The sequence below is a fragment of the Peromyscus californicus genome, unplaced genomic scaffold (genome assembly GCF_007827085.1).
Source record: "Peromyscus californicus insignis strain IS unplaced genomic scaffold, ASM782708v3 Scaffold_6__1_contigs__length_162567912, whole genome shotgun sequence".
NCBI lineage: Eukaryota > Metazoa > Chordata > Mammalia > Rodentia > Cricetidae > Peromyscus > Peromyscus californicus.
In genome coordinates, this window is record NW_026294584.1 from 78,989,155 (window position 1) to 79,061,243 (window position 72,089).

Genomic DNA, 72,089 nt, shown 5'->3' on the forward strand with positions numbered 1-72,089 from the left:
TTGATAAACAAAACTGTTTGGTCAATGGTGAGGCAGAATAAGGTTAGGCGGGACATTCTAAAGAGGGAGAGAGAAAGGAAGAAGACAGAGCAGGGAAGATGCTGCCACCAGCTGCCAGAAGAAGCAAGATGTAAAGGTACCTGTAGGCCATGAGCCACGTGGCAAAGTATAGATTTATAGAAATTAGTTCATTTAAGATATAAGAACTAGATAACAAGAAGCCTCCCATGGTCATAGTTTAAAAATAGTATTAGCCTGTGTGTGTTTATTTGGGTCTGAGTGGCTGCAGGACTGGTGGGTGAGAGAGATTTGTCCTGACCACAGACCAAGTGAGATACAGAAAAACTTTCAGCTACAGATCAGTGAATATACTAACATATAATGTATTATTATACACTGAATATTATACGTCTCAAATATAATATATTATTTAATATAATGCGTTTTTAATAATTAAATGATAATACAAGGATGGAATGAAGTAGACAAGGGAATATTCTCAATTAAAAAAAATTATCTATACCCAACTCATATATTGTATTATTTTTATTTTTTGAAAGTCCCAATGTCCACAAATCTATTGAGACAGAATTAATCAGTGCTATCTAGTGCTGTGGGATGGGTGGGAAAAAGAGTGTTGATTGTGGATTACTAATAGGATCTATATTGAGAACTAGTTTCTGCTCATAGTTGCATAAATTTCAATGAACTTTAAAACATGGAATTCAGATAGATGACTACATGACTAACCACTAGGGAAAGTCAGATCTAAACCACAGAGAAACACCACTTCAGCCAGTTTGAATTACTACTATAACAATACCACAAAATATAATGAATGCAACCTGAGGCTCCCAAGAAAGTTGAACAGTTAAAATGTAAAATACGGAGCTCATATGGGTCAAATGAGGAGCTTCCTCAAAACCTACTATTAGAAGAATTAAACAAATGAAAAATACTATTACCTGGTAGATACCTAAAGGGGAAAACAGTAACATATATAGCAATTTGCAGTCCATATTATTGAAGCAATGCTGGCAAAACCCAGGTTATAGAATCAACCTGAATGCCCATGAATGGATAAATGTAGCATAGATACAAAATGAAACATTGCTCAGCCATACAAACATTAAATTCTGCCTGGCATGGATAATATCACACTAAGTGAAATAAGTTAGGCATAGGAGATAGATACTATAGACTACCAGTTCTAAGGAGAATATAAAATCACTAACTTCATAGAAGTTCAGAGTAGGGTAGTAATTGACAAAGACCTGGGTAGGCACAGAGGGAAGTGGGGAAAGGTTTTACAACATGGACCAATGTTGCAGCCAAATAGAAAAAGCACCTTGGATGTTATGGGGCTCTATGGGGAAACTATAATTAAAAATCATGTGTTTTAGTTTCAAAAGGAAAACAGAATTTTGAATGTGTTTTAATTTAAAGGGAACATAAAATGTTAAAATAACAAATAAAAATGCTAATTCCTGTAAGTTGATCATGTATACATGAACCAAAATTTCACATTATACTTCTTAAGTGCACATAGCTAGCAAACTCCAGTAGTCTAATCAATGAGTGAGAGGAGGGATTCTATGAGCAAGGGGCATCAAGATCATGATGGGAAAATGTACAAAGATGGCCAGCTAAACTAATGGAAACTCATGAACTGTGGACCAATAGCTGTGGAGCCCACATGGGACTAGACTAGGTCCTCTGGATAGGCAAGACAGTTGTTCAGCTGGAAATGTTTAGGGGGCCCCCAGGCAGTGGGACTGGGACCATCCCCAGCCTTTTGGAGCCCAATGTCTATGGTGGGACTCCTTGTACAGCCTTGGTGCAGCAGGGAGGAGCTTGGACCTGCCTCAACTGAATGTACCAGGCTCTGCTGACTCCCCATGGGAGACTTTGCCTTGGAGGAGGTGGAAATGGGGGATGGGTTGGGGAGGAAGGCTGGGGGGTGAAAGGAGGGAGGAGAGGGGGATCTGTGGTTGGTATGTAAAATGAATAAAAAATTTCTTAATAATAAAAATTTAAAAGAATTAAAAAGAATAAACTAAATTTTAAAACACTAATTGCTTTACTAAAGAAAACTTATAAAGTTTTAAATACAAGAAAGTAGAGGATATATTTAGCATTCCTTTGCATAAATATGGTACTACTAGATTTTAGTACTAATGTTTTTCTTCTTATTCATATTTCAAAAATGATCATGTCACATGTGTAGCCTAATTTGATATTTTGAATGATAAAGCATTTTTCCATCTAAGAAATGTTTGTTGATAGAATGCATTGATTTAGTATTCCACCAACTAAACAGTTTTAATTTGCCTGGCCAGTTAATTAATGTTGGGCCTTCAGTGGTTGGCTCTTTACACTCGCTATAGTAGCAGTCCTAGAACTATAGTTCTTTCTCTGGAAGTTATCTTGACACTGAAGTCTATTTTTAACAAAATTGATTAGCTGGTTCTTTTGTTGTTGTTTATAATTCATTTTTAGAGTGCCTGTTCGTATTAGTTGATTTTGGTGTTGCTGTGTAACCATATGTCCTACATGAAGTAATTTAAGGGAGGGATTTGGCTTGCATTTTAGAAGGACATAGCTTATCGTAATGAATAAGTCATAACAGTAGAAGTATAAGGTGGCTGAACACATCAGATCTGCAGTCAGGAAGAAGAGTAAGAGTGCTAAGTGGCACCTTGGCTAGTAAATCTCAAGGACAGCCACCAGCTGGGAATTAAATACTTAATTACATGAGCCTATGAAGACATTTCACAATGTTCTACCTCTGAACTACAGCCTGGACATGAGTGGGGGTAATGAAGGGTGAGGGTCGAAGGAAAGAGAGCTTGAGGGAGCAGGAGATCCCAGTTGGATCAAGAACAGAGAGGGAGAACAAGGAATAGGAGACCATGGTAAATGAAGACCATATGAGAATAGGAAGAAGCAAAGTGCTAGAGAGGCCCACAGAAATCCACAAAGGTACCCCCACAACAGACTGCTGGCAATGGTTGAGAGACAGCCTGAACTGACCTACTCTGGTGATAGGATGGCCAAACACCCTAATTGTTGTGCTAGAAACCCCATTCAATGACTGAGGGAACTGGATACAGAGATTCACGGCTAGGCCCCAGGTAGAGCTCCGGGAGTCCAATTAGTGAGAAAGAGAAGGGTTTATATGAGCGAGAATTGTTGAGACCAAGGTTGGATAAAGCATAGGGACAAATAGCCAAACAAATGGAAACACGTGAACTATGAGCCAATGGCTGAGGGGCCCCCAACTGAATCAGGCCCTCTGAATAGGTGAGACAGTTAGTTGATTAGCTTCATCTGTTTGGGAGGCATCCAGGCAGTGGGACCGGGTCCTGTGCTCAGTGCATGAGTTGGCTATTTGAAACCTGGGGCTTATGCAAGGATGCTTCGCTCAGCCTGGGAGGAGGGAACTGGACCTGCCTGGACTGAGTCTACCAGGTTGATCTCAGTCCTCAGGGGAGGCTTTGGCCTGGAGGAGGTGGGAATGGGGGATGGGCTGGGGGGAAGGGGAGAGTTGCGGGAGGGGGGAGAACAAGGGAATCTGTGACTTTTATGTAGAACTAAATTAAATTGTAAAATAAAATTAAACTAAATTAAAAAAAAATACATAATCTTATTCCCAAAGTAAGGAACAGGGGAATACCAAAAATCAAATATAGCCAGACAGAGTCTCAAGAGGTCCAACACCCAATCCTGTATCTCCATCCAGCATCTAAGTCTCAGGACAGAATCTTCTGGGCTCTGTGGTCTTGGACAGTCAGAATACCCACTACACTGCCTACATAACATATGGTTCTTCTCTTGGGCCAGCTCTACTGCATACCTTTAGCTTTCTTCAGTTGATGTTGTATAGTCCTAATGTCTAGTATTTATGTTTAATATGGCAAGCTTCATGAAATGGCCTCAAAGATCTCCTTTCAGGAATTTAACTCTGCCATACATTAACTGGTTTTGGCAACTTTCAGGAAACTTACCATTCGTTTCCATTGCCCCCATGCATCTTTCATGTTTCCAAACCTAGAACCATGTAGAAAAGGCAGCGAAGCTCCATTGCAAGCTTGAGACAGCCCGGTTCTTTTGGAACAGTTTCATCAACCTATGTTTACCTTGAGCCTGAATCAGGGCAAACATTTCCCTAGGAACTCTGTGGGTACTGGGAAACTGCTCATTTTAGGCTCACTCCTTTCAAAGGTATATTTGTGTTTTCACAAATTGAATCATTCAATGGGTGGTCTCTGTCCATCATGGGACCTTTCTTGTTCTCTTAGCTGCACAGCAATAGGTTTCTCTTTCAATGTACCAATAATGTTGAGAATTGTAGCTGCTTTGTCTGCTTTTCTCTAAACCTTAAACACACTCATGATTACACTCCTTTCTTTACCAAACTGCTTATTTTTTCTCATATTTCTGTCCCCCACTTCTTTGGGTATGGATAAGAACAGTGAAAATTAACTATGCCACAACTGACTGCAACACTTTCTTGAGATTTCTCCTGCCAAAGAAATTTGTTCAATACTCCTAACTATAGCCCAGCTGAATGTCTTAGGACATAGACAGAGTGCAGCCAGATTCTTTGGACAGAATATAATACAAATGGCCTCCTTTTCCAGTTCCAATCTGAACCCTGTTCCTCTTTGCAACTGTATGAGTCAGGCCTCCACTATGTGTAATTCTTCTAGCACTTTGTTCGTCCAAACGCCCATCAGAATGGTTCATTAAACTCTTCTTACATCATTTGTGAGCTTTTCTAGCCCAAAGTTATGCACTTTCCCACATCCCTTCTGTAAACTAGTTCCAAATGCCTCAGCACCATGCATGGAGTCAGGTTTATCTCAGCAGCAGACCCACTTCCAGAATCAATATTCAGTAGCATTTACTTTCTCATTGTTACGATCAAGAGGCAGCTTAATAAAAATGCCAAGAACTAAATATTTGTGATTTTGAAGATTCTTGTTCATGTCTCGAATTATGTAATGAGAGAACAACAATTTTCAGAGTGGAGCCACGTTTATTACACAAAAATTCTTTCCTTTTCTTGCAAATCTATCATAAAATATACTACACTATATTGGTTGGTTATTGGTTAAGACTTTTTCAAATCTCATTCACTAACTTTTATTTATTAGATTCCACTTCATTTTAGAAGAATGAGGTGACTTACAGGACTGAAAAGATAGCTCAGACAGTAAAGTGCCGTGCCTGCAACATTAGCATAAAGACCTAAGTTTGGATTTCCAGCACCCATATAAGAAATCAAAACAAAGCAAACAAAGAACTAGAGCTGGGGAAAGAGGCAGGTGGCTCCCCATTCCTCATTAGATAGGCAGCATAGCCAAATCAATCATTTCAAAGTTCAAACAGAAAATCTTGGAAATTAATGAGAGGAGTGATGAAGGGAAATGTATGACATAGATTTCTGGCCCCCACATATGTGCACATATGTGTAATATACATGTATGCACATCCATGCATGTATATAAATAAGCACATGTGAAAGAGCAACTGTGCACATTGTCACAAAAGCACCATAGATACACTCACAGAGAGAAACAGTATAAAGGATGAAGGTCTATCATGGCTTATAGTTTGAAGGGCTGCATCCCGTCATGGTAGGAAGAGTATGATAGTAGGAATTTAAGGCAGTAGCTCATATCATATCTGCAATCAGGGAACACAGATGTGAAAGCAGGTGGTGTCACACTAAGAAATAACAAGACTCATTCCAGTGACTCATTCCTGCAGCTAGGACCCACCTCAAGAGCCACAGCACCTCAGTCACATGAGCCTATGGAGGACATTTAACATTCAAACCACAGTATTATCCAGTTGTTTCCAGAGGTCCCTTCACTCTCATTTTGCATTTTACAAGTGCCAATCTAAGTTATAAAAGTTCATTCTGCCACACACGTATTATCAGCTCTCTATGTACGATTTCCTCAGCTATGCTATGGACAGCATAGTTCAACAGAATCAATTAAAGACACCCCAGTCAAAGCTATTGCTACTGATGATGCAATGATATGTGCAAGTGCGGCCTACATGGAGATAGTGCTTGCTGTTTCTTATATAGTCTAATGCTTTTTTGTCTCACTTGGATCATTAAAATCTTTCCAATGCCAATTTTTTCATATTTTTTTTTAAAAAGTGATATCAGATCCATAAATATATTTCCAAGAAAAAATGTAAATATTTTAGATTCCATAAGTATGACCATGAATCATGGGACTATTAATAGTTATCAATCAAACAACTATTACTAACTAGCATAGGCACTTTCAAGAAATGTCTGCAATGATTCTGTCCCCTTTCCCCTATTTGCACAACAGAAGAAAGAAGTCTCACTGTTACTTGAACACAGCTTCCTCTCAAGCTGTGTTCATCTCAATTGATGCCAGGATACTCCACATATCAGCCACACTGTATCTTCTGGTTTTTCATCTTGAGATTACTTTATAATTCCTTTTCTTTACTTTTAGATAGAATGGTATCTTTAGTATGTCTATGAAAACAATTACTACACAACCATATATACTGTGACATACTATTATAAGATACTATATTGAAATATTTATTTTTAGTATTTTATCTTACATGTTTATATTTTTGCTATGGTTTGAATTTGAGAACTCAAATGCAATCTTAGAAAAAAACTCTTGAAATTTTTAAGTTGTTTTGCAAAACAAATAAGACACTTTTGAGTACTTTTAGCTATCTTGATGATATTGAATTCCATTACAAATTTTTAACAAAATAGAATCACCAATTATGGATGAATTGTTCAAAATATGAGCCCATGTTCCCACGTTTAATCATAAAGTCATAACACTCTTGTGAAATGAGAACAAGTTCTTCAAATAATGTGTCCTGAATAAAAGGTTATAAGATGTTATTCTGTATCCTGTGTATAATTTTCCTAGATTACATTTATCAGTGTCTTCAATAAGAAAGGCCTTTCTTTCCTGTTGCCTTCACTATGTTACTGATTATCTGAGAAATTAAAAAATTTTACTATTAAAATGTAAATAGGATAACATTCTAAATCATAGATGTTTGAAACAACAATACAAAGAAACTAGGTAAAACTGAGTTTGGAAATGAGCTTTTAGACATAATAACTCAAGCATGCTTCATGGAAGAAAAGAATGATGGGTTAGAGATCATCAAAATTGGGAAGGGACAGAGAGGGAGTGTAAGGAAAGAGAGATCTTGATAGAGTCAAGATGGAGTTAGGCAGAAACCTGGTGCTAGGGAAATTCCCAGGAGCCTACAGGATGAACCCAGCTAAGATTCCAAGCAAGAGTGGAGAGGGTCCTGAACTGGTCTTCCCCTGTAATCAGATTGATGACTACCTTAATTGTCATCAAAAAAACTTCATCTGGTAACTGATGGAAGCAGATGCAGAGATCCACAGGCAAGCACTAGGTACAGGGAGCTCCTGGAGTCCTTCTGAAGAGAGGGAGGAGGGATTACATGAGCAAAGGGGTCAAGATCATGATGGGGAAACTCACAGAGACAGCTGACCAAACATAGTTGGAGTCCACTGACTCTGTCCTAACAGCTGGGGAACCTGCATGGGACCAAACTATGCCCTCTGAATGTGGGTCACAATTGTGTGGCTTGAGTAGTTTGCTGGATCACTGGCAGTGGGACCAGGATTTATCCCTAATGCATGAACTGGCTTTATGGAGCCCATTCTCTATGGAGGGATACCGGCTCAGCCTTGATACAGGGGGATGGAGAGGTTTGGGCCTGCCTCAGCTTGATATGCCAGACTTTGTTGACTCCCCATGGGAGAAAACGATGCCCCTTCTCCCTTAGGATTCATAATTCTCAGGGTTATGGGTGATGGTTATAGGGTTGGGGGTGGAAGAAAATATTAGACTCAGTATTCTAAAAAAAAAAGAAAAAAGAAAAGGAGAAATGGAATGGATAGGTATAAGATATTATGGTAGATTATTGTATGTACTAGTAAACAAATTTAGTAAAATAGCAGCCTTAGATAATTTGCACTGTTATGGATTCTTATATGTTGATACAAACGTAAACTATTTTTATATTCCTGTCTAAGATAATTTATATATTGATAGAAATACAGAACTATATTTGTTATAATGTACATATATTTCTACTCTTATTTGAAATATTTGTATATTGATACAAATGTAAATTTATGTCATACTTTATGTATGTTCTACTTCTGTTTAGGATATTTGGTATATTGATATATATTTAAGATTATTGTCATATTGCATATTGCACTATGTATTCCTACCTCTGTTATAAATATCTTGTGTATTGTCACAATTTTGAAGTCATCCTTCTTTACCATACATTTCCTTATAGACTGTTTACTTTGTTTACATGAAGCCTTAGTCCTTAGGTTATTTCAGTAGATAAGACTTATATATTTATAGTCACCTATGCTTGTCATCTCTATAGTTACGTTAGTTAGGTTATCCAGATTTACAGATACATAGGTCAGATGGACAGGTAATCTTCAAACACTTCATAGACCTAGAGAATATGGCATTTAAATAACTTAGAATTCTGTTGATGTGAGACACAATTGCTCCTGGCAGCACCAATTTGATCCCGAGAGAATGTTGGGCTTCTAAGACATTTCCATTTGGAAGTTTGTCTTCTTGGCACAAAATGGCCTACTGGGCAAAGAACTGCCCTTGCCTCAACTGCTGACAGTATGAATGCAATGCTGTCCTTTCTGGACAAGCAGGACACAAGGAAAGTGACCACTGTACTCTGCCAAGACAGGGTAAGATGGTCTTTCAGAATTCCTGCTTCTGAAAATGGTCTGTCAGATACTCTAGGCCTGAAGCCAATTTGAATGCACCAACAATGCTGAGAAACATTAGGTGACTGTCCAGGCTGCCAGCTGTCTCGGTCTACTCTTGCAAGATTCTCAAAAGTTGCTTGTTGCTAGAGTTTTCCTGCCTGGCCCACAGTCAGGACAAATCTCTCTCACCCGCCAGTCCCAAGCTGCTTAAACCTGATCAAATAAACACAGAGACTTATATTGGTTACAAACTGTATGGCCGTGGCAGGCTTCTTGCTAACTGTTCTTACAGCTTAAATTAATCCATTTCTATTAATCTATACCTTGCCACGTGGCTTGTGGCTTACCGGTACTTTACATCTTCCTTATCCTGATGGCAGCTGGCAGTGTCTCTCCCACCCAGCTTCCTGTTCTCTCAATTCTCCTCTCTGTTAGTCCCGCCTATACTTCCTGCCTGGCCACTGCCAATCAGTGATTTATTCATTGACAGCAACACATTTGACATACAGACCATCCCACAGCAGTTGCTTGCATCCATCTACCATTTCTCAGGTACCATTATATTCCTTCTCAGGTCTTTGATGGGATTGAAGACTACCAGTTATAGTTACAATTTAGTATATATATATATATATATATATATATATATATATATATATATATATATATATAATCTTAGATAAAACATATTAAGTATTAGATTCAGGTTCTTTAGGATAGGACACCTTTTGGAATGATCTTTGTAACATGCCATTTACCTATGCTCTATACTTCTCTGGATTTTAGTATGTGTTTCTTGCTTGATATTGTTCGCATTGGTTGTAGTTCCATCTTATCTAGGTCATTATCCCTCATTATTCCCGGACAATATTTAATAACCATTCCTTTGTATATAGTCTTGTATTAGGTTAGAACCTTCTTATTTAGACAAAAAGGGGGAGATGTAGTGGGTAGCCATTCCAGCTTTAATCTGGAAGTTCCAACCCCCATTGAGGCTTCGGCAACTGTCATGCCTACAAGGCGGGGCCAAGGGAGGACTCTGGAGACCCAAGATCCGGATGGGCCAGCTCGCTCTCTGTTCCTGGACCCTGGACAGTGGAGGTTGACTGAGCAGAGCTCCAGAGAACACCACTGGACTGTGATATACCTTCCCCAGACCCCACGACCTACCTATCCCTTCATTTGTAAGTTTCCCACTAAATAAATCTTCCTTTTAACTACATGGAGTGGCCTTAATAATTTCACCAATACTTACCCTCTCTGAGGAGTAGATGGAGGTGGGGCAGGGGGAAGATAGTTGTAGCTAGAGTTTTCCTGCCTGGCCCACAGTCAGAACAAATCTCTCTCACCTGCCAGTCCCACAGTCACTCAGACCCAACCAAGTAAACACAGAGACTTCTATTGGTTACAAACTGTATGGCCATGGCAGGCTTCTTGCTAACTGTTCTTATATCTTAAATTAATCCATTTCTATAAATCTATACCTTGCCACGTGGCTTGTGGCTTACCAGCATCTTCACATGCTGTTTGTCATCGTGGCGTTTGGCAGTGTCTCCTTCTGCCTTCCTGTTCTTTCTTTTCTCCTCTCTGTTAGTTCTGCCTATACTTCCTGCCTAGCCACTGGCCAATCAGTGTTTTATTTATTGACCAATCAGAGCAACACATTTGCCATACAGAACATCCCACAGCAGATAGTGGTGAGCAGGAGATGGGGAGGGAGGGGAACACAATTTTATGTGGTTGGTACATAAAATAGAAAAAAATCTTTTAAATAGCATTCAAGACATTGTACAACCAATAGACAGATAGATAGGTAAATAGATGATAGACAGAAAGATAGATGATAGATAGATAGATAGATAGATAGATAGATAGATAGATAGATGGGAATGAAAGTAGGGGGATGGAAAGTCCAGTGCTTAAGATTACTTAACTGCTCTTGTAGAGGATTCAGGTTTGATTCCCAGTACACACATAGGGTGACTCAGAACTACCTATAACTCTTGTTCCAGCAGATCTGGAGTCCTTTTATGACCTCTGTGGGCAGTTTATACACATGGTGCATATATAGACAAACACAATTGTTTACACCCACTTAGACATAGACACACACAGGCACAAATAAATAAAACTAAATTTCAAGTAAGATGAAAGTACAAGCCACACATCTGGGTAAAATATTTACCAAACACATGTTAGATAAGACAAAAGGCTTGTATCCAATGTATAGAAAGTCTACTTAAAACTCAACAATAAAACAAAACAAGAACAACAAAAAAGACCAAAATAAAACTCTGAAGATAACCTGACTAAACAGTCCAACAGAAAAAGATACACAGTTGTCAAGCAAGCATATAAAATTGATGCTCAATGTTACGTCATGATGATCAAAATCTGACAAAATTCTAGTAGGAAAAATATCAGCTGAGAATTTGGAGGCAAGAAAATATCCTCACTGGTGAAAAAGTATAGAGATCTAGTTATGTCAAAAGATAATTTATATAAATTTCTTACAGAATTAAGCACAATCTCGCTATATAATCCAGGAGTTTGATTTTTAGCAGATGAGCTAAAAATGTGTGTCTACCCCAACCCTTATTTATGGATGTTATTTTACATAAAACTTTTGCATACTTTTCAGTAACTAGACACTAACAAGAAAAGCTTCAGTTGAACAATTCATAAAAGAGAAAAACAACGTTTGAACAGCCAAATCATGTAATGTTATCCAACAATTAACAAAGAAGTGAGATAGTAAACTACTAATAAATATCGAGAAAGCTTAAATGAGCAGTTAGATAAGAGATGCCCATCTAAAGAATACCTACCATATGATTCCAAATATGTGACAAGCTTAAAAAGGGAAAACCACATAGGCAGTAAAAAATGATCAGAATTTAACAAGATTTATGGTATAAAAGAGGGATCAACAGTCAAAGAGTGCTAGTGGAGGACTTTGAAGAAAGTGTAATTACATTTTATGATGCTATAAGGGAAGATATATGGTATCATGCAGTTGGAGAACTTAGAAGTCGGTTTGATACAATGAGTGAATGATGTTGAAATCTATTGCTGATTCATCAATACTGCACCAATAGTTGTCAGTTTTGACAAACATATCAATAATGATAAGCAGGGGAAAAGGGAGTACTTGGGAACTCCCCAAAGTTCTGTTCATTTGTATCACTCTAAAATGGCACTAAAAGCCAGGTGGTGGTGGCGGCGGCGGCGGCAGCGGCGGCGCACACCTTTAATCCCAGCACTCAGGAGGCAGAGGCAGGAAGATCTCTGTGAGTTCAAGGCCAGCCTGGGCTACAGAGGGAGTTCCAGCAAAGGTGCAAAGCTACACAGAGAAACCCTGTCTCCAAAAACCAAAAATAAATAAATAAATAAATAAATAAATAAATAAATAAAATGGCACTAAGGATTTTATTCATTTAAAGTCAACTAAGTTGTAAATATCTTTTGCAACTGACCACATTTATATGACTTCCAAAAGAATTACCTCAAAACACAAAGGACTTGTTCTTTCACTTTGTAAGAAAAAAGGGGGGCAGAGATAATTAGGTTTATTTAACACATTACAGTTGATAAGTATCTTGGGAATAATTGTTAAAATGCAAGAAATGCTTAGATGCCCCATAGTTAAAACTATGTGAGTCAAATATTATTAATGCATGGAATAAAAATACAGTGTGTTATGTAGGAAATTTCTAGAGACATGTCTTTGTCTTCACAGACTACAAATATTCATATTCACTAGAGTCCTGTGTGTGTCCTGCATGGTATTCAACAACACCAATGCCTCGAATTTTCACCAGAATTCTATTTGTTATGAAAACAGTAACTTTGTTGTCATTTTGTGTCTGTGATTTAAGCAAAGCACCTCTCTGACCAATGGTTTTTCACCTGTGTATTTCCATAAAAATTCTTTTTTCTAAAAATATATACAAATTTTTCAAGACTAGTCTGGAAATTTAAGTCTTCTACCCTCTATTCTTAGAATTCTATGCATGTTTCTGGTAAAAGCAAAGAATTTTTATAGTATATTAAATCAGGTATTTATAACAAATTGAGTTTTTCTTTAAATATTATATGTATTCATTATTTTTGGAAAACATAAACAGTTATATTTATATTTTTATATATGTTTGTGCTTCCTATTGTTTATATATGTCACAAGCAACCTTTTTGTCACTAACATTATTTACATAAATGTTCTTTCTAAATTTTTGTAATTATTTTATTGTTATAGTTTCATAGAAGTATGAGGCTTTCTTTATCTTTTCTTTTAAACTGACTAAAATATGCTTTTTGTAATCATAAATTATACACTTGTAAATGTATATTTTCCCCCTATCTGACCATTCCAGAATTCAGAAAAATCTTACTAAGTATTCCTATTTTTGTGGAAATACAATTATTTCACTGCTTGGTAGCAGTCTGTCTTCCTCTTCAATAGGACATAATTAGAAACATTTCAACAAAAGCCTTCCTGGCATGTAATAATAAGACAATGCTTATTTGATCAGTCATAACAGAGAGCTTCAGGGAATTAAGACTGATTTATTTGGAGGAAATAATTGTAAAATCCTCTTGTAGAATGAAGTTTCCAAATCTTACAGAGATGAGACATAGTATCATTTTTCCCAGAACCAGGAAACCAGGATATTTTGGTATTATTGACAAGTGTCATCCAAATTAATAGATATTTCCAGCAATATAATTTTGCTATTTCTTTTTATTCTTTTGCTTCTGTAACAAATTTCCAAGAACTTTAATTTTATGATATAACAGTGTTACAAAAAAAATGGATGTCACTGGGATATCATCAAGTTATTGGCTAAATTCCTTATGGTTTGAAGCCTCTTCCTTACCTGTCCAGCTTTCAGATGTACTCATATTCCTTCATTTTTTTGTTTCATAACCACAGTTCTCTGTTTGCAAGCCACCAAATACAGATTCATCAGATTGATGTCTTATCACATCACATGAATTAGTATTATCCCATCTTCTTTTCTTATTTAAGAATCCCTAGAATTAAATTTCTTGTCATATAGGTCCTTCACTTGCTTAGTTAGAGTTACCCCAAGGTATTTTATGTCATTTGTGGCTATTGTAAAGGGTGATGTATCTCTGATTTCCTTCTCTGCCTGTTTGTCAGTTGTATATAGGAGGGCTACTGATTTTTTTGAGTTGATCTTGTATCCTGCTATGTTGCTGAAGATGTTTTTAATCTGTATCAGTTCCTTGGTCGAACTTCTGGGATCACTCATGTATACTTCATGTTATCTGCAAATAGGGAAAGCTTGACTTCCTTTCCAATTTGTATCCCCTTAATCTCCTTATGTTGTCTTATTGCTCTGGCTAGAACTTCAAGTACTGTATTGAATAAGTATGGGGAGAGAAGACAGCCTTGCCTTGTTCCTGATTTTAGTTGAATCACTTTGAGTTTCTCTCCATTTAATTTGATGTTGGCTGGTGGCTTGCTGTAAATTGCCTTTATTAGGTTTTGGTATGTTCCCTGTATTCCTGATCACTCCAAGACCTTTATCATGAAGGGGTGTTGGATTTTGTCAAATGCCTTCTTAGCATATAGTGAGATGATCATGTGTGTTTTTCTTTCAGTTTGTTTATATGGTGTATTACATTGACAGACTATGGTGATATTTTATTAATATAGTGTTATTTTATTTGTACTGAAATGCGATTTTATTTGTATGTTAATAAGTAAAGTTGCCTGGGGGTCAGAGCTAATAGCAAGCCATAGCAGAGTCGGGTGTTGGTGGTGCACATCTTTAATCCCAGCTCTTGGGAGGCAGAGCTAGGCGGATCTCTGTGTGTTCAAGGATACAGCCAGCATGGAGACACATGCCTTTAATCTCAAAACCAACCATAAAAGACCTGGAGGTCTGTACAGACAGACAGTGATAAGGAGGTCATGTGGTTGGGTTTACAACCAATGAGAAGGCAGAATAGAAAGTCAATAAAAAGCACAAACACACAGGAAGTAGCTCTCTTTCGATTTGGTAGGACAACAGCGACAGTGAAGGGTAAGTTTTTTAGCTCTTAGCTATTGCTTTGACATCTTGGCTTTCATCTATGTATTGGCTCTGTGTCTCTTATTTAATAAGATGGTTACATCTACAACGGACCTTCGTATGTTGCTAGAAATCTCATCCAATGACTAACGGGAGCTGATGCAGAGATCCATCGCCAGGCCCCAGGTGGAGCTCCAGGAGTCCAGTCGGCGAGAAAGAGGAGGGATTGTATGAGTGAGAATTGTTGAGACCAAGATTGGAAAAAGCATTCCTTGGGTATATGCCCAAGAGTGGTATAGCTGGGTCTTGGGGGAGATTGATTCCCAATTTTCTAAGAAAGCGCCATATTGATTTCCAAAGTGGCTGTACAAGCTTGCATTCCTACCAATAGTGGAGGAGAGTTCCCCTTGCTCCACATTCTCTCCAGCATAAGCTGTCTTCCGTGATTTTGATCTTAGCCATTCTGACGGGTGTAAGGTGGTATCTCAGAGTCGTTTTGATTTGCATTTCCCTGATGATTAGGGATGTTGAGCAATTCCTTAACTGTCTTTCAGCCATTTGAGTTTCCTCTGTCGAGAATTCTCTGTTTAGCTCTATAGCCTATTTCTTAATTGAACTGTTGGGCATTTTGATGTCTAACTTCTTGAGTTCTTTATATATTCTGGATATCAGCCCTCTGTCAGATATGGAGTTGGTGAAGATCTTTTCCCACTCTGTAGGCTGTTGCTTTGACTTGTTGACCATGTCCTTTGCTCTACAAAAGCCTCTCAGTTTCAAGAGGTCCCATTGTTTGATTGTTTCTCTCAGTGTCTGTGCTACTGATGTTATATTTAGGAAGTGATACCCAAGGAATGCTCAATCATACCACAAGGGTACATGCTCAGCTATGTTCATAGCAACATTGTTTGTAATAGCCAGAACCTGGAAACAACCTAGATGCCCTTCAACTGAAGGATGGATAAATAAAATGTGGTACATATACACAATGGAGTACTACCCAGCAGAGAAAAACAATGACATCATGAGGTTTGCAGGCAAATGGATGGATCTAGAAAAAATCATCCTGAGTGAGGTAACCCAGACTCAGAAAGACAAACATGGTATGTACTCACTCACAAGAGGATACTAAATGTGAAACAAAAGGTGACTAGACTGCTACTCACAACTCCAGGGAGGCTACCTAGAAAACAGGACCCTAAGAAAGACACAGGGATCGGCCAATGACAGAAAAATGGATGAGATCTACATGAGCAAACTGGACATGGGGGGAGGTAATGAAGGGCAAGGGTCAAGGGAAAGAGAGCTTAGGGGAGCAGGAGATCCCAGATGGATCAAGAACAGAGAGGGAGAACAAGGAAAAAGAGACCATGATAAATGAAGACCTCATGGGAATAGGAAGAAGCAAAGTGCTAGAGAGGTCCCAGAAATCCACAAAGATACCTCCACAATAGACTACTGGCAATGGTCGAGAGGATGCCTGAACTGACCTACTCTGGTGACAGGATGGCCAAACACCCTAACTGTCTTGCTAGAAATCACATACAATGACTGATGGAAGTGCATGCAGAGATCCACGGCCAGGCCCCAGGTTGAGCTCCAGGAATCCAATCGGTGAGAAAGAGGAGGGATTGTATGAGCGAGAATTATTGAGGCCAAGATTGGAAAAAGCACAGGAACAAATAGCCAAGCTAGTGGAAATACATGAACTATGAACCAATAGCTGAGGAACCCCCAACTGGATCAGGCCCTCTGGATAAATGAGACAGTTGATTAGCTTGAACTGTTTGGGAGGCATCCAGGCAGTGGGACCGGAACCTGTCCTTAGTGCATGAGCTGGCTGTTTGGAACCTGGGGCCTATGCAGGGATACTTTGCTCAGCCTGGGAGGAGGGGACTGGGCCTGCCTGGACTGAATCTACCAGGTTGAGCTGAATCCCCAGGGGAGTCCTTGCCCTGGAGGAGATGTGAATGGGGGGTGGCCTGGGGGGAGGGGGGGCAGGAATCCCTAGAATTACATCAAGCATACAGTACCTGTGTAATAATTTAGAGCCTATGCTCTTTCATAAGTTCATATGTCATGTGAAAGCCTTCTCTCTCTTCCCATGTAAACTTAATGTTTGAAGGCGCCATGGATTATGATGTAGTCATTCCTACAAATATTGTTCTGTGATACTAGTCTTGTTTTGACATCCAGCATTATTGGGCTTTGACAAATCCAGTCTTGGCTTTTTTTAATATAAACTTCCAGTAAAAATTAAAATGCCAATATGGTAGATTTTTGTTCTGTTTGCCTTTAAGTAAATGAGAAAGAGGTTCTAATAAAAATAGTTGTTATTTTTTTTAATCTATAGGGGTTACCCTAGAGAGAAACTTTGGCTTTCAAAAGCAATGTGTGTTCGAACTATTGCCCATATTTCTATGATATCAGATCATAGCTGTTTTATTCTGAGCAATTATGCTCTCACATCACATTTTGATCTCTTTCACATACATCTCTAGTACCTGATAGATGTACAAACCCTGTCTTGCTTGGTGGAGCTTCAATTAACTTTATGCTTTTCTATATAAAATCAATTTTGTCACCTACCAGTAGATTTTATTATCTTGCTCAAATTCCAATGCTTACCAAAGTTTTATTTTCTTCGCTTTCCTTTGATAACTGCCTAAAAGGTTAATTTTTTTTCCTAAAAGTCTATCTTCTCAGTGTCAGGCTTCCTACATATACTTCTTTACCAACTCTGGGATGCCTGGAGGCTGGCCCCTTTCCTTTGGGATTTGAAGAAATAATCACAGCAATGGATTGTTCATCAGACAGAATTTCTCCTGAACACGCTGCTCTCTGGACTTAAGGGAACACAAAGAACTTTCTGTCATGAGGATAAAAGGTCGCTGAGAGAGCAGACAGCAACACACAGGTCATCAACTTCCCCCTTGACAGTGCCAACAACACAAGTGACCAAAACTTCTCTGGACCACTGGAATTCCTATGGCTAGTTGATCTAAGATTTCATTTCATTTCTGTCTTTCATTCCAATATGCTTCCCTTTCCTTTAGACACGTCTTTAAGGAAGCTTGATCTTGAGGACAGCAAACTCTCTTAGAATTAAGGATCCCAATGCTGAACTATCCAGTAAGACCACCACTAATAATCTTCCAGATTTCTTTCATGATTCTTTGCTTTACTCAGGAGCATGATAACTGAGTTGTGCAGCAATGAATACTCATATACATAAAGTAGGAACAATAGTCTTCTGATTATACAACAAGGCTCATGTGTTGCTTCCTTGTTACTGTCTGTATAAATCTGTGAGCTTCTTCCTTTGAGGCATTTATCATTTGATAATATTCTCATAACAAAAGCCTAGATAAAATTACGCCCTTAACTGTGTGCTGTCCTTTGTCATTCACAGTGTAGGCACCTCATTGTAGACTTTCCCCATGGGAATAATTATTATAATCATAATCATAAACAATATAATAATGAAGACTATCTGGTCTCTAGCAAGATTATGTTAAGCACTAGATAAAGTTAACTGGGATCCCAAAGAAAAGAGCAAAAGCCAATGTCTTCATTATTTTTCTATTTCTGTGAAGAGATACCAAAACCAAGGCGACTTATAGAAGAAAGACTTCATCAGTACTTACAGTGTCAAAGGGTGAATCCATGATCATCATGGTGGAGAGCATAACATTAGGAAGACAAGCATAGTTCTGGAGCAGTAGCTAAGATCTTACATTTGATCCATATAAACATGAGATATAGAGATCTCAAAACCCAGTGACATACCACCTGTAAAAAGAACACAATTCCTAATCCTTCTCAAAAAATTCCACCAGCTGGCGACCAAATATTCAAATGCATGTCTGTTGTAGAATATTATTTTAAGATGTGTTACATTTGTTTGTACTGTGCAACATTTGTTTAATGATTCAAAAATGTGTTGCATTTTTTTATGTTGCATTTGTTTAACCCTGTGAAGCTGTATAACTTTGCCTGTCTAAAACACCTGATGATCTAATAAAGAGCTAAATGGCCAACAGCGAGGCAGGAGGAAAGATATGCAGGACTGGCACACAGAGAGAATAAATAGAAGAAGAAATCTGGGAGGAAAAGAAAAAAAGAGCAAAAGGTCAAGAAAGAGAATATCAGAGGCTATCCATCCAGTTACACAGCCAGCCACAGAGTATGAGATACAGAGGCAAAAGATAGATGGGGTAATTTAAGTTAAGGAAAGCTGGCTAGAAACAAGCCAAGCTAAGGGTAGGCATTTATAAGAAAGAATAAGCCTCCATGTGCATTTATTTGGGAGCTGGGTGGTGGGCCCCACAAAAAGCCAAAAAAAGAAGAGCTAAAAACAACCAACTACGTGTGAGTCTATGGGGTCCATTCTCATTTAGACTGCCACAGTCAGTTTACTGAAACTTTGAGCAGGAAAGCTAGCAAGGAGAAGTGCACACCTTCACCTCAGTTACTATGATCCAGTGGTCAGGCTGGATAAGTAGCACCCCATCTGTCTTATAGCTAATCTGTAACACATTCTCCACAATATTGCCTGTTTGTTTAAAAGCATTCATTCTCTCCCTGGTGCTCTTTTCATTGCCTTAGGAAGAAAAGTTTAGCTTGACCTGTGTTGATTCTAAGAAATAGCTGATTAGGGACAAGTAGAGTTTCAAGTTTTGTTTCCTGTAACACCAGTTTGCCCTGATTATCATGAGAGGGAGAGAGTGATCCTATGAACAGCCCTTATCTGAACTTTTGGGTCATAGAGGAGTTTTGTGAGCATATGAGTGTGTATGTGTGTATATGTGTGTGTGTGTGCATGTGGGTGAGTATACATGTATATGTGTATTTGTGAGTGTGTATTGTGTGCGTGCATGAATATGTGTTGGAGTGTGTGTGTGTGTATGTGTATGTGTGTACAGGTATATGTGTATTTGTGAGTGTGTATCGGGTCTGTACACAAATATGTGTTGGAGTGTGTGTGTGTATGTGTGTGTGTATGTGTGTTTGAGTGTGTGTACACACACAAGTATGCATGTGGAAGTCAGAAGACCATCGGAGAGAGCTAGTCTTTTCTAGTAAGGCAGGTAGCAAAGATTGAACTCAGGTTATCATGTTTAATTACAAGTTCCTTTACCTGCTGATCCACCTTTCTGCTCCTACAACCATTATATATAATGTGTTAATTGTGCTTGTCATTAAGAAAATAAAATGACATGTTTCTATGAAAGAAAATCTCTCATGACATTATCTATTTTCAACTTTCATTTTCATCAGTTTTTGTTCTTTGAAGACAAGGTCTTATAGAGCTCAGGCAGGCCTTAAACTCACCATGAAGCTCAGTTTACCTTGAACTCCTGATCTTCCTGCCTCTAACTCTCAAAGTATTTCACTGATATTTTCTTTGTGTTTACTAATTGTATTTGAAAGAGCTTGATGCCTTGTTTACAGGCCTGCTCCAATCTGACTGCTCTATACCACCATAGAAACTGTTTAATTACTCTGAGCCCTGCCTGTGTTCTCTGTAAAGTAAGAATGAAAATGCAATCAATTACAAACTAAACAAAAAGGAATGATCCTAACTAAGGTGCTTAGCAGAATGGTAGGAACTTGAAATCATGTGATCACAGTATTACATTTTTAGCTCTGCTTTTAGCGTGTAGTCATTGTGGTTACCAGGGAGATAATTTTATACATTGTACTCCATTTTTGAGATAACTTTATTTTACTATTTTTTATAAGCATCAAGAAAGCTTATGTCAACTTGACTGATAGAAGAATCAATTTCTTTAAAATTACCACTTGAACATTTTATTGTATCTAGTATTTTTCAGTATGTTCACATGACCCTATGAAATATCCTGATGTTGTTTGCTCAAAAATATTACCTTTCAAGCTTTTTCCTAGAATGCTGAGGATTTTAATGTACATAGATTGTTAGCATATCATACATACATACATACAAACCACAGTCATTATTGGCATAGTAATCTTTGCTCTCTGTACTTCATTCTTTACTATCAGAGACAAATAAACAATACATATGAAATCTTTTATAAACTACTACACATAAATTTAATGTACGTATGGCGGTTTGAATGAGAATGGTCCCCATTAGCTCATAAATTTCAATGTTTCCCAGTCGGTGGGCATTTGGGGAAGGATGCGGCCTTGTTAGAAGTAGTGTGTCACTTGGGGAGGACATTAAAATTTAAAAATCTCATGGCTAGATCCAGTCTCTCTTGCTGCCTCCCACTGTGGATCAGATGTGGCTCTCAGCTATTATTGCAATGCTGTGCCTGTCTGCCTGCTGCCGTGCTCCCCACCACAGTGACCATGGACTCACCCTCCAAGACAGGAAGAAATTCTCCAACGAAGCACTTTCTTTGGTAAGTTGCCTTGGGGAGGGTGTTTAGGGCAATAGAAAATTAATAAAGACAATACTAATACTTACATGATTATTATTTCTATAAAGATAAGGGCTGGCGATGGTCTCCCTCTAGGTTTCTTTACCTAGCTGTCCAAAACACAAAATATTTCAGATACAGAACCATTTTTATCTACATGATGCAATCCCCATGTCTAGTTTAAAGGCTTGAGTCCATAAAGCATAGTACTTCACAGTGTCCTCACCCAGCCCCAGTACTGTATGTAACTGCCTTTTACTGCCTGATGTCTTATTTCTGAAAGCACCCTCTGCTGCTATTTCTTCTTCTCTTTATATTTAGTCAATATTTACTGTGTGAGAGCATCTGTCTCTGTCCAGCATGTCTCTGGCTCTGGCAGAGCCGCGTTCTCTCATCTTCCCGTGAGTCATGCATTTTATTAGTTCTATAATCAGTGCTATTTTATGAATGATAACTAAGGACTGTTTTTATAGCTCAGCCTGAGTGCATTATCATTCCATTTCTTTACTTTTACTTTGCCTGAAGTTATTCATTTCTCTTTTCCGAGTACTCTAGATGCCTGCTGTTAAACCATGCCTCCTCTAATTCTAAAAGCACTTTGTACATTTGGTCATAGAAGCCAACATGCTGGAATGTCTCTTCCGAAACTATTTGTTCAGGCACTCAAGTTTAGGAAAATTGTACTCTGGAATTGCTAGCAGAGACTTCCTTCAAGATTCTTCCCTTATAATGCTTCCCTCATAGTGTCCTTGCATTTTAATTCCCAGACTTAATGATTTCCTTTGTCTTGGCTAATCATTTCATTCTAAAAGCTATGAGAATAAAATTTTACATTTGAGAAATTTTGGATGTTTGGATAGATGAATATGTATTTGGTTTATCCTCACAGTTGATTGCAAGTTGACATTGACTTTGCAATCCAGGACCAATAACAAAATATAAACTATTTGTAAATAACTATAGACATTAAACAGCAGATGCTAAATAGAATTTACAACTATAACAAGAAAGAAATTAGACGATGTGAGGATACTTTTACTGCCTTGAGAATTAGAGAATGCAACTAAAAAAAAGACTAGCTTGGAAATGGCTCAGACTTCCTTGGGGAAGGCACAGTTGTTAGGTTTGTCCAGGCAATTCCCTGTCAGCAGTCACTGGGCAAGTAGCACCTAACTTGGCAAAGGGTAGGCATTGCAGGTGATGAGCAACTGGTAAGGTGAGAATGAAGTGAGCTACTCCAGGAACGAGAGCACGCTTGAAGCTGCAAGCGGCTTAGTTAGAACACACACTGGCTTCTGGATAAACCAGTCACCACTTTCTGTGTTGAGAGGGTCAGGAAATGGTACAGCTAGCTGAGACTGTAAGAGTTTGGTATGGCCTGGCCCAACAGATAACACAGATCACCAGGCTGTTTACCACTCCCAGTCCTCAGCTTTCTGGAGGGAAGACAGGTTTTTCATCTTTCCAATTGGAAATTAACATTCCAGGCTTCTCTGGAAATCAGTGGGAGCAAAGACCTTTGTGCTGTGCTCCCAACAAGAGCAAGAACAACACACACACACACACACACACACACACACACACACACACACACACACACACACATACACACACACACACAGGCTTCGATAAGATGCATAGCATATTCCTTAGAATCCCTGTCACAGGTTCAAAATGAAATGTCAAGTCTAGTCCTCCTTTCCATCTCCTAATGTGTCAATGGGGAAATCTTAATTTTGTGTCCACTTTAAAAAATGCAGATAAATTTCCTTATTTATCAAAGGGAATGTATTAAAGAGAGCATTTGGAACCAGTCAGCAGTAAATTGTCTGCCACAGCTTGGTGCAGAGCTATTATTTCAATACATTCAGATCTTTAAAAGTATTTCCTACTCTTCTCTAGATATTGGTGTTCCTGATGAAATTTTGAGGTCATTCTGATTTTGGGTACTTTAGTAATGTCTAAGATATTTTGGATTTTTCTCAAGTGTTCCTGGTCATAAATAATTTCCCACTTCTTAGTGGACTAACACTTGTTACCAAATTCAGAAAAGAAACTCACAAAAGAGATGTAATGTGCATAAGGGTGAGAGACATAAAAGCTTGTGTTGTTTATCAAAGAAAATGTTTTTCAGTCTAAAAAGGTATTTTTAGGTTGGTAATACAAGTTATGATAAAAAGTGGTTTATGTATCTGCCTCCATCAGTCACTGGACAAAGGCTCTATGATGACAGCTAGGTTATTTGCTAGGCTGGTCACTAGAGTAGACCAGTCCAGGCACCCTCTGGACCACTGCCAGCAGACCAAGGTGGGGTCAACCTTGTGGATTCCCGAGAGCCTCCCCAGCACCCTGCCTCTTCCTATTCCCATGATGTCCTCATCTATCATGGTATCTCCCTCCCTGCCCTCCCACTCTGTCCCTGTTGCAGCTTGACCCTCCCATTTCCCTATGTTCTCATTCCCCACTCCTCGCCCTCTGCCGCCCCCACACACCCAGTCCACCTATGTAGATCTCATCCACTTCTCTTTCACAGGGTCATCCATGTGTGCCTCCTAGGGTCTTTCCCTGTTAGCTAGCCTCTCTGGAGTTGTGGGTTGCAGTCTGGCCATCCCTTCCAGGCTAAGCTCCGAGAATCCAATTGATGAGAGAGAGGAGAGACACTGCAGGTGAGGGATGTAGAGATCATGATGGGAGGACATGCAGAGATGATCGGCCACACTAGTGGAAGCCCATGAACTGTGGACTGGTGGCTGTGGAGCCCCATGGGACTGGACTAGGCCCTCTGGATATGGAAGATGGTTGTTTAGCTCGAACCGTTTTTGTGGGGGGGGGGGGGCATCCAGGCAGGGGGATCAGGATCTGTCCCTGGTCTATGGGCAGGCTTCTAGAACCCAGTGCCTGTGGTGTGACACCTTGCACAGCCTTGGTGAAGTGGGAAGGGGCTTGGACCTGCTTAGGCTCAGTGTGCTGGGCTCTGCTGATTCCCCATGGGAGAACTCGATTTGGGGAATGTGGGGATGCCAGGCGGCTTGGGCAAGAGGGCTGGGGGTGGGAGGAGGAAGGAGGGGGATCTGTGGATAGTATGTGGAGTGAGTAGAAAATTTCTTAATAAAGAAAAATGAAAGAAAAAAATTGGCTTATGTATAAAACTTTGGACTCACCAAGATAGGATAGATAATGGAATAATTTCTCCAAATACAAATGGCCTGAACACTGAGAATATGATTCTTACCTGATACTTATTCTTATTGTATATAGTTTTACTATGTTAGAGTTAAAACCTTTCCTTTTTATTCAGACAAAAAGGGGGAAATGTTGCAGAATATTTGTATACACTGTGTGAAAACGTGTCACTGTGATTGGTTTAATAAAGAACTGAAGGGCCAATAGCTAGGCAGGAGGGAATAGGTGGGATGTCCCAGGAGAGAAAGAATGCTGGCAAGAAGACAGGCAGAGATGCCAGAAAGACACAAAACAAGTCGGACATATAGTACAGAGGAGAGGTAGCCAAGCCACATGATAGAAGATAGGTTCATAGAAACAGGTTAATTTGAGTTATAAGAGCTACTTGAGGGGGGAGGTAAGCTAAAGCTATCATTATTTGGAGGCTGGCGATCCAAAGATAGTCTGACAAGAAAGCTTGCTGCAAACACATTGTTCAGTGGCTTTTACAATCTAAATACACATTTCTTTAGTTCCTTGACACTTCTAGTTTTATTTATTTGGTATTGTTTTCATCCAGGCTGCCTGATTCTTTTCTGGAATTTCTATTAGATACAAAGTGAAAAATCCTAGCTCCCTCTTCTCATTTCTACCATATACCAACATATTTAATTGTTTCTTTTATTTTTATGTTTTCTGTTTTCATATTCATACTTATTTTGCCAAAATAAAAGCTTTACAACATTATTGGTATTCATTATTTTGCCTACCAATATACCTTGATTTCTGAAAACAGCATTGGAACCACAATAGCTCACAAAGTAATAGTTGAACAATTCTTAATGAATATTGACTCATATCTTTATTTCTTCAATTTTTTAATTGTACAGATTGTTCTTTTATTTTAATATGCTCCTTTTTAAAATTATTATTATTACCTGTTCCTGTTACTAGAAGACACTACCTCTCATTGCTTTGGATTTATTAATCATTATTTAAATTTATTTTCTTTCTTCCACAGTTTCTTTTAAACATCTTCTTTTCATGACTTAATTTTACTGTCAAATTTGAAATGCCCTTAAAAAAGCAGTAGCCATCAGGCCAATACAGTTTAGTGGCAACAGTGTGGACCCCAGTGCTGTCAGATGTCTCCCTGTATGCTGTAAATATGTGTTGCTCTCATTGGTTGATAAATAAAGCTATTTTAGCCAATAACCAGGCAGAGTAAGTTTAGGTGGTACATTCAAACTGAAGGCAGAGAATAAAAAGGGCAGAGGTCAGCAGACACCAGAGGAGCAAGATGTATCAGAACACAGATAAAGCCAAGAGACACATGGCAAAACAGATTAAAAGAAATAGGTTAAATTAAGCTGTAAGAGCTAGTTAGTAATAAGCTTGGGCAATAGGACAAACAGTTTGTAATTAATAATAAGCCTTTGAGTGATCATTTTAAAAGCAGCCATGACACCAAGCAGGACAGAAAACCCTCCATTTACACTCCAGGGTTGTCAGACACTAGACTGTGGCCCAAGTTAATAAGGTAAGAAGAACAAGGGAAAATAAAGGCAATGTTACAGTAGAAAAAGGGGCATGATGAAACATGCTGGATGAGTTGTGATCCCTAGGTTAGCTGTTACAATTCATAGTTTTGATAGTGAAGTCTTCAATTTTATATTCTATGTTTATACATCCTAGGCAATGAAAACTGGTAAGAGTGATCTAACTGAAGAGGCACAAAATCTGACATTGTTTATGAATAATTTAAAAAAAAATCTTGATAATCTAACTCAGTAAGTTGAGAATCCAAAAATTGTTAAGAAATTTGATAGCTGTACACAGAGGTGAGCTGTCAGGGAAGCCAGTAGTCTATTACTATGACATATGTCCAAAATTTACATTGAAGACTATATTTGGATCTGGATTTGGGATTCATAAACATAGAGAATCAAATATATTATAGATGTCAAATGAGATTTCCAGATTTTGTGCCTGGGAGAATAAGGAAAATGGGTGTCATTGAAAGAGGGATGGGCCTGACAGAAACATAAGATGTTCTCTGCTGAGTATAAGGTGAATCTGAAGTCCCTTATGAATAGCAAGTGTCCATGTCTAAAAGTTGGATTAAAAACATGAGAAAATGTAAAATAGAGACACCCAAATGTTTCTTATTATCTTAGGACCATGGGCTTCACCATTTTCATAGGCTCATATTAGGTCTCTTGAAGAAAGTATGTTTTTCTATTCCCATTTTGTTTGATTACGTGGGTCAGTGGAAGCCTATCACAATGTAATTTTTCTGTTGACATATCATTACATTTACATTTTTATGATAACTGATTCTTATGATAATGTATATGTTGTTTCTTAAGGTGTTTAAAAAAATCTGAGTTCTCTCACCTAGCACTGAGTTAAATGACTGATTTTCAAAGACAAACAGCTCATTTCTAATATGTCTTCTAATATAATATATTTAACCAGCATAAGCAATGTTCCATCCCAAAATATGTCTGTAAGCCTTCCCTTATTATAGCCATCCAAAGTGATACATTAAGATTTGATGTTTCTACTATCAAATAATGACAACATTTATATATTACCATTATCTCTTGCATTGTTTGGGATCAAACCTGGGGCTATGTGCATCTTAAGCCATTACTTTACTTCTTTGTTGGTGAGCTACAACTCCAGTCACATCATATAGATCCCCTAGAGCAGTGGTTCTCAACTTTCCTAGTGCTGTGACTCTTTAATACAGTTCATCATGTTGTGGTGGCCTCCAACCATAACATTATTTCTTACTGCTTCAGAACTAATTTTGCTACTGCTATGAATTATAATATAAATATCTGACAAGCAGGATATCTGATACGTGACCCCTGTAAAAGGGTCGTTCAACCTCCAGAGGAGTTGAGACCCACAAATTGAGAACCACTGCAAGGAAAAACAATTTTAAAAATGTTGCATATCACCGCCATTTTTAAAATGGGAATTGTAAACAATCAAAGGACTGAGTTTTTAGATTATTTAGCTATGAGTTCCCACTGTCAAATCACTATGGATACAGTGGTCTAAGACAAGTAATATTTACCATCTCTCTGTCTTGGACGACACGTATAAATATTGGAAGATGAGTATCATATGATTCAAAACAAACTGTCAAGAGGGGATCCTTCTTTCTGGAGGCTTCAGGAAAGAATTTTTTCAGCTTCTGTAACTATATGTTCTTAATTTCTTTCTACAACTTTAGAGCAAATTATTCAGGCTTGGCTCTACTCCTTGCTTTGTTCTCTGCTTCTTCAATCCTAATATCTCACCACTACAAAAACTTTTGGTTACATTAGACCCATAAGAGTAATGAAGCTGTTACGTTCTTAAATAATGTCAGTTGCATAGCACCTTGCCAATTTGAATGGAGTTGTATCCTCTACAGACCATTGTGATTGGGGAAACAAATGTGTTTCCCCAAGTGGCACTTTTAAGAGATGGTGTAGCCTTTGGCAGTGGTGCTTAGCTGTGGTTCTTTAACTAATTGGTCACATGCCTTCAGAGGGTAGTTCTTGTGGGAACCCCTGGTAGGTTGATTTGAAATTTCTGAGACTGATCCCATGAAGTTTTCTGGCTCCTGCATTCAGCTGTGATGACTTTTTAAGAAGCATAACTTCAAAATCATTTTTTTTTTACATTTATTTATTTAGGGAGAGAACACACACTGTGATGCATATCAGAAGGCAATTAAAAAAGTTGTTCTTGGCTCCGGACTTCCCTTTTGGAAAACTGGTGAGTACCCTTCCTTGCCCCAGACCCCATCCCTGGGCACCAGCCACTCCAGGGAAGACCTACCCAACTTGGCCCCAGGTTCTGGCCACCAGGCAGGTTCCCTGCTAGCCCCACTGGGAAGGATCCCCTTCTCCAAGACCCCTGGCAGGCCCTGCAGTCTCCACGCCCTGCCCCCACGCCCATCCGCCTGAGCCCCAAGCCTCTTCCTGAGACTTAGAGGCCGGCCCCCAGCTCCCATCTTGCTCCGGACTTCCCTTTTGGAACACTGGTCTGTCTGAACCAAGTGTGCGGATAAGGCCAAGAACGAACCACAAGGAGATGGGCAGACGTCAAGGCAGAAACATATACAACAAAATGAATAGCAATACAGCATCACCAGGCCCTAGCCCTCCTCCAACACCTAGACCTGAACATCAGAAATTGGAAGAAGCAGAAGAAAACAGCCTTATGAATGACATCATGAAGAAGCTAGAGGCTTGTGTAGAGGAAAAGACAAAAAAATGTGAAGAACGCTGTAAACAACTAGAGGAAAGGGCAAACAAATTAGAAGAAATCAATAAAGTCCTGGAAGAAAACAATAAAATACTGAGAGAAAATCAAGAAAAATCAATGAAACAAATGAAGGAAACAGTCCAAGACCTGAAAAGGGAAATAGAAAAAATGAAGAAGACACAAAGAGAGGGAATGCTGGAAATAGAAAATCTGAGAAAACGATTGGGAACTTCAGATGCAAGTATAATCAACAGAATGCAAGAGATGGAAGAGAGGATCTCTAGCGTTGAAGATACAGTAGAAGAAATACATTCATCAGTCAAAGAAAACACGAAAGCCAACAAGTCATGAACCAAAATGTCCAAGAAATTTGGGACACCATGAAAAGACCAAACCTAAGAATAATAGGGGTCGAAGAAGGAGAAGAATACCAACTCAAGGGCACAGAAAATATATTCAACAAGATCATAGAAGAAAACTTTCCCAACTTAAAGAAGGAAATGCCTATGAAGATACAAGAAGCTTATAGAACACCAAACAGACTAGACCCCCCAAAAAAGTCCCCTCGCCACATAATAGTTAAACAACTAAACATACAGAATAAAGAAAGAATATTAAGAGCAGCAAAGGAAAAAGGCCAAGTGACATATAAAGGCAAACCCATCAGAATAACACCCGATTTCTCAATGGAGACTTTGAAAGCCAGAAGAACCTGGACAGATGTAATGCAGACACTAAGAGACCATGGATGTCAGCCTAGACTAATATACCCAGCAAAACTTTCAATCACCATAGATGGAGTGAACAAGACATTCCATGACAAAGCCAGATTTAAACAATACTTATCCACAAACCCAGCCCTACAGAAAGCACTAGAAGGAAAATTCCAACCTAAGGAAGTCAGATACACCCTCGAAAACACAGGCAACAGATAAAGCCACAGCAGTAAACCCCAACGTATAGAAGTACCCACACATCACCACCAAAAAATAACAGGAATGAACAATCACTGGTCATTAATTTCCCTCAATATCAATGGACTTAATTCACCTATAAAAAGACATAGGCTTACAGAATGGATACGAAAGCAGGACCCATCTTTCTGCTGCATACAAGAAACACATCTCAAATTCGAAGATAGACACTACCTAAAAATAAAAGGCTGGGAAAAGACTTTCCAATCAAATGGTCTTAAGAAACAAGCGGGTGTAGCCATCCTGATATCCAGCAAAATAGACATCAAACTAAAATCAATCAAAAGAGATCAAGAAGGGCATTACATACTCATCACAGGAAAGATCCACCAAGATGAAGTCTCAATTCTGAATATTTATGCCCCAAACACAAGGGCACCCACATATGTAAAAGAAACATTACTAAAGCTTAAATCACATATAAAACCCCACACATTAATAGTGAGAGACCTCAACACCCCACTTTCACCACTGGACAGATCTCCCAAATTGAAACTTAACAGAGAAATAAAGGACTTAACTGATGTTATGACTCAAATGGACTTAATCGATATCTACAGAACATTCCATCCTAACAAAAAAGAATATACCTTCTTCTCAGCACCCCATGGAACCTTCTCTAAAATTGACCACATACTTGGCCACAAAACAAATCTAAACAGATACAAAACAATTGGAATAACCTCCTGTGTTCTATCAGACCACCATGGTCTAAAGTTGGATTTCAACAACAACAAAAACTACAGAAAACCTGCAATCTCATGGAAACTGAATAATACTCAACTGAATCACCAATGGGTTAAGGAAGAAATAAAGAAAGAAATTAAAGACTTCCTAGAGATCAATGAAAATGAAGACACCACATATCCAAATTTATGGGACACTATGAAAGCAGTACTAAGAGGGAAATTCATAGCACTAAATGCCCACATAAATAAGTTGGAGAAATCTCACACTAGAGACTTAACAGCATACCTGAAAGCTCTAGAACAAGAAGAAGCACAGTCTCCCAGGAAAAATAGACGCCAGGAAATTATCAAAGTGAGAGCTGAAATCAATAAAATAGAAACAAAGAGAACAATACAAAAAAATAATGAAACAAAGAGTTGGTTCTTTGAGAAAATCAACAAGATAGACAAGCCCTTATCCAAACTAACCAAAAGACAGAGAGAGAGCATCCAAATCAACAAAATCAGAAATGAAAAGGGGGACATAACAACAGACATTGAGGAAATCCAGGGAATCATCAGGTCATACTTCAAAAACCTCTATTCGACAAAACTGGAAAACCTAAAAGAAATGGATAACTTTCTGGATAGGTACCACATACCTAAGTTAAATCAAGACCAGATAAACTATTTAAATAGTCCAATAACCCCTAACGAAATAGAAACAGTCATTAAAAGTCTCCCAACCAAAAAAAGCCCAGGACCAGATGGTTTCAGCGCAAAATTCTACCAGATCTTCAAAGAAGAGTTAATACCAATACTCTCTAAATTGTTCCACACAATAGAAACAGAAGGAACATTACCAAACTCCTTCTACGAGGCTACAATTACCCTAATTCCTAAACCAAACAAGGATACAACAAAGAAAGAGAACTACAGACCGATCTCCCTCATGAACATTGATGCAAAAATACTCAATAAAATACTGGCAAACAGACTCCAAGAACACATCAAAACAATTATCCACCATGATCAAGTAGGATTCATTCCAGGGATGCAAGGGTGGTTCAACATACGAAAGTCCGTCAATATAATACACCATATAAACAAACTCAAAGAAAAAAACCATATGATCATCTCACTGGATGCAGAAAAGGCATTTGACAAAATCCAACACCCCTTCATGATAAAGGTATTAGAGCGATCAGGAATACAGGGAACATACCTAAACATAATAAAGGCAATTTACAGCAAGCCAACAGCCAACATCAAATTAAATGGAGAGAAACTCAAAGCAATTCCACTAAAATCAGGAACGAGGCAAGGCTGTCCACTCTCCCCATACTTATTCAATATAGTACTTGAAGTTCTAGCCAGAGCAATAAGACAACATAAGGAGATTAAGGGGATACAAATTGGAAAGGAAGAAGTCAAGCTTTCCCTATTTGCAGATGACATGATAGTATACTTGAGCGACCCCAAAGATTCCACCAAGGAACTGATACAGCTTATAAACACCTTCAGCAACATAGCAGGATACAAGATCAACTCAAAAAAATCAGTAGCCCTCCTATATACAATGGACAAAGAAGTGGAGAAGGAAATCAGAGATACATCACCCTTTACTATAGCCACAAATGACATAAAATACCTTGGGGTAACACTAACCAAGCAAGTGAAGGACCTATATGACAAGAACTTTAAGTCCCTGAAAAAAGAAATTGAAGATGTCAGAAAATGGAAAGATCTCCCATGCTCATGGATAGGCAGGACTAACATAGTAAAAATGGCAATCTTACCAAAAGCAATCTACAGATTCAATGCAATCCCCATCAAAATACCAACACAATTCTTCACAGACCTGGAAAGAATAATACTCAAATTCATATGGAAAAACAAAAAACCCAGGATAGCCAAAGGAATCCTGTACAATAACACAACTTCTGGAGGCATCACGATCCCTGACTTCAAGCTCTACTATAGAGCTACAGTAATAAAAACAGCTTGGTACTGGCATAGAAACCGACATGTGGACCAATGGAATCGAATTGAAGACCCTGACATTAATCCGCACACCAATGAACATATAATTTTTGACAAAGAAGCCAAAAGTGCACAATGGAAAAAAGAAAGCATCTTCAACAAATGGTGCTGGCAAAACTGGATATCAACATGTAGAAGGCTGCAAATAGATTCATATCTATCACCGTGCACAAAACTTAAGTCCAAGTGGATCAAGGACCTCAACATAAATCCAGCTACTCTGAACCTGCTAGAAGAGAAAGTAGGAAGTAGTCTTGAACGCATTGGCATAGGAGACTACTTCCTAAATAGAACACCAGTAGCACAGACTCTGAGAGAAACAATTAATCAATGGGACCTTTTGAAACTGAGAAGCTTTTGTAGAGCAAAGGATACGGTCAACAAGGCGAAGCGACAGCCTACAGAATGGGAAAAGATCTTCACCAACCCCACATCTGACAGAGGACTGATATCCAGAATATATAAGGAACTCAAGAAATTAGACATCAAAATGCCCAACAGTCCAATTAAGAAATGGGCTATAGAACTAAACAGAGAATTCTCAACAGAGGAAACTCAAATGGCCGAAAGACATTTAAGGGATTGCTCAACATCCCTAATCATCAGGGAAATGCAAATCAAAACAACTCTGAGATACCACCTTACGCCTGTCAGAATGGCTAAGATCAAAAACACTGAAGACACCTTATGCTGGAGAGGATGTGGAGCTAGGGGAACTCTCCTCCACTGCTGGTGGGAATGCAAGCTTGTACAACCACTTTGGAAATCAATATGGCGCTTTCTTAGAAAATTGGGAATCAATCTCCCCCAAGATCCAGCTATACCACTCTTGGGCATATACCCAAGAAATGCTCAACCACACCATAAGAGCTATGTTCATATCAGCATTGTTTGTAATAGCCAGAACATGGAAACAACCCAGATGCCCTTCAACTGAAGAATGGATAAACAAAATGTGGTACATACACACAATGGAATACTACTCAGCAGAAAAAAACAATGGCATCATGAGGTTTGCAGACAAATGGATGGATCTAGAAAAAAATCATCCTGAGTGAGGTAACCCAGACTCAGAAAGACAAACATGGTATGTACTCACTCATAGCAGGATACTAGACATGAAACAAGGATGAATTGTCTGCTACTCACATCACCAGGGAGGCTACCCGGAAAACAGGACCCCAAGAAAGACACAGGGATCGCCCAATGACAGAGAAATGGAATGAGATCTACATGAACAGCCTGGACATGAGTGGGGGTAATGAAAGGCGAGGGTCGAGGGAAAGAGAGCTTGGGGGAGCGGGAGATCCCAGCTGGATCAACAACAGAGAGGGAGAACAAGGAATAGGAGACCATGGTAAATGAAGACCACATGAGAACAGGAAGAAGCAAAGTGCTAGAGAGGCCCACAGAAATCCACAAAGATACCCACACAACAGACTGCCGGCAATGGTCGAGAGACAGCCCAAACTGACCTACTCTGGTGATGGGATGGCCAAACACCCTAATTGTTGTGCTAGAAACCTCATCCAACTACTGAGGGATCTGGATGCAGAGATCCATGACTAGGCCCTGGGTGGATATCTGGGAGTCCAATTAGCGAGAATGAGGAGGGTTTATATGAGCGAGAATCATTGAGACCAAGGTTGGATAAAGCACAGGGACAAATAACCAAATGAATGGAAACACATGAACTATGAATCAATGGCTAAGGGGTCCCCACTGGATCAGGCCCTCCGAATGGGTGAGACAGTTGATTGGCTTGATCTGTTTGGGAGGCATCCAGGCAGTGGGACCAGATCTTGTGCTCATTGCATGAGTTGGCTGTTTGAAACCTGGGGCCTATGCAGGATTGTTTGGCTCGGCCTGGGAGGAGGGGACTAGACCTACCTGGACTGAGTCTACCAGGTTGACCTCAGTCTGTGGGGAAGGCTTTGCCCTGGAGGAGATGGGAATGGGGGGGGCGTTGGGGGGAAGGTGAGGGGGACGGGAGGGGGGAGAACAAGGGAATCCGTGGCCGATATGTAGAACTGAATTGTATTGCAAAATAAATTAAAATAAATTTAAAAAAAAAGTTGTTCTTTCCTTCTCACATGTGTTTAGAGAATTGAACTCAGACCCTCAGACTTGGATGTAAGCACTTTACCTGCTGAGTCATTTTGCTGGCTTCCAACTGTTAACACTTGTTGGGAAACACATTTGTGCCCTTATCTCTCCATCCACCATGAGGTCTTCCCAAAACGGAACTGTCGGAGTCACTATGCTAAACTTCCTTAACTAGGGGCTAAAGCACTCACTGTGGTGGCTCAGAGCTAATTAATGCCTTCCGTGGTCAAAGAAAGAAACATATTTATGACCAAGTATGAGGGCATAGACATCTATTGATGGCTTTACTCAAATTTGAAACTGCATCTAATTCTGCTAATCGACACAGATTCTACTGATGCTAAATTATCTGTATAACATTCTATCTCTGTATCTGTATCGTTTTAGAACCTGGCACTTAGAAACAGATCAAATATGATGAGGCGGCACTGTATTTTTCATTCTCTCTATATCTTAACTACTCATCTATTGCTGTAAAGAGACCATGACCAAAGCAACTTTTATAAAAAAAAATATTTAAAGTTGGGGGCTTGCTTACAATTTTAGAGGGTGAGTCCATAACCATCCATGGTGGGAAGCACGGCAGGAGGCAGGCAGGCAGGCCACTTGAGCAGTAGCTGAAAAGCTTACATCTTACCTAAAGGCAGTAGGCAGAAAGAGGGGAAGATGGCCTGGGGTGGGTTTTTAAAACCTCAAAGCAACCCCCAGGACACAACTCCTCTAACAGGGTCACAGGACCCATTCCTTCCTTAAAAGTCTGTCTGCTAGGAATCAAGCTTTCGAACACGTGAGTCTCTGAGGGCCATTTTCATTGAAACCACCACATTCTCACTTTTAGTATTTTGTACCAACATCGCTTTGCCTTTAGAAACACGCAGTGTGATGGGAGATATGAGTTGAGTACATTTTCTTCAGTTAATAATATTATCTTCTTGTCTGTTGCTTAAATTTTGCTAGGAGGTTATATGCCACATTTACTGTTATGTTCTAAGAATAAAAATATAAAATGCTTATTACTATATTCAAGAAACACCTGATAAAATGCAGAAATGATCTTTATTGATAAGGGTTATACCATACTGTGACTAACAATAGAAGTATGACCAAGGTCAGTTGTTAGACATTTTTGCTTCAATATCATTCCTTTTGATTCTTTGTTATTGATGTATACTCTTCAGTATTAACATATGTCTAAATATTTCACATAGGATATTTATTTTATATAAAAATAATGTGCATGAAATAGCAGGAACTCCTACCCTGGAAAAATGATATCCCTGCTTCCTGTTCAATATTTCCCAACTTGAGTTATTGATTCCAGATTTCCTTATGTATCACCACTGATACCCTTGAGATAAATGTGGCTCATAGAGTCAGGTATCTAGGACAAATTTCCAGGGAAAGTTAACAGCTTACGTATCTAACTAGCACACTTGGCTCAGATGACTGTCACTTGGCTGAGCAGCTGAACCCCGTCCCAGTTTCAGTCACCTCAGCTGAGTGTCCTTCCTTTAATGTGTGCAAACCCTAATGTAATAGTAAGGTAAATAAAAAATTCCAAAGGAATGGAAAATTGACATGAAAATTTATAATGAATGGGTCATAAAGCAACTGTTTCTGTGATGATTATCTGTGAGACACATTTTATTCTAAACAGCTAAAATGAATTATGTAGTAATAAAACAAAACAGATACATTGAGAAGGATATAGAAACACACAAACTACTGGATGCTAAAAAAATAATATCTAGAATTATGAAAACTAAAACATTTACACTGTCTAGAAAATAATAGAGACTACAGTCAATGTTATGCTCTTAGCATTTCTGTAAACTTATGATTTTTATTCTTATTTTCATTGTTTTTAGCCTCTAGTTCCAGAAGCTTGGAAACATTTCATTGGTCAGTGACACAGTAGAAAGGGGCCATTTTTCCGACTGATTTGAATATGATTAAAAATATGATGTAGGTTCTAGACGTAGAAAAAGAACTATGCTTTGTGAAATGTGTATATTTCTATTTTATAATTACAATTGAATTTGATAAAGAAATCTAGTTTGTGTAGAGAGTAGCAAGTCTTAATGACTTGGAAAATATTGGTGAAATCCTCATATAGCCCAATAGTTTCATATTTAAGTTAGGAAACACCATGGTCTAGAAATAGAAAGTTTCCATCTTTTTTTATAACAAGAAAAACCTTGGATATGTAGAAAGCTAATGATTTTGAGGAAACTACTTAGTAATAGATGCCATGAGACAACTGACCACCACCGAAAGAAGTAGAAAACTGACAGAAGGGCAGAGGCTGAAGCTTTTACAGGTCTAGGGAAGAAGACATGCACTCTGTGCCCATTGAAAGAAATGTAAAGTGGCATTTTGAAAAATGTCTGTGGAGTGATTTGGGGCTACTGTAATAGTGAGACTTACTTGGGGAATATAACCACAAGTAGGCAGATTCCTATCATAGGTTTCCTGTCATGGAACAAGAGAAAATGTGAGCCACGAAAGTTTAGCTAGTGAGGATGACCACTGAAGTTTTCTACCACTCCCAAGCAAAGTTTCAATATGTAAGAGAAAAGAGGACCCTGAAAATCTGGGCAAGTTTCATTTCAATTAAAAAGTGGGAACCCAATAAATTCTCCCACCCTCTTGCCTGTATTCTTTTGCCAAAGCTATTGTGATAAACAGCAACAATGGAAGCATTCTGTGAACATCTTGTTTAGAGCTAGGTCCATAGACACTACACCTCTAATTCAAAATTCCTTATATGTGGCTCCTTCTGAGGCTTCATTCCTGGGCTTCTACATGAATCTTTTCTCCTCTAGGGTGGCCTTTTATTTATGAATGCAAATCCCTGATGTCTCTTTGTGAGTTAAACTTTCTTCTTATGGCTGAGAAGTAGTGTCCAATTAAACAGTATAATTTAAAACAGTTCAAATTTTCAAAAGTTTGATCTCTAAATGCACTAACATTCTGAGATTTCGACAATAGGAATTGAACATTTAGATTTTAGGAGAAAATGGAGGTCTACAGAGAAAGAAAGGAAGAGCAATATAAGGAACACCATATCACAACACAAGCACGTTTATACTCCAGAAACTAAGATATGCACTATCTCTGCTTTGCAAGTATTTGTTACATTCTCATACAAACCATAACTCTTATATGTTTTTAGCAACACAACTATGACAGAGATTTGTCCTGACTGTGGGCAAGGCAGGAAAACTCTAGCTACAAATGGTGCCCAACGTGGTGGCAAGAGTTTCCACCTAAAAACTGAGAAAAAAGATTCTAAAATGGAGCTAAAAACAGTTCCTAATTGTCTCTCTCAAATGAGCGGCAGCTGCAGGTTTGATCTACTATGGCGGGTTCCTGGCATGTGCGCTCGACCTGCAGTATGGCAGGAATGAGGCCTCTGCAGGTGGCACATTAAGCTGCATGGTGGATTTAGCCTTTGCTAGTACAAAACAAAAAAAGTTTCTGGGCTACACGCTGCTTTGATAGAAGCATAGACCCACTATTTCTGAGAGTTGATGGCTCCCAGAGCTGGCGGAAAACATACCACCGCCATGTTGGGAAGCTGAAGTGGGCGGAGTCAGCAGCCACAGCACCAGTGCCATTTCAGGCTTAGAAGGCTACAGTTTAAAGCAATAGGCTCAAGCTAATATAAAAAATAAGCCACATAAAGATGGCTACCACACAGAGAATCTGGATTATGTTCTCTTTGATATTCATAACTGAAGAAAAACATTTGATTACAAAAGCTGTTAAGTTATGCCAAAATGTATATTTTAAAGGTACCTTGACTTCAAAATTTGGATGTAAGGATATGTTGCTTTGGAAAGGAGGCTCTGCTTTTGTTTCCACAGAAAGCCAGAGGCTATGGATTTGTTCCAGATTAAGATACATCAGGTTTGACCAGCCATGACCACCTGAAAGGTCTCCGATGACACCATGGCCCAGTTGATCCAACATCCAGTACCATTTCAAGGCAACTGGCTCAGACGATACACCGTCATGGACTACTCCATAATCCTAAAATATTCTTTGTGTCCCCAGAAGATACAGTGCCCCCCTCCAACAGGAAGTAGTAAGAGAAGCTACACCCAAATTCCCAAATATACCAAGCTGACTTTGGAGATGTGTAAAGGTTAAAACCTTCCTTTTTAAGAAAAGAAAAGGGAAGTGCTGTGGGATGGTCTGTATGTCAAATGTGTTGCTGATTGGTCAATAAATAAATCACTGATTGGCCAGTGGCCAGGCAGGAAGTATAGGCGGGACTAACAGAGAGGAGAATTGAGAGAACAGGAAGCTGGGTGAGAGAGACACTGCCTGCCGCCATGATGACAAACAGCATGTGAAGACTCTGGTAAGCCATGAGCCACATGGCAGGGTATAGATTTGTGGAAATGGATTAATTTAAGCTATAAGAACAGTTAGCAGGAAGCCTGCCATGGCGATACATTTTGTAAACAATATAAGTCTCTGTGTTTACTTGGTTGGGTCTGAGCAGCTGTGGGACTGGCGGGTGACAGAGATTTGTCCTGACTGTGGGCAAGGCAGGAAGACTCTAGCTACACAACTACATTACAGCTGGATGTCTGCAAAACAGAACTGGCCTCTAAAGAACAGGAGATAACAAGGACTCCACAACAAGAATGGAAAGGTTGAAAACATGCTCACTATACAGATCTGTAACCTACAGTGTCTAAAGCAGCAAAAATCTTTAAGCACAATGCACATTCTGGGAAGATTAATCTAATTAACCTACTGTAAGAGCCCAATTACCTCAGTGTTTACTGGTTTATACAGAATACTCAGCTTTCTGAACTATGCTGACATGAATGCCAAAACTCAAGGAATAAACAAAAAGAGAAAACAAGTATCAGAACCAAATTTAGGTATGACACAAAGATTGAATATGAGCAATTTGATGTTCTGAAATGATTTTAATTAATATGTTTAAAGACTGAAGGAAAGATGTGCAAATACTAATAAATAATTTTACTACAAAGATGGGATATCAAAGATATTAATAGATGAAAACACTAGCAAAAAACTGTAGTGTCTGAAATTAAAATTACCTTTGATGTGCTCATAAATAGACAGGTTTAAATAAATCCCATGAACTCAGGAAAACGGACTTTAGGTAAAGGCCTTTATCTTTAAAAGCCATTGTAAGACAATAGGAAAGGGAGATTCATTTTAAGAAATAAGTTAGAGAAGGAAAATGCAAGAATATACACAGTTTGTCCTCAACCTGGAGAGAGAGGTTCTCTCCCTGCCCAAACTACATGGCTTGGTATCACAGAGTATAGGAGAATGGTGCTGTTCAAAGAATGAGAATCAGTTTTTGTATTAAAACTGCAGCTTGTGAGATTTGAGATTGACTATCTTTATAACCTCCATGATCTAGGTCAAGTAGTGGCTACTTTTCAGAATTCCATGGGCAGTAGGTTTCTTGAAGTCTTGAGCTTGTTTTGTGGCCCTAATTTTGGTATGGTGTGGGTTCCTTTAACTATATCCTCAAAAAACACACATGTCACTAGAGAATAACATGGGTCACAAAGGATCAAACAAGTAATACAAAAATCAAAGGAAACAAGTCCAAGGAAGAGCTCTTACTAGATAGAGATCTACCAATTTCTTGACAATGATTCAAGATGGTCTATTACAGGTGTGTGACAAAACAGAACAGTCAGACAAACCCAGCATTCAGGAAACAATATTGTGTCCAGAAAGTAGGACATTAATAAAAGTATATCAAGATAAACATGTGAAAGAAGGTAGTTTACAGAGGAAGACTGGAAGCCCTTCCTTGACATCATCAAATAGACAGAACATGTACAAGATAAGCAAAGCCAGAGAAATGCTGATGGAGCTGGGTTTGTACTATAAAAGATAATACAACACATGGCAGATAATAAACATTGTGCCCTGCATCTTAAATATACACAGTTTTATTTGTCTATCATATCTTCATAAAAAGATATACAAAAGCTCTTATTCTGGCAAACATAACAGAAAAGTATAGAAAACATAGATCACATAAAGTATTTACATCAACAGATATTGATTAAATGAATATATACATTTCTCTTATTTTAAAGTATTTAAACAGTGCTTGACTGATTATAAAGGGAGGAACTATGAAAATGTCACCAAAAGCTATCTCACTGTGGAATGTACCTTCCAGATGGCTTACCTACAGCTATACTTGAGTAACCACGTAAAACTATGACTCTCTGAAGGGATGAGGAGTTGCTTATAAATTTGCTTTGAACTAATTTTGTGTCATTGGTTCCCTCATACAAATCATTCTCATTCTAATTAAAATCTTTTCAATATTCTGGTAGAATTGTGAGTCTCATTTTCAAAACTATATTCTCATGCCCACACTGCTAACTCACCAACTTGTCACAGTAAACAATAGGTTCTTGTAGCTGTAACTTCATAGCTAGCCATATCAGACCGGGGAAGAGCACGTGGCCATCTCTGTCAATCAAACAGACCACTACTTTAATTGTTTAAACATCATTTTAAATAGGAATATTTGAAAAAGCATCAAACAATAGAGATTTGAAACACATCTTAGTTTTTTCATTGATCATCTAAAAGTGGCTGCAGTAAGTCCTTTCCATCCAGTTTGCATACAGCTTGATTAATGTGTGCTTCATTGAGGACATAATTATAAAGTAATTATGAAACTTAAAATGCCATTAACTTCGTCCTCCATGGATTCAGCAGTCTAATAAGATCCATCTAAACTCTTAAGCTTTCCTTTAAAAATCAGCTAACACATAAAAAAAAATTACTGATATATGAAAAAGAGAGCATTCATATTTCTTTTAAAATTGTTTTCCCCAAATTGCCTTATTTTTATTAATTTGTCAAGTTATGTTTTCTTAGTTCTCATTGCATTGAATACATGATTTAATGCTTCTTTATATTTCTGTAAGTATTATATAGGTGTACTTATTTGTCCTCATTTCATATATGGCACAGCAGGTGAAGACACCCGTGACCATGTCTGACCACCTTAGCTTGATCCCTAGAATACACATGGTGGAGGAAAAGAGCTACCTCTCACGAGTTTCCTCCCATTGCTTGCCCACACATACATGAACACAACACCGTTTTAAAAAATGAAAGAGTATTTTAATAAAATATTTTATATCAATGAAAAAAATTAAAAATAAAATTAACGGTAATAGAATAGATTGGACCCAAAAAGTTGTCAAGTATCTTAATCCTCATAGACAACATTTTTCAAGGTTTTAAGGATTTGGGGGTGACCTCATTTTCTCCCTGCTAAATTTCTGGTTACCTACTGTATTCCTCTTTAACAAAATATAAAATAAATAGTATTTGCAATGTAAGTTTGAGAATCAGAGACATTTTTCTTTTACTCTGAGATCAATAATATTTCATTTTAATAACGTACACTATCTATGTGCTGTTTGTGTCCAGTCTTCAAAAGTAACCCTTATTATCAAAAACAGATAAGAGAGAAACATGGTCTATAGATACATAATAATCATGTAAAAACTAGAATATATAATTGCTAGGTAAATTAAATATATATCAAGGAATATGAAAGAAAAAAACACTTTCTTATTTTATTATTTCACTTGTTTTATCACAAACTAAAAAAGCCTACAGTGTCAACTGTTGTAGAATATTAATTAGTAAAAAAATATGTTATATTTGTTTATGCTGTGGAATATTTGTTTAATGATGTGAAGATTTGTTGCATTCTTTTATGTTGCACTTTTTTTAACTCTATGAAGCTGTGTTACTCTGCCTGTCTAAAATACCTGACTGGTTGAATAAAGAGCTGAATGGCCAAAAATAAGGCAGGAAAAAAGATAGATGGGGCTAGCATGCAGAGAGAATAAATAGGAGGAGAAATTTGAGAGAAGATCTAAGATCAAGAAAAGGAGAAGGAAAGGAGGATGTGAGGGACCATCCACAGAGCTACACAGTAACCCACAGAATAAGAAATAAATAAAAGATATACATAAATAAAGAAAGATAAAAGCCCTGAGGAAAGAGATAGACAAGATAATTGAAGTTAAGAAAGGCTGACTAGAAACAAGCCAAGATGAGTCTGTGCATTCATAAGAAAAAGTAAGCCTCCATGTATTTATTTGGGAGGGTGACCAGACTCCCAAAGAGCTATGATCACACAGACCTAGAAAATCCAGTATGCCACAAAACAAAACAAATACACATGAATATGGGAAAGAGTTTTTTTCATTCTTTTGTTATTTCAGAAATGATATTTATAATAACCCTTTGAGAATTAAAAATAATGTTTTTGAGTTAGGTGTACCTCACCACCCCAACTCGTCCCATTTCTAACAGCTCTACCCTCATCTCCTTACCCACCTAACTTCAAGTGTTCTTTTCCTTCTTAAAAATAATTCATTGAGTCCAATTTATGTTGCCTGACTCCTCTTAGTAGTGGGGTCTGCCCTGGAGAATAATCAACCTACTAGAAGTCACGTCATTAAAGGAAAGTTACTCTCTCTCTCTCTCTCTCTCTCTCTCTCTCCCACCAACTGTCAAATGCCAATAGCTCCTCAGTTAGTTGGGTGATTTCATGTCCACTTCCCCCCATTACATATTAGGATATTGTCTGGCTGGAGCTCGACTAGATCTTGAGTATGTTGTCATAGCTGCTTTGACTTGATATGAGTGATTTCCCACTTGTGTTCTAAAAACAATATTTCCTTGAAGTTATCCACCACTTAACTCTTACAATCTTTTTCTTCCTCTCCTTCAAAGTTATCAATGCCTTTAGGAGAAGGATGTGATGTGTATGTCCCATTTGGAGCTGAGCACTTCATAGCCTGTTATTCTCTGCACATTGACCAGGTGAGTCTCTGTGTTAATTGACATTTAACACAAGAAAAAACCATCTTTGAAGAGAATTGAGAAATATATTGACTATAGGTATAGCTATATTCTATGTTCATTTAACATAATAATAGTATTGGGTTCTGCCTTAATTATGATTTGAAGTCTCTTTTCTCTGATACTAAAATAGCTACACCTGCTCTTTCTCATGCTCCATTTGCTAAGAATACCTTTCCCCATCATTTCACCCTATGGTATGGAAGCATCTATTATTAATAGTGAGGTGTGATTCTTCGAGGGAGAAAAACAGATGATCCTGTTTTCCAATGAAATGTGTTAAATTGTGTTTGAGAATTACTATTGAATAATGCTTATTAATCCTAGTTATTTTGTTCTGAGGCTTCTTTGGCTTACTTTTCTGAGATTATCTTTATTTTTTTCTCTCCTCTTGAGTTTATTTCATCTTCATTTCAGAATGAAGTAGTACTTTGGGTGCCCTTTGTAGAGTTGTCGTAGTGGACACAAATTCATCAAATCTGTTTTTATCTTGGAAAGTTTTACTTTCTACTTTAAGTTTTCCTGGGTATAGCATCTGAGGTCTTTCAGAACTTGTAGAATATCAATCCAGGTCACTCTGGATTTTGAAGTCTACATTGAATATTTATAGCTGGAGTTTTCCTGTGTCCACCTGGCTCCTGCAGCCACTTTGACCCAAGTAAACACACAGAGACTTAGATTACTTATAAACTGTATGGCCGTGGCAGGCTTCTTGTTATCTAGTTCTTATATCTTAAATTAACCCATTTCTATTAATCTATAAGTTGCCACATGGCTTGTGGCTTACCGGTACTTTACATCTTATTTTTCATGGCTGCGGTCACTGGCAGGGTCTCCTGACCAGCCTTCTACTTCCCAGAATTCTCTTTGCTCATCCCTGCCTACTGGCCAATCAGCATTTTATTTATCAATCAGAGCAACACATTCACAGCATACAAAAAGACATCCCCAGCAAACATTCAGGTATTACTCTTTTTGTTGTTTTGTTTTGTTTTGTTTTGTTTGTTAAGACAGAGTTTCTCTGAGTATCCCTGGCAGTCCTGGAACTCTGTATATATCAGACTGGCCTTGAACTTACAAAGTTCCACCTACCTCTGCCTCTCAAGTGCTGGAATTAAAGGTGTGCACCATCACACCCAGCCTCAGATGTTATTATTATGGGCCTGCATCATGTATGATTTGTTCCTCCTCTCTTGCTGCTTTCAATAGTCTTTCTTTGTTCTGTACATTTAATATCTGGATAATTTCTTTTCTGGTCTTGTCTATTTCATATTCTGTATGCCCCTTGTACCTTTATAAGCATCTCTTCCTAAGATTTATGGAATTTTCTTCTATTGTTTTATTGAAATGTTTTCTGTCTTTGAGCTGGATTTTTTTCTCTCTTTTATACCTATAATTTGTAGACTTCTTTTCTGTTCTGTCCCAGATTTGCTGCCTGTTTCACATTCCTGGTTTTTTCAATTTACATTTTTTGACTGAGTTATTTGTTTTCTCTAAGACAAAGTAGAACTAGGACTGTAATGTGTGGTTTTTATTTTGGTTATTTGTTTTGTTTATTTCAAGTTTTATTTTCATTTTCCAGAGTTTTCATTTCCTTATTCAATTCCATTTCTAGTTCTTGAATTGTTTTCATTATTTTATTCTACTGTTCATGTTCTCATGGTCCTCTTTTAGACATTTGTCCATATCTTCTCTGAGTTTTTTGAATATATTTATAATTGTGATTTTTTAAATCATTGTTTGTGTAATAGATAAATTGCTTTTCTCATAAAACATTACAATAAGATAGTAATTTCTAAAGACGTCACATTGCTATGGTTATTTAGATTATTTATATTGTGTGGATGGGTTCTAGGCATTCAGAGTTCTCAGTTATTTTTAGTGTTTCTTGGTGTGGTTTCATCCTCTTTGTTTGCTGTAACCCCCACATATCAGGTTGTGGTCCAGCTGAGTGGTTCTTGGTATTCAATCTTGGGGTCACTGCATGTAGATGTATGAATGGTGTGTCAGAAATGGTTACATTTCAGCTGGGTTCAGGTGCAACTTCTAAGCTTAGGAGTAAACCTCCTATAAGATTAGACAATTCCTGCTACATATATCCAGAAATATGTGGAGAGATCACTGGTTTATGCTTGTGTACCTTGGGTAATAGAGGTTGAGGTCCCAGTGGCAATGGACAATGCTCATAGGAATGGAACACACAACTCTCAGTGGAGGTTGGTTGGGAGGAGACCAGACTAGGGGTCCTTATTATCTGGGGCCTATGATAAGGAGCACAATGGGCTATGGTTCTAGGATGTCTATTAAGGTGAGATGGCAGAGGAATGGCTCTGTCAGTGCCCATTAGACTTTCAAGTTGATTCTACACAGTGCTCGGGCAGTATTGTAGGTGGGATGGTTGATAAACAAGCAGGCAGATAGAATGCATCTGAGCAACCTGCCTAGAGTTTTGGGTTGGATTCCATGTGCTGTTGAGTTTTGCAGTGGATATGGTAACAGATAGGAACATGGGTAGAATAGTTGTGAGAGCTTTGTAAAGAAGAGGAAGGCAGATAGAGGTAAGTGGAAGATGGCAATTAAGGCTCTGAATAATCAGAATGTTTTTATACATGTGTAAAATTATCAAAGAAAAGCTAATAAAATGTATCATTTGATATATATGCTACATGTTAGCAATCTACATATGATAATATATTTGTACTCACAATAATATTGGCAAACACATGTAGTTGTGTCCCATATAGGCTGAAAGAGGTTAAAACATAACTTTTCTAAAGGAGTTACAGGAACTTCTTTTAAAATTCGTATAACTTTAAGACCTTTCTTTCTCCATTGCTTTTATTTGCCTGACCCCAGGTCATCAAAGATCATACTCAATAACACATAGAAGTATTCACTTGATTAAAATAGAAAATAATAGTTACACATGAATGTCTATTAACTGCATAATTCATTCTGGTGGAAGAGCCCTCCAGAGAGGTACCTCTGGGAGATACTACTTTTTTTCTCTCTGTTCTGTACATGTTTTTTGATCTCTAGCTGGCTTTCCATTATTTGATTTATTTATATTTATTAATGATACTTTGAGTGAATGTTAGACTCCTGGGCTTTAAAAACTTTTGTCATTTTACATTGCACCATCCTATCCCTCCACATTTCCCTTTGAAAGTGACATCATTATGACTGCACAGTGTAGTGTGGGCCTGGGTTGGTATTAATGTTGGCATGGGCTCAGCAACAGTTTGTTTCTGATTGATCTTGAAAGGTAATTTTGTTCTGGCTTTATGAAGCCCTTTTTGGCCCAACTTGTCTTCCTAACAACATTCATCTTGGTTGGAATTTCTAGCTACTACATAAACCTTCCCAGGCAGGCTTTTTCCTAGCTCTCCTTGAAATCTCTCTCTTTTAAAAAAAAAAAAGAAGAAGAAGAAGAACAGACATGATTTGAAGATTTGAAGAGTTACATAAAATTCATCTAATGTCATCTTCTGTTGCTATTTTAGATAGCAAAGTTTATCATAGAAGTTAATCAGTGCATAGAGACCTTCTTTTTTAATTCAATTATTTTATTTCCATTAACTATCCTTTCCTGATCACTTTTATACTGTAGCATTAGGTTTATCATGCTGATTTAGTAGTCCAAACTAAAGACAATGATAAATGGGAAATGGAATTTCTCTGATTACATAAAAGATTGGAAAGAACTAGGTATTATAAAAAGAAGCTTTTAAGCTAAATGAATAGTTATACCTTTCATTTATGTGACATTTTAAGACATTTTCCTGAACAAGTTTCATTAAATTTGGCACCTAAAAGTATTATCTGTGAAAACAATTGTTGCTGCAATTGTGTAATACACACAGAGTAAAGCCTACCACAAAGGCACAAGGTTATCAGTGGCAGAGTTTCGAGGATGTACTAATGTACAGCATTTTGTGCTGAAGCTATTAATCTTCCAGGGGATTCCCTACATCCTCAATTTAAGGTTCACTAAAAGTCATGAGAGCTTGTCTGTAACGAAGGCCTGTGATGCACCTGTAAATAAGCCAATGTTCATGAGTAATGAGGTTCAATTCATACCTGGTTATGAACTTGGCATTTCTCTCCCTGTATGAATTCTATGATCCTTGGTGTCTTCACGTGTACAATAAAATTATACGATCTAGTGTCTATGTTGAATAAGCACTTTAAATTTTAATGAGATTTTAAGAAGCACTTTGAGAAGCTCGTCAAGTTAAGCATATGACAAATGGAGGCTGTCACTCTCATACATCATTTAGCTCATAACTTCTGCCATCTGTGTTTCTATTATAGGAACAGAAAAGGGAGGGAAAGAAACAAGGGAGAAGGTAAGAAGGTAAAAGGAAATGGAAATATGACATTCCCTAAATTCAAAGGTATTTGAATAAATTTTAAGAATATTTGTATTCTGAAAATACAGGAGAGACTATATAGTTTCACATTCCATCCTGCAAAATAATATAACATTTTTACTAGCGAGTTCTGAAAATTGTTAAGTATGTTCTGCTACCAACTGGGAGGCATGGAACCTTATTATTCACACTCAACTTACCAGACTCATGACTTTGGTTTCTATAATGAGTTTTGTTTTTAGTAAAAGATGGCTGATATACACATGCCTACACCTGAGAAACATTTCTTAGGTGTTGGCTATGGCTAGGGGCTCTGTTGCATGGGGTGAGAGCCTTAAGGCAGGCCTGTTTTCATCCCCACTCTAGAGCACAGGCAGGTAGAACCACATTGGAAAGGGGATTTAAATATTTTCACATTAACTTTCTCTTGAGTGACTTTAACAAATGTATACTTGTTTCAGATAGTGCACCAAGGATGTACCAAAGAAAGGATCCTAACAAAGTTCAATTTAGTGAATCAATGAATTATTAGGATTACTGATAGGACTGTGGGTGAGCCCAAAGTTTCAATGCAAATTTCCACACCACCAATGGATGGCAATCATGTGAAAGATGTCCCATGAAGTCCCAATTTCAATTAACTAAGTCATAAATGTACTATAATCTCCCCCAAATCACTTGCAACTGGCAGGAGGGGGAGAAGGGCAGGAGGCCATTATTGCTAGAATTCCAGAAGAGGGATCTGTGACCTGCCTGTGCCTCCTTCTACTGGGGAGTGTTAACAGCCCCATTACCATTCCAAAGACCTAGATACCACTGTGCTGTTTGGCTCAAGTAGTTTCCATGGCTACCAGGCCAAAGTACTCTCTAGCTCAAGAAATTACTTGCACATGGACTACACTGCAAAAAGAGTACATGAAAAAGCAAGGGGCAAGCCAGCTCAAAGCAGAGAATGGTCCCCTTGGTCACTAAAGAGAGTGAGGAAATATTGTTTCTGTGCTTACAGGGTTGTCGGTAAATTGTGACCTAACACTCATTTTGGATTAGGTCTTGAATTTCTACCACCTTAAAATGTGCAATCAACACATAGTATAGAAATTTCCAAATTTACATTTTTAAAGTGAAAAGCTTTCATACATATAAATAGTATTTCAGAACAAAACCTTGTGCTATACTTTGCCAAAAGATATTATTCTAATAGAATAATTTGCTAGGCCCATTTTAATGAGTACATTTGTAGATTTTTGAATATTCAACATATTTATCAATATTAGGCATAATTGCAAGTGCAAAACTATGAAAATAGCTGAATGAGTCCAGTAAAATCAAGTGTAAATTTTAACAAAAAAAAGCAGAGACTGTTAGGTGTGAGCAAGGGCACAGTAAAACCTCCAAATTGGAGCACTCTATGGGTAGAAAGAAAGGTTTATTGGGGATCAAACTGCCAAGGTTATCTCTCACATGGGGCAGAGCAGAAAGAAGAGAAGAACAGTGGCAAAGCAAACATGTTTTAAATGACAATGAGCAGCATGGGAGTCACTGGGTTCATACAGGCTGTTTGGATTGATCCAGGAACTGGATGCCCTGGCCTCAGATAGTTGACTTTTAGGGAAAGATTAAGGGAGGGTCAGGGTGATTTGAGTGGGCTTCTGGTAACTAGTAACCCATCTTCAGGCCTGTTTACTAATGACAAGCCTCCTGTTTACCTTGCCAAAGTCCCCCTGTTTAGGATATTGTTACAAGCACTGCCATTTTGGGGAGCCACTTTGGACCTAAATTACAATAGTAAAGGAGAGGAGAGACACTTCTAGGGAGAGAGGAAACTATGGAGAAGGATCACTCTTCAGGTGAGAGCTTCACTAAGAGTTATTAGCATTTCAGGTAGTATGTCACACGGATGATATGAATGAGAAAATTAAATGAAAAGAGGATGACATGACTACTCCTAAAGTATGGAAATTATAGATACTTTATCATCACATTTGTAGTCTGTAATGAAATCCACATTATAAAAAAAAAGCCAGAGAATCATGCTTTTGAGTCATAGTAAAAGCTTGGAGACCAAAAATGATTCTGGGTTAAAAGCACTAACACTCTTTCCAGATGGCTGGATATAGCTTGAACAGAGATGTTTTTAGCATGATAGCATGATTGAAAAGCACTATAAATTCTATGCTTAGAAGTCCTCCAAAGGAACTTCAAAATTTTGAGCTTGTAACTATGATAATAGTAGCAGGGTTTTACTAGGTCTGTAATAATAGCTTATCAGAACTTCATCAATTAATGTTAAAACTACGAATTTTTAAAGTTAGTATAACAATAGCATAGCAAAGAAAATAAATCTGAAACATTTTTAAACCAGTTTTGTGAGGTTATCTCTTTCAGAGTGAGGTCTGTAAACATGGTAAACTGTGTCTGCCCTTCTACTAAAGAGACCTAATAGCTCTAGAAAAGTGAGGCTGGATTTTACATATTAAAATGATCTGAAGAGGCAGCTGTTGCCTTCAGGGATGAGTTGGTTTGCTTGCTGCTTTTAACACAAAGCTACAGTCAGCCTTCAACATCACCTTAGATCTGAAAAGGATAAATTATAGCCAGAAGTATAATCCAAATGGCCTGTGTATTGATAAAAACTACAGAGACTCACTGCTACCTCAGCGGTTACTCTAGGCTGCTGTGCTTTCAATGGCTTTGATGGGGGCAGAAGTTGTTGGTATTTGGCTGCCACACAGGACAAACAGCATTGACCTTCTTCAGCCAGATTCAGAAGGTCTCAGAAGTATTTTTATGGGAAGGAATTTTGGGCAGGCAGAGTAGGGCAATCAACACAGTTAGGGCAGGACTCTGGTGACAGGCAAGGCATGAGGCAGTCTATTGCCCAATGGCCAAAATTACCACAATTCGGGTAGAGCTGTCTGTGCCCAGTTATCTTCTTTGGAGATCTTAGGGTACCCTCTAGGAGCTTGCATTTCTATCATGGGGCGCTTTTTCATTCAGTACTTTAAAAGCCATATTCAACAGATCCTCTAGAAGTTTGAGAACCATTGACTATTGGGTATACCAGACTTAAATAAACTTAACTTGTTCTTTCGACATTTCTTTTAGATTTGTCCTTGAAAACATATACAGGATGCTAAATTAAGCTTGTGAACCTTATTTATTAAACATATGGTGTTCCTTATTTAAATTTTCTAGAAGCCTGGTGTTGAACACAGCAAAGACATAAGTGGTTAGGCATACATCTCTAAGTCAGTTTATATTAATCAATATATCTTTATAGCCTTAGGAATTTATAAATATTATTATTAAATACATATTATTTATCAAATATATGCTGTTTATTATTTAAAAATTTTGGAGGCCTATTGTTTAATAATTAGTTAACCATAAGTAGTTAGATATAAATCTCTAAATCAGTCTTGGTTAATCTGAGTAGATCCTTATAACCATAGGAATTCATCATACAAAATTCCATACTAATCCAAAATAGTTTTGGATACCTGATGGTATTTCCTTAGTCTAAAAGCAGAAGCAGAGGGCTCAGTAGGACTAAATGTTGCCTTAGTTTATGCCATGTGATCATCTTAAAATGGTGTTGAAGTCATGTGGCATGTATGTTCTTTTACTTAGTAAAGATGGCTGCCAATCATGTAGTTGCTTCCAGCTGGATGAGGTCCTTATCCAAGATGGAGGCAAGTCACATGGTTGCTATTTAAAAACATCTATTGAGGTCCTTATCCAAGATGGAGGCAAGTCACATGGTTGCTATTTAAAAACATCCTTATCCAAGATGGAGGCAAATCACATGGTTGCTATTTAAAAACATCTATTGTCACGCGGCGGCGGCGGCGGCGGCGGCGGCGGCGGCGGCGGCGGCGGGCGGCGGCGGCGGCGGCGGCGGCGGGCGGCGGCGGCGGCGGCGGCGGCGGCGGCGGCGGCGGCGGCGGCGGCGCACGCCTTTAATCCCAGCACTCGGGAGGCAGAGCCAGGCGGATCTCTGTGAGTTTGAGGCCAGCCTGGTCTCCAAAGCAAGTTCCAGGAAAGGCACAAAGCTACACAGAGAAACCCTATCTTGAAAAAAAAAATCTATTGTCCTAAACAAGAGTTGAATCGAAGTTACCAATACAGTATTAAGATTACCTATGTGTAGGATTTTTAACCATCAGCCTTTTGTTAAAGGTTTTAAGCTAACTTTTTTTTATAGATTTTGCAGATTCTTTAACCACACCTAATGAATTTGTAAATCCTGAGAAAAGGAATGTTTTCATAATAGTCTTAGAAAGTTTCTTGAGAGCAGAACATTGTTGTGGAATTTTAGTTGAAGATGTGTTATATCTGTTTATTGTTGCTAGAGTTTTCCTGCCTGGCCCACAGTCAGGACAAATCTCTCTCACCCGCCAGTCCCAAGCCGCTCAAACCCGATCAAGTAAACACAGACACTTATATTGGTTTCAAACTGTATGGCCGTGGCAGGCTTCTTGCTAACTGTTCTTACAGCTTAAATTAATCCATTTCTATTAATCTATACCTTGCCACGTGGCTTGTGGCTTACCAGTACTTTACATCTTCCTTGTCCTGATGGCGGCTGGCAGTGTCTCCCCCACCCAGCTTCCTGTTCTCTCAATTCTCTTCTCTGTTAGTCCCGCCTATACTTCCTGCCTGGCCACTGCCAATCAGTGATTTATTCATTGACCAATCAGCAACACATTTGACATACAGACCATCCCACAGCAGTTTATGCTGTGGAACATTTGTTTAATGATGCAAAGATGTGTTGCAATCTTTTATGTTGCATTTGTTTAACCATGTGAAGCTGTGTTATTTTACCTGTCCAAAATACCTTGGTCTAATAAAGAGTGGAATGGCCAATTCTGCTAGGCAGGAGAGAGAAATAGGTGGGGATGGCAGGCAAAGAGAACAAATAGGAGAAGGTGAAAGGAAGAACAAGAAAAGGAGAGAGGACACCAGGGGCCAGACACCCAGCTGCACAGCAAGCTATGGAGTAAGAAGAAAAGACAGGTATATAGAATAGAGAAAAATAAAAGCCCAGAGGCACAAAGTAGATGGGATAATTTAAGTTAAGGAAAGCTGGCTAGAAATAAGCCAAGCTAAGGCTGGGCATTCGTAAGAAAGAGTAAGCCTCTGTGTAACAACTGGGGAGCTAGATGGTGGGCCCCCCAAAGTAAAGAGTTAAAAAAAAAATAACCAGCTACAGAGCACTGAGAAAAGAGACTTTTGGAAATGTAGAGCAGAGAAAATTTAGATATAAAAGATTTACGGATCACTTGTTTGTGTGGTGGCAGAAGCTATGATTTTGAAGAATTAGAATATTGAGTGTGACAAGATTTTGGTGATTGCACTGTACTGAGGCCAAGATTTGCAGTAGAATAGTAAGGCTTTAATCAAATCTCTGAGTCCAAAGAAAGAATGGGGTCTGAGGAGTAAAGGTCGTGAAGCCAACTTCACCATAAGGAGAGTTCCAATAAGCTTCAAGAGGGAGCTGAGAAACAGAGAACAAGGAGAAACAAGCAGGAACTTCACTGAAGGGAGGGCTCCAATACTGAAGAGGCCCTGAGAGTGTAGAGAAGCTGCAGGACTTCCAGGAGGGAATTGGGAGACAGAAGGGATAACAGTGGCAGGTAGGAACTTCACCAAGGGATGGTTCCAACACTGTAGAGATCATGAGGATGTAGAGAAGTAGTGAGACTTCCAGGAAGGGGCTGAGAGACAGGAGGGAAAAGGTCTCAGAAGCCCAGAAAAGCTTAAGTGGTGGGTCTTAGCAGGGAACTCCTAGAGGGAGGAGGCAAGAAAATGGCTGTAGACCCAGGAGGGCATATCACGAACTTCCAGGAGGGAACTGAGGGGAACAGGAACTGAGGGGAACTGGAACCCTTCTTATGGTGAAATCTGCCCAAGGGGAGGATTCTAATATAGAAGGGCTTAAGGAAGAGGTAAAGCAGGAAGTTCTGAGAGCAGGAAGAGGAATCTCCAGGAGGGAGATGCTATCATGTATGAAGGTAGGCAAGTGAAGGATTGCAGTATAGGCCCAGGAGCACGTCAAAAGCCCATGCAACGTAGCAGACAGCTCCTAAGAGGTGGTGAGAAAGTTCCAAGAAGGAGCTGAGAGGGGCCGTGAGGGAGCAGAAAGGGTGAGTGTTCTGGTGTCATGAATTTCAATGGGGGTAAGTGTCCCGGTGTCATGAATTTTAATCCAGGGCATCTCCAAGTGGACCCGGAGACTTATCAAAGAGAAATGTCCCAAATCACAGAGGAGAGGACTCCTTTTCCACATTTAAGGGGATCAGTAGGGTGAGAGGAGCCTCCTGGCACACTACTATGGCTTTTGTAGGAAAAGCAGGCAGCTCTGTGGTGACACTTACCTAGTAGAGGAGGAGACATGAGTAGTTAGAGAAGGTAAAGGAGAAAATGGTTCCAAAAGTTGACTGGAAGAGGCTTTGGACCAAATGGAGCTGTCCAACAGAAGAGGAGTAAGCGTCTCAGTAAGTAGAGTTAGTTGCCCATGTGGTGGGTTTCTCAACAGTGTAGCAGGGAGATCTCCCACTCGGTGGGCACCCTGAAGGGTGCAGTAGGGAGATGTGTACATGATGTGTGCTCTGGAGGGCATAGCAGGCTCCAGGAACCAGAGAAAGAGGAGACAATAAGACAAGGTTGGGTTAGAGCAGATGAAGGCGAAAAGCAGCTGAAGGGGAGGACTAGAATTTAAACTCAAATATGATAAGTGGCAGAAACCAGAAGGAACAAATGGTTAATACATATCTTAGAAGAGTCAAACCAGCAGCTTGTTCTGTAGAGGCCTAGTCCCATGGAAGGGAGCTTATTTATGCCACTGCCAGTTTTCAGCACCAGATGGATGAAAAAATGAAATAAAAAGAGAAGGACATGGCTACTCCAAAAGTACAGAAAAGATTTTTATTATAGTTATAAGGGAGAAAGCAGGCAGAGGGAAGAGTCCAGGCTGAACATGGCCAGGAGACTAAAGGAGACCATGAGAGAAGAGAGGGAGGGAGAAAAAGAGAGGAGCTGCCAACCAAGAGAGGTAGCCTGGGCCAAGAGACCAAGAGAGACCAATGTTCCAGAATGGCTGAGTTATATGGGGAACGGGCTGGAAGAAGGGAAGCAGAAGCCCAGTCCCTGGAAGAGAGAGTTTTAAGATGGGGGCAGGGTGAGAAGGGCTGGGTGGAGCCACAGGTACTCACTGAGACTCATTCTGGGTTTGAGAACTAATAGGTTCCAGGAAAGAGAGGAGCTTATGTCTCACCAGACAGAATGTGAGACCTACTCTTAAATGTTTCTGAGGAAGTGAAAGGTCACATTAAGATACAACAGTCTTAACTTAATTAATATTAAATAGCACAATAATCTATGCTGTTATGCCTGCAGCCAGGTTTGCAGTGGAAGCAGAAATGTGTGTGTGTGTGTGTGTGTGTGTGTGTGTGTGTGTGTGTGTGTATGTGTGTGTGTATGTGTGTGTGTGTATGTGTGTGTATGTGTGTGTGTGTGTATGTGTGTGTGTATGTGTGTGTGTGTATGTGTGTGTATGTGTGTGTGTATGTGTGTGTGTGTATGTGTGTGTGTGTGTGTGTGTGTGTGTGTGTGTGTGTGTGTGTGTGTGTGTGTTTGGAGGTGGAGTTCCATTTATCTCTTCTCAGTCTCTGTGAGGTAAGAAAGGCTGCTGCGGGAACTGGTTTTTGTTTTGTTTTTGTTTTGTTCTGTCAGCTCTTTGTAACATGTATGGAGATAAAGAACTGGAGGGGCCATGGGCAGTTTGTGATGCAACAGCACCAAGAGTCTTATTCCAAAGGAGGCTAGTATGAATCATGTGTCCAGCACTGATGTCTCATAGTGATGTCAACTTGTTTGGTAAAGCACAATTTTAGTCCTGAGGGAACTAACTTGTAGGCCACTGATGTTCAAGACATTCAATAACCCTGTTTTCTATCAGAAGGGTTATACATGTCTAGCAAGTGTTGCACACTATTTTATCTACAGATTAAACATTCCTTTCCCTCTGCTCGGTAAACAGGTACCTTTTCATTTTAGCCTCTTGGTGTTTTTCTTAGAAAACTTGACTGATGGGTGATGTCATTCTGTATGCTGTGAATATGTGTTGCTCTGATTGGTTGATAAATAAAGTTGTTTGGCCAATAGTGAGGCAGAATAAGGTTAGGCAGGACATTCTAACTAGAGAGAGAGGAAGGAGAAAGACAGAGAGAAGAGATGCTGCTAGCTGCTGCCTGGAGAAGCAGGATGTAAAGTACTGGTAAACCACAAGCCACGTGGCAAAGTATAGATTTATAGAAATGGGCTAATTTAAGATGTAAGAGCTAGCTAGTGAGAAGCCTGAGCCATTAGTCCATATCATTTGTAAGTAATATAAGCCCCTGTGTGTTAATTTGGGTCTGAGTGGCTGTAGAACTGGCAGGTGAGAGAGATTTGTCCTGACTGCAGGCCAGGCTGTACACAGGAAAATTTCTGCCTACACTTGACATTTTACATCCTTTCTCTGCTTTGTTCTGGTTTCCCATCACTGTAAGCAGATGAGAGCTTCACCAGTAAGCATCATCTAGCACATGGCCTTATGACTGCCCTGAGTCTCCAGAGCTGCACCCTTGAGTTCTTTCTCATGGCCTTCCACAGTGTGGGACGCTCTTCTGCCTTTTGCCCTGGAGTTCAATCTGTCTCCTCAACTGCAATGACCTCATCACCAATTATAATAGTCTTCTCAACTTCTTCCACTATATTTTGCCATTGTAATCTTTCTTTGACAGTTCATCAAGCTCTGTGGCTTATGTGTTGTGGTTGGTAGTTTATGGTTTCCTAGACTAGAACCAGATTCAAAACTTACAGCTAAAGACTTTTTCCAGCTGTTACTGTAAACTAAAGCCTTTTGTTCAAACCTTCTTCATTCTAAGTAGTCATGTAGCCTGACCCTTGTCTTTCCCCAGTCAATGTCTGGCTTCCTGAAAAGAAATTAAGCAGAAACCCTTGATGCACAGAGGGTAGTGCTTCCTCTGGCCCTTGTTAAGTAGCTGCTTGTTTGGCTCCACTGTTTCTAAGACACTAAATCCTTCCTATGGAGTGAAATTAGAGGGCAGCTCTATACTGGAGATACTAATAAGAAAAGACAAGGAGACAAGAAGTGAAAACAGCTTGAGATACAACCTACTGTAAAGGGGAAAACAGCAAACAATGTGGTAGCAAAATAAGCAAGGAGGAGGCCACAAGGAATGATTTTTCAAAGACAAAGGTGGGCAGGTTTGTATTCTGCTGTCCTTACCATTAAATCACTATTACCACCTAAGGAGACACTTTCCACTTTGTTGACTTAGCAACCCAGCTTCCATAGCACTTCAGTCCTCCAGGGCTGTGCAGAACAAGATTTTGATCTCCAAGTTCATTGCCTCCCAGCTCTCCTGTTTGAATTTCCTGCATTGCTTACCTTAAATCTCACTTATCAAAATTTGTACTCCGTTAAAAGTATCATAACTTCTCATTGCTTAAAACTACCTTAATATTATTTGCTGATGTTGTTGTTTTGGTTTGGTTTTTGGTTGTTTATTTATTCATTTTGTCAGTGGTGGGATCCACCCAAGGTCCTACACATGCTTAGCTAGAGTTCTAGAACTAAACTACCTGCCATCCCAAATTCACCCTCATCAGTTGACCTCTCTTAAAAATTTTATCTCTGGTTAAAACTGCTGTTTCTACACAAGCCTTCACTGGAATTCACCTCAGTCAGTCTCAGTGTGTATTGATTGGTGACCACTTTCCCTGGTTTTTAACTCTTCAGCCTTGTAGATTCATGTCTTTCATGCTTAAACCTGCATATCAATCATGTGAGGATTTATTAAGATCACAGGTTCTAGTTCAATAGGCCTAAGATGCCACATTCACCATTTTAATAAATCCTGGGTGAAGAATATGCTGTTTGTTTTTTGATCCTATTTTAATTTGAAGGTATTTTTAATATTTGACTGAGAATCAGCATTTCCACCAACTAATTTCTCTGTTTCTGCCATTTGGGATCCATGCAGTCTTTCTGTCTTCCTTAAGAAATACAACTTTATGCTCTTGATTTAACCTGAATCATAAGATTTGCTTATTTTATATGTGTGACTGTTCCACATGTGTTCCTGTTGCCACTGGAAGTGACAAGTTGCCAGTGGAAATGAGAAGAGGGTGTTGGAGTTCCTGGAGCAAGAACTACAGATGTTTTGGGGCCTCCATGTGGGTGTTTGGAATTGAAACTGGGTCTTGTCCAAGGGCAACAGGTTCTCTTCACTGCTGAACCCCTTCTCCTATCCACTCCTCTTATTCTTTAAGGCTGGATTTCTTTCTATAGTCAGGCTGTTTTTGAACTTGTGATCTCCCTGCCTCAGTTTCCTAAGTGCTGGTATGATAGGGTAAGCTATCATTTCAGACTTAATTTTAAGGCAAAGTGAAGGAGTTGGCTGTAGCGCCTGCCCTATTCACAGCCTGTGCTTAGGTAACTGGCTAGACAGAATTCTGTACAGGAACAAACTGTCTTTTGTTGTTCCTGGTCTGGTTCGTAGAACAATTTTTCATTATGCCTTCAGAATCATTTCCAATCGGCAATAAAATAATGTTATTTTTCTCATTTGGGGAAAAGTATTATGTAATCCCGTGCCCTCATCAGTCCCTCCGGGTCTCTGTTCTCTGCTTTTCTGACAGGCTCTCCTAAAGACTTGCTCAAACACTCTTTTTCTAATATCCCCTCTTCTGTCTTGAATCTTGTGAAACATTTAGTACAAATGGTATAACGTTGCAATGGCCCCATTAGGGTCAGTGACCATGTTTTATTACCTACTTTTCTGTTCTGTTAGCAGCCCATAGAGCAGCATTGGATACGATATGTTCAGCTTCGTCTTTGTTCACGTTCCCCACTTTTAAAATTCTCTCCTCCCCACCCCCGCTGCTTGCTTTTGTTGTTGCTCCATCTCCACAATTTCTCAGTCAGGTTCTAAATACTGCCTAAGCAAACAAAAAATCAGTCAAGAAAACAATGAATCAATAAAACAAAACCTGAACACAACTTCTAAACCTAGCCTCTCCGGTTTGGCATGAAATCAGTCTAGTCGTAGCTGTTTCTAACGTGGACACTAGGGGCACAGCCTTAGTTTGAACCTCTTCTCCATTTACTGTCACTCCTGGGTGATGAATTATCGAAAACGAAAAACTGTTCTTTGCCAAAATATTGACTGGCCAAATAAACACAGGAAAAAATAGAAGATTATGCTGGGCTCTTACAAATGTCCATTAGGTCCACAGTGGTCATGACACAGATGCAGAAAGCTGGATACCATATTGCATGGGTTATTTCTTCTAGCCATGGAATTAGTTCATGTTTGTTAGCAATATACACAATTTTACTACTTTGTGAATCAAATATATCGACATAATCTTGTGACTAATTTCAGTTTGATGATGTAGTTGGCTTGTTTACTTTTTGATTTTTTTTTCAGCTTTAGCATTTGAGTGCCTAAGAAATCAGGGAAATAATACTTCACCATAGACTCAAATAATAACAAATATCTTGAGGTAACTTTAACCAAGCAAGTAGAAGATTTGTATGATAAAAACCTCAAGTATTTAAAGGAAGCAACTGAAGATGTCCGGAAAAAAAAGAACACAGAAAGCTCTTCCATGTTTATGGATTGGTAGGATTAACACAGTAAAAATGACAATCCTATCAAAAGCAATTTACAGATTCAATGCATTGCCCATAAAAATTTCAAAACAATTCCTTATAGACCTTGAAAGTATAATTCTTAAATTTATATGGAAAAACAAAAAATCCTGGATGGCTAAAACAATTCTGAATAATGAAAGAACTGTTAGACATCTCATTATTCCCAATTTCAAGTTGTACTATAGAGCTATCATAAGAAGAACCACATGGTATTACATAAAAACATACATGTTAATAAATGGAATCGAATTAAAGACCCAGACATAAATCCACGTACATATGGACAACTAACTTTTGTTAAAGAATCTAGAAGTATACAGTACAAACAATAAAGCGTCTTCAACAAACGGTGCTGGTCAAACTGGATGTTTGCATGCAGAAGAATGCAAGTAGATCCATTCTTATCACACTGCACAAAATGCCAGTCCAAGTGGATCAAAGACCTCAACATAAAACAGATACATTAAACTTGATAGAAGAGAAAGTGAGGAATAGCCTTGAATGCATCAGCATAAGAGACAACTTTCTGAACAGCAATAGTGTAGACACTAAGATCTACAATTATGGAAACTTGTAAAACTGAAAAGCTTCTATAAGGCAAAAGAGAACATCAACTGGACAAAGAGGCAACCTACAGAATTGGAAATGATTTTTACCAACTCCAAATCTGATGAAGGACTAATATCCCAAATATATAAAAACACAAGAAACTAGATGTCAAAAAAAAAAGAAAACCAATAAATAATCCTCTTGTGTTTGTCTGCTTCTTTTTGTTCTAGAGCTTTCGGGTATGCTGTTAAGTCTCTAGTATGAAAATCTCTAATTTCTTTATGTAGGCACTTAGTGTTATGAACTTTTCTCTTAGTACCATTTTATTGTATCCTGGAAGTTTGGGTATGTTGTGCATTCATTTTCATTGAATTCTAGGAAGTCTTTATTTCTTCCTTGACCCAGTTGTAATTCCATAGACAGCTGTTCAGTTTTCATGAGTTTGTAGGTTTTCTGATGTTTCTGTTGTTGAAATTCAGCTTTAATTCATGGTAGTTTGATAGGGTAGAGGAGGTTGTTTCACTTTTCTGGTATCTGTTGAGATTTTCTTTGTGACTGAGTATATATGATCTATTATAGAGAACATTCCATGAGGTGCTAAGAAGAAAGTGTATCTTTTGTGTTTTGGGTGAAATGTTCTCTAGATATGTTAGTTCCATTTGAGTCATAACACCTATTAGCTCCATTATTTCTCACTTTAGTTTCTGTCTGGATGACTTGTCTATTGGAAAGAGTGGGGTGTTGAAGTCTCCCACTATCAAGGTGCGAGGGTCAATATGTGATTTAAGTTTTAGTAGTGTTTCCTTTACAAACATGGGTTCCCTTGTGTTTGGGGCATAGATGTTGAGTATTGAGATATCATCTTGGTGGATTTTTCCTCTGATAAGTATGAATTGTCCTTCCCCATCTCTTTTCATTAATTTGTTTTGAAATCTATTTTATTAGATGTTAAAATAGCTAGAACAGCAAGCTTATTTGAGCCATTTGCTTGGAAAATCAAAACTACTTTGAGAGTATATCTTATACCTGTCAGAATGGCTAAGATCAATAACACAATGACAGTTCCTGCTGGAGAGGATGTGGAGCAAGGGGAACAATTCTCCATTGCTGGTGGGACTGAAAACTTGGAAAGCCACTATGGAAATCAATATGACAGTTTTTCAGGAAGTTTGGAATCAACCTAACTCAAGATTCAGCTATATCACAAGTGGACTTATATCCAAAGTATGCTCCATCCTACCAAGGACACTTGATCACCCATTTTCATTATGACTTTATTCATATTAGCCAGAAACTGGAAACAACCTAGATATCACTTGTAGGCAGAGTTTTCCTGTCCCAGGAGCCACTTCCAAATTATCACACAGAGTCTTATATTAATTGTAAATACTCAGCCAAGAGCTCAGGTTTATTACTAACTAGCTCTTACATTTTAAATTAAGCCATATTCCTTATTTACACTCTATGGTGATATTTTATTTGTATTGAAATGTTATTTTTATGTTAATAAATAAAGTTGCCCGGGGGTCAGAGCTATTAGCAAGCCATAGGAAAGCAGGGCAGTGGTGGCGTACGCTTGTAATTCCAGCACTTGGTAGGCAGAGCTGGGTAAGTCTCTGTGTGTTCAGGGATACAGCCATTATTGGATACACATGCCTTTAATCTTAATACCAATCATGGAAAACCTGGAGGCCTATACAGACAGGCCGTGAGGAGGCGGTCATGTGGTTGGGTTAACAACCAATGAGAAGGCAGGACAGGAACTCTATATAAAGGCTTTAACACAGGGGTAGCTCTGGTTCGGAGAGGTAGGACCACCGCAGGAGGACGGGTAAGGTTTTAGCTCTTAGCTCTGACCTCTTGGCTTTCTTCTTTGCATTGGTTCTATGTTTCTTATTTAATGAGAAGGTTGGTTGCATCTACAACACTCTGCCAAGTGGTGCTACCTTCATTAGCATGGCACATTCATCTCCTGCTCCCTCTGTGTCTGGCTAGCGAGTCCTCTGCCTCTGCCTTTCTGTCTCCCAAAGTCCTGTGTGTCTGGCTGTTCCACCTATATTTCCTGCCTAGGAACCAGCCTGTCATCTTTTTATCAACCAATGAGAGTAATACATATGTCCAATGTATAGGAGAATTATTCCACAGCAGTCCCTCAACAGAAGAATGGATAAAGAAAATATGGAGCATTTACACAATTGAGTACTTAGTCAGTTGTTACAAACAATGATATCCTGAAATTTGCAGAAAAATGGATGGAACTAGAAAACAAATCATCCTGAGTGAGGTAACCCAGGCTCAGAAAGACAAGCATGGTATATATTCACTTTAAAGTAGATATTAATTATTAAATAAATGACAATTAAGCTACAATCCACATACCCAAAGAGGTTAGGTAAAGAGGAAGGGTCTGGGGTACACAAAGACATCTCTGCGATGGAAAAATAGAATAGATTTTAAGGGTATACTGGGGGTGGGTGGTTTGGGACTGGAAAAGGAAGACACAGTGGGAAGGAGGAGAGATGGGGTAGAGGGAGAGCCTGCAGGGAAGACAGCTGGAATTGAGGGGAATTTGAAGGATAATTTGGAAACTTAGTGAAGAGGAAACTTGCTAAAATATATGAAGGTGACCCTAATGAGTCTTCTAATAAAGGGGGATATGGAGTCTGAAATGGCCATCTCTTGTTACTGAAGTAGGCTTCCAGAAGAAGGACTGGGTTGCATTCAATTGAGTTGTTGTCTAAAGGGGTCCCATGGAAATTCCCAAACAACATAGGCTGTTGCTAAGCCAAAGGGTGGCTCTCCACAAACTGACAGTAGGGCCCCATTGTTTAGCACAACACCCACACAACTCATTGAACATGGATAAGTCAAGTTGGTACCTACATGGAGCCTTCATCCCTATGTGCTAGCCTCTTTTGTGCAGAAGGTACTCTTAAGGCTACCAAAATAGAAATGAAAACACCAACCAAGCCACAAAAGCTCTGACTTATAACCTGTCCAGCCTGCAAAATGTGCTAGGCCATTAGTGGAACAGAACTTGTTGGAGTAGCCAACTGATGTCTGATTTTACTTAAACCTACTCCATGAGAAGAAATCCAAACTCAAAACTGCTTGGGAAACTAAGAACCAGAGATTAGATAGCTACAAGATTTAGGGTAAAATGAAACAGTACTGGTCTATTTTTTAAAAGGGTATCAATAAAATGACTCTTAATGATATGTGAATATTTACTCAATCATCATCAGAGAACATTCTTCCTGCAGCAGACTGGAATATATACAGGACCCACAACTAGACATTACAGAGTCCTTGGACTGTAAAGCTCTAAATGTGTTGTCTCCTAGAAATCCTTCCTCTCATAGCTCAAGGAACCCCATGGAAGAAGAGGTAGAAAGAGTGTGTATAAGAGCCAGTGAATGTAAAAAAAAAAAAAAAAAAAAAAAAACCCAGGAAAGCAAACCCTTCTGAATCAACTAAGCATGGTGTATATGAACTCTCCAAGACTGAAGTAGTAAGCACAGGGTCTATACAAGTCTTCACCAGGTACTCTGTGTATAAATATTATAGCTTTTATCTCAGTATATTTAGGGTCCTGAGTGTGAGAAGGAGGGGGTCTCTAACAATTGTGCCTATCCTTCAAACTCTTCTCCCTCTGTTGGTTGCCTTGTCCAATTTCAATATGATGATTTTTGCTTCAGCTTATCATATTTTATTTTGCTTGTTTGGCTGTTATCTCTTAGAAACCTGTTCTTTTCTAATGAGTGACTAAAAGGAATTGGATCTAGAATGTAGGGAAGATGGGGAAGAACTGGGAGGAGTAGGGGAAAAGAAGCTATAATCAGGATATATTGTGTGGAAAAACAATATATTTTCAATAAAATGGATAAAACATGCATGATTGTATTTCCTTAGTAATAACTATTAAAATTACCTTTGTGAAAGATTCCTCCTCTGTACTGTAAATAGAGATACAACTCTAAATCCCCATCCTACATGTTCTATTATATACTCAGCATTTACTACTGAATATGTAAATTCTATTTCAGATTTAGCATGCCAATACTGATATTTACCCTAAATCTATTTTCCTAAAGTCATTACTAAGTTTGTAAACAAAACTTCATCTTTCCAGAAGCTTTGATTTTCATGTAGGGGTTGTCTTTATCTCTTGTCTTTTATCATACCCCATGTCCAAACCATCAAAAACAGGCATTAATTTAACTGTTCAAATATTGTGGATCTCCTCCACTGCATCAGCCCATGGTATTTTAGTCCATATCAAAATGAATAATCTATTTACTTCTTAAGTTTCCCCTTATTTCTGTTCCTGTTTTCTGTTTCTCTTTCAATAGAAGAATACAGCAATCTTTTATAATTATGCAACACAGCTGTATTAGTTAGGGGTTCTATTGCTGTGAAGAGACATCATGACCATGGAAAATCATAAAGAAAAGTGTTTAATTGGGGCTGGCTAACAGTTCAGAGGTTTAGTCTGTTGTCATCATGGTGGGAAGCATGGCAGCATGCAGGTATACATAGTGCTGGAGAGGTAGCTGAAAGTTCTCCATCTAGACCCAAAAGCAACAGGAAGAGACTGCTACACTGGGTGTGATATGAGCATATGAGATATCAAAGCATGCCCCCAGTGACACACTTTCTCCAAGAAAGCCATACCTACTTGAGCAAGGTCATACCTCATAATAGTGCTACTGCCTATGAGCCTATGGTGACCATTTTCTTTTAAACCACCACAAACAAATGTTCTTCTTCTGTTCACATTCCTTATGACTTGAACTCTGTGGATTTAATAGTCAATTGAGATAGTTCTTCTTCCCACTGTGAATAGCTTAGTGTAACAGTAACGCTGATGCCTGCAGTGTTTTGCATCTTCTCTTGAATTGTTTTTATTTGGCCAATTGATAATTTTAACAAAACCAGATTTTCCTGCTAAGATGATGCATTGCTTCCATAATGTATCATCTGACAGTGACTTATATGGAGCCTTAGACTATCATTGGTTATTCCTGACACACCTTCTTCTTCTTTACTTTTACTCAAGCAATGCTTCCTATTATTTCCTCAAATGCCCAGAGAATTCGCCAGTCCTAGGATGCTGGGTTTAAACACTTACTCTTCTCTCCACTATGAGTTCACAAGACATGCATTGTCTTGCCTTCTCAATTTAATCAAGTCATTGTTTCCATATCATCTTATTTTGGAAGACTTTCTTGAGCTGTAGACTCAAAGTCTTAACCTGTTCCTTCCATTCCTTTTCATCTTTCATATAATTTATTTTTATTTTATGTTCATTGGTGTTTCGTCTGTGTAGGGATGTCAGAAGCCCTGGAACTAGAGTTACAGACAGGTGTGAGCAGCCATGTGGATGTGGGGAACCTGTATTCAACAAGTGCTCTCAACCACTGATCTATCTCTCTAGCCCCCATTGTTTTTCACTTGTCTGTTGTCTTATCTCTTTACTCTGTTTCATACCATGCATCGTCATTTGACAAGATGAATTTTTGTCTATTTTCTCTCTCTTCTGATATCATTGCACATACTGGAAAGTAAGGACTTCTACTCAATAACAGCACCATAATACCTAGGTAGGTATCTGGAAGTCTTTAAGATCCAGCCCAGGCATTACATTAGTTAGGCAAGTATCCCCTACCTGTTAGAAAAGGATTATATCACTGAGCCCCATTGCCAACCAATATTTCCTAAAAGCACAAAGGCCAGAACCCATCTCAAATACTATGAGCATTCTATTGAATCACAGGAAGGCTTAGGTAGACTTTTTACTTATTTCTGTGGGTTGTGTTTTATAGAATTTGAGTGCCCAATGCAATGAGATATCAAAAAATATATACATAAATTAGTGGTATCTCCTCCTTCCAAATTCCAATCATTGTTTCAGTAACTACAGCAAAGATTGATATTTTGTAATATCCCCCAGATATTCAATCCCTTTTTCTTCTTGGCCTATACTAGCCTGTGCACTTGCCCATGGAAGGATAAATCATTTAATATTCTTGGCAGAGTATTTAAAGAATGCTAAGATAGTAATGAGGTACCTACAGAGAATGAGCATCAGTGTTACTTAACAGTTCTTACTAACTAGCTTCTAACATGTACATTCTGAAGTGTATTATTAAATTCCCTCCACATATTGCCCTACAATATACTTTTTAAGCATTGGAGAATGTTTTTGACCACAAAACAGTGGGAAAATACTCTGATTCTGCTCTCTTGCTTTTCTGGTATTTTCAGGGATTGCTACTTTAGAGGTATACTTCTCCGTCTTATCCCTGTGCTGGAGCTAGACTATAAAATATCCTGTCCGATAGAACATGTACCTGGCATACAGTTAAATAGGACATAGTTCCATCAGTGAAGGAGAAATGGTGACATCATGGAGAAGCACAGGACTTAGGTAAGAATAGGAGATCACAGGATAGACCTGTGAAATTCAAGCTCATAAGACTGAAGTAGTAGCACTCAACACCATCACACTTGAGGGCTGTATGGTGACTCAAAACAGGCTTCTTCTATTTGATATAAAGTTCTTCCAGAGAGTGTGGCTCCAGGTTTTTCTTTTTAATGATAGTGAAGTCTTGAACTGTTTGCCCAAGGATCAACACAAGTAAAATGGACTCTGACTTACTTGGTACTCTCAAGTTAGAGGGAACTTGTTCAGGTTCATAGTAGCTCAGGTGAGCAAAATCAAGCTCACAGATATTTCCATGCAGTGCACAGACCCTTCTGTTGTGCCTATGTGGCTAGCAGGTAACAAACATTCACTTATATAAATATAAAATAAATAAACAGTTGTTCTGTTAAAATTACATTTTCTTCTTCGTTTAGCTTGTTAGGCTTTCTTTCATTCTAAATTCTCATGCATGTTTATATATTTCAATTTATCAAAGAATTGAAGAGTAATTAAAACATCCCTTGAAGATCACAAGTTTACACTGTCAAATCTGTCATTATGTAAGTATTTGCCTTTAACCTTTCTAAAAGATATTCCACAATATCTATAATGGTGTTTAGAAACAAAATGCATAATTCAGCTGTATCTTTCAATACCAATGATCACTGCTACTATGGCTGAAATGCCAATGAAAAGGAGTCAATCATTGTTATGATGACTGATATGCCAATGAGAGTTGTTGAACCCCTGATACCTTGGTTGAGATGCCAGTGAGAGGGATTTTCCATAAACCAATAATTCTGTGTACCTAGTAATTTAAAGGATAACCATTTCAGAATTATTAAGAGTAATACAATTCTGTGTAAATATTTTGTACAATAGTTCAGTTTTTTTATAATCCCAACTACTTCAGTGTGAGTTGCCAGTGTGGAGAAAGGATAGGATATAACCATTCTCAGATGTGGATCCATCTGAGAATTTTAACAAGTGATTCAAAGCAGAATTGAATATACAAGCTGTGATGATTTGAATAAGAATGGCCCCATAGGCTCATATATTTGAATGTTTTGTTCCCAGTTGATGGAACTGTTTGGAAAATATTAGGAGGTATGTTCTTGCTGGAGGAGGTATGGACTTGTTGAAGACATATACACATACTGACAGCTATTTTATCTAAACTCTGGACAGATGTAAAAGCTAGATACATGTGTTACTGAAATGAGAAAAATTAAATTTTAACCTATACTATACTTGTAAACATAGCTAACACATGAAAAAAACAGCTGGGTTTATATGTCTAGAACTTTCTAAACTAAACAGTATGTAATAATTATTCTGTAATATTCTGTTTACAACAAATACCAATTGCCAGTTCACATTCTCTTTCTGCAGAATTAGAGAAGAAATTTGAAACTAGTCATTTGTGTTTATGACTCTTGCCCATAAATGACACAACCCCTATAGCTCACTATTTGTTAGCATTTATTTCCCACTTGCAATTTTATTTCAAATATGAGAAACTTCCTAATTCCATTGTGAAATAGCATTAGTTATTACCTTGAAAAGCTAGTCATCTTACTCAAACACTCCCTGAAATCTCCATAAACACCTAAAACTGGAATCAGAGCTCTGAGAAGCCATGCATAGCTATTTTTAAGCAATCTCTATTTTGTTTCAATCAAACAGAAAACAAAAAATTTAAATACAGAAAAGGTATTATATTATTTTAAAAATCAATTAGCAGAGTATAGACAAAAAGCATATTGTCATTAGTTTGAGACTGCAGTTTAAAACAAGAATTGAAATGGGAGAGAGAAAAGTAATAATGCTGACATTAGAGTAAATAAAATATATTATGATTTAATGGACTAAAATATGAGGTGACATATTTTGTTATATTGTATAAGGAATTTGCTAATGAATACCATTCACTAAAAACTCACCTATTACTATAATTACCACTACAATTAAAATAAACAACTGGACTAATGACAGTAAGTGCCTACTTTTCTGAATAGAGCTCAAAAAAGAATAATTGAAAATAAAATGAGAAGAAAGACTCGATATAAAATATTTCTGAGTTCTTATTTATTCTTGGGAAAGGTGAAATGATGGAGAAACTAACAATCTGACAAAGAAAACAAAGGATTGTTAAGTGGTGAAGACATAACTGAGTTCTGGGATTGCATAAACTATTTTTGTTTTTTTATTGTGTAGCAATTAAGAGCAAACATTGACTTCAGAAAGAAATTTTAGCACTAAATGTAAAACCCCAAAGAATAGATAGTTAAGAGAGTGATTTTAACATCTGCCAGAATTAGAAACACACGTAAGGAAAATAGTCAACATCCATTCAGAACCATTGAGAAGGATGGAAAGGAGAAGCATTTATAAAGAGTGATAGAACTGTCTCTCGTGGAGCTAGTCCAACAGTCCTGGTTTGGATGTTGATTCTAGACAAGGCACAGGTAATGACTGAAGTTGCCTTAGAGACAGCCAGATGAGACAATTCAGAATACAGCAACAGCAACAGAAGATACCCCAAGGTCCCCCCAAGGTCCCCCAATAGCAGCTTGTGTAACATGAATCATAAAATGTCTTATTAATAAAAAAAAAGAAACCTGGAGCCAGATATTGGGGTGAATGCTGAAAGATCAGAGAAACAGAACAACCCAGTCATGTTCTTACCTCTATGAAATCCTCAGCCTCAAGAGAGAGACTTCCTGTTTACTCACACCTTATATAAATAACTTCTGTGCCCTGCCATCTTCCTTCCTTCCTAGTGCTGGGATTAAAGGCATGTGCCAACATGCCTGACTTTGTTCCCAGTGGGACCTTGAACTCACAGAGATCCAGATGGATCTCTGCCTCCTGAATCCTAGGATTAAAGCTGTGTGTTACCACTGCCTGATCTCTATGTTTAATATACTGGCTGGCTTTGTCCTCTGATCCTAGGGAAGCTTTATTGGAGTACATAATATATCATCACAAGCTTGTAATTTATATCGCTCCTTGGAACTCCTTGGTTTCCAGTGGGGCTGCCTTCTTCATACCAGGATTTACAGAGTTAGACATCTTCAGGATGTGGACCTTCAAAAATACACTTGGCCACTGCCTAGTTCTGTTTCCAAATTCTGATGCACATCTGCTAGACTAGAAGCACTCAAGGAAGAGACTCCTAGGAAGCATCATTCAGCACAATCAAGGTGTCATTTCCAGGGGAGACTGACAGACTAAATTCACCCAGATAGAGAGAACCAATAGACCAAAGAAAGAATTTCATCCATCTCCATCTTGGGAAATAAATGAGTTATGGTTTGAAGTTGAGTTACAGGAGCATAGGTAACTCAAAATAGATGCCATCAAGAAATCCCCAGAGTAACTATGGACATCTGTGTCATTTATGTGTCCCACCTGCAACATGAATGAGTCCCAGAAAGTTGAATATCTGAAAGTTTCATGGGCAACTCATTGGGAACTATATCACTTCAGGGGTACCCCCACCCTGTTAATTATTTACCTCCTTGACAAGTGGAGGGTCTTTGTGAGGATCTTTTGAAGGCTCTTTGGGGAGCCAGAGGTCTTCAGTCCCATCCATTCCCTGAGGGATTATTAAGAGGCAATCTCATGCTGGTTTCCTGCAGGTAAATATTGCTACTATATGTCTTTCAAGAGACAAATGGATATGTCAAACACACTGGAAATGGTTATATAATGCCATCTCAATGTCAACAATATGAAGATTGGGGACTTGGGAAATAGCACATATTTTATAATATGGACTCAGAAAAATAACGACCTTGTTTGGGATTTGCCAACATCTACATAAAATCCAATTTTGGCATCACACATCTGTGAACACAACACTGAGAAAGCAGATGCCTGGAGCTCATTTTCTAGCCTGTGGAGCCAAATAAAAGATCCCCAAGTATAGTGAGATACTTTGTCTTAAAAATTAAGGTGGTCAATCATAAATAAGACAGCTGGCATCAACTTCTGACCTTCAAATTCTTGTGCACACATGTAAGCACACATGCATGCACACGTAAATAGAAATGTTCATATTACACACACACACTCACATACACACACACACACACACACACACACACACACACACACACACACATAAATAGAAATGCCACCTGTAGTTATCTGTCCCTCCTTTGTAGGCATTGATCATAATCCCAGCTTTAAAGTTCTCTGGAGTCACTGGTGTCTTGAATTACAAATAAGATGAAAAAATGAAATAATAACCTTTTGAGCTACAGAATCAGGAGAGAAGAAGGCTCCATGTTCCTATGGCTGCAGCCATTGCTGAAAGGTCTTCTGTTTTATGTGTCCTTACATAGAGACTCTAGATTTAAGTGGATAGTTTTGCAGCTGTTTTATCAAAAATAAATTAGTTAAGAGAGAATCATGTGTATTAGATGATGGCAAGAATATTACCCTTCCCCTTTTTCATGCTTTTTTTATTCCTTTGGTTCTTATCAAAGAATCTTGAGCTCTTTTATTGGCTGTTTTATGTTTGACTCCTATATATTTGTTTCCTCCCATAAAGAAAACAAGGAAGTAAAAACAAAACAAGCAAAAAACCTTCAGAAATTTTCAGTCCTATAATATCCATTAGCCTGGTTTCCATATATAGTATATTCGACTCCTACAGATCCGAAAGGTCTGTACTAAAGAGGCTATTAATTTGGTTAGAGTCCTTCCATCACTCCCTAATTCCCAGGATGCTCTGCCCTGCAGATCTTCTGTTTTCCAAGTCTGTCCAGATGACTTCACTGACTGAAGTGGCTTCTTTCACCTGTGATCTTTTGAACAAATGAAATGAAGACAGATGTCCCTCAGAGGGAATCAGTAATGGAAGGGCCAGAGACTCGCATGTCCCTTCTGTCCTCAAGAAGGCAGCACTTGAGGCTATGTGCAATGCTTCTCTTCCACAGAGCAGCACAGAGGTGCCAAATGGACAAGATGAGCTGGCCTTTCATCCCATTAAGACCAAATGGCTTCCTACCAAGACACTGTTCTGTGTGAGCCAAGACCTTTTCCAAGGTCACTTCCTCCTATTGACACAGCTAGAAAAGGAATTTTTGAATACATAAAACTTATTGTATTCTTCAGTCATATTCCTTCAGTAAGGAGGCCAGGCAACTGAATGGAGCTCATATCAAAGTTACTAACTGATCTCTGAAGGAGGCATTCAGATCCACTTCTTTTCTATAAAAAAAAAAAAGCACTAAAGAACTTGGCAATTCAATGAATAATGACAGACTGTAGATATTCACCTCCCACAAGGCTAACAGAGAATACTAGGCCTCAAAGAACATGTGCTACTTACCACAGTGTTGGCATCAGATTCAAGAGAAGTGTTATGGACTTTTTGCTTCAAACAGACACAAAAGTTGGTGCTACTAAACAGTGCAGAAATTATGCTTCATCCTATACTACTAAAAACTGACCAAGAAAATAAGAAAAGAGTGCATGAGAATTTTGTTTTAAATAAAGTATTACATAGTCATTTTATGAAAATGTGTTACTAGAAATGAATGATTTTTAAATTGTCATTTCATACACATTATAAAATAAACTA